The following is a 72,089-nucleotide window of genomic DNA, read 5'->3' on the forward strand; positions in this document are numbered from 1 at the left end:
CGTCTCTATAAAGGTTGATCCCGAACATTGATAATTTATTAGAAAGTCGATTAGAAGCTGCATCTGCTATTATATGTATATCCACAATTACACTTAGTTGCTTTTTAAATATATTCCATTAAAATGAATGATTTTGCTAACGATGACAGCACAACAGTCAAATACACAAACGAGACTGCGACCCCTGAGTTTGTTTCGACATTTCTTCTTAGGGTAGTCAGCTAGGAAATGTCGGCTCCATCGTTCTCCAAAAAGACATGTAAAAGTGATAAAAAAATATCCTATTTGCAGAATAAATAAATTCATTTCATTTCAACGGACAGCATATTTATAAAAAAATATTTTCAGATATTCACTTAAAACCAACATTTCTATAACAACTTAGCAAAATCATAAACATACTACATTTAAACCTTACAACATCAATAAAATAAAGCGGCCCATTCCCGGCAGACAATACATAACGCGAGCGAACGTAAGCCAGACATAATGAGGAGTAACGATGCGCGCGTGTATGGGCCAACTAATGACCAGAGCGGGACGGAGAGATGCCGCTGTCGTGCGGTAGAGCGAGACGGCGATATATGCTTGAAATGTTGATATCTAAACTGAAATTGTTGATAAATGTTGTGAATGCTTGAATATGTTAGCTGTTTGAGATATGTATTTGTTTGTATTTCAGGTACATGTCGAGTGTAATTTTTTTTGTAGAGACGATAGTATTTTTCTTCATAAATCTTTAATTTCTATTCATTTTTCTTTTAAACAAGAATCGAATTGCTTAGGTAGATACGGATGGCAAAGGTAGGTTATCCTTAGTTGATATTCTGTGTTTCGTTTTTCAAGTTGGCTAATATCTACTTATTTAAAAACATCCCACAAATTCCCTTGCGTGAAGTAATAAACGTTATATTTTATTAATACGACTTCAAACGACAATATCAGCATATCAATAATGATACATAACATAATTTAATAGGTACCTATTACTAATTAATAATCACACAACAAAAGAAAAAAGAACTTCATCAAATCTAAGCGACGAAAACCACTTCAAGTTCAATCAAATAACCTCCTTAAAATAATCCCCAAATTGAAACAAAAGGAAAACTAATTCTGTCGAGTTCTCGAAGCACCAAAACGTCCAGATAAAGATCTACAAAACTTTTTAAAGCTCAATCACTAATCAGATTATCTGAAACGACAAAAATGACAATGGTGAAAACAGAACGCCTCGAGCGAATCCTGCAAAACTCTCATTAACAGAGCTCTAATTAAAAAGTAATTAAATTCGCGCGAGAAAAAGACAGAACATTTAACTGATACTAATAAGATCGTCAAACAATTACGAGTGGAGAGAGGAGGGAGAGGGAAGGTGCCTCTCGCTCTCTCGCGCACACTCTCTATTTAACTTTTAATTTATACTCATTCCTTTATATCTTTTATTGGTTCGCCCATCGCGGCTCCTAATGCGCCCGAGGTGCTCCTCGCACTAATTAAATTCATGCAAGGCTGAGCCGGAAGGCGCGGTGGGGGCGCCGGGCCCCGCCCCCGCCCCGCTCCGCCAATCAGCGGGCCCGGCGCGCGCGACGGCCCGCCCCAAAGTACACTCAGTACCAGATCCCTGATAGAGCTGTCATGTCGCGTCCGAACGCTCGTTACGCTGTCTTGACATATTTTATTATTATTTATGTCAATTACGTTATTACTTTTTTGTTTAATGGAATAAGGAATTGGTTGTGAAATTGATTGCCTTTCGGTCGCTTATGATTCATCACTGTCAAAAATATAATCTGAAACGTGTTAATTTTGTATGATTGATAGTTTGTCCGTCATTAGAGCGATCGGGAGGCGTCGTAATCTAGTTTTACGCAACGCTATTGTGCACATCTCTCTGTCGGCTTACCACTTGATTGCTGGCCCATCACACAATCACCTGTCAAACTTAAAGAATGGGTGAAATCTAAAATACTACCACCTATTATTATCTCAGACACGTTTCTGTGAATATTTTTTCTCGTTCATTACAGCTAATAACCATATTTCATCTTTACCGGTAAAATTATACATCTCGGATATCTATCTATCAATCATATCGTTATAAATTAGTTTTAAGCTATTTCAAACTAAGTTAGGCATTAGGTACAGAGTTCCCACCGTCCGATGTTTATGTACAATGCAAATGTATAGGTAAGTACGTAAAAGGTCAATCGCAACCTTTACGGTAACATTCCATAACATAACTCCTTGCGATACTCTCTACATGTCACTGTATAGCGGCGCGCCATGCGGCTAAAAAAGATTATGACAACCCCACGGGCCCGCAAACGTACGGCGACCCTATAAATTCTATGTCGGAGCCCCCTCCGCGCGATAACAAACGTTATCGTCATATAAATACGGTTTATTTCAACTTACCACCGCGCGTCGCCTACGTTACCGTTAATTCAATGTATGCCTTCCCTTAATTTATGGGCCGTTATTCAATACAGATCTGTAACTTCACGGCATAAGGTTTGAAAGCGTTTAGCAGCGGGGGCGATGTACTGTCGGAGGAATAAATCTATGATATGAAGGAGGCGGAGAATTAATTTGTGTTCGAGTGGGGAGTAGGGGGGGTAGGCGGCCCCGCCCCCGGGCGCGCCATCGCAGTGGCGGGCGCGGCGCGGAGCCCAAAGCACTCTAGTAGCGACTGTACGCGGGGCGCGAGAGTGTGCATAGTGTTGTGGTCGGACTTGTGACTTGTACAGTGGCTGGACGCTGGGAGCTGACGTCGAGCATGGGTGTGCTGTGAGCCGGCAAGATATCGCGGCGCGGCATGGTGCTGGAGGGCGGGCTGCCGGCGCCGCTGCAGCTGTACGCGGCGGCGGCGGCGCAGCTGGCGCCCCGGCCGGCCTGGCCGCCGTTCCTGCCGTTCTTCGGGGTGCCGCCGCCCTTTCTCACGCGCCCGCGGCTGCCGCACCCGCTGCCCAACAGGGCGCCGCACGGGCCCCCCAGCGAGGACTCCAATGAGGACGGAGCGAGCAGTAAAGGTACCGTACCAACAATCATGTTTCACTGATCTATTAGAGATGTTCATATATAAACGTATCTACGTATAAACGATTATTGAAAATGAGAGGAAAAATTAAAATTCGTCCTGTAGTTAAAGTACGGACGATTCCAATCGGAAAATATCTCCCACAGTAGAAGATAAAAACTTAAAAAAAATTAGCGTTTAAAAAATGATTCTGTTAAAGTTGTTTCTAGAGTAAATTAATAAGAATAGATTATTTTTGTGAAAAAGCGTAGAGCGTGCAAATGTGTAGAGACGGCTAATAATAAGTTTTCAATGTTGTAATAATGTAACTTATTTCTAAGTTTATCTGAAAATGTGAGTGGATTCTTTATCTTTCGTTAATTAAAATGAGCGGCGGGACCGTTAATTAAATAACGTTTGCTGTACAAAGAATATTGTTATTATTTTAATAATATCATACTATTCTTATACAGCAGTAGGTACGAGACGATAACCTTACCTATCGCAAAAAAACGCAGTGCTTATTCAAATTATAATCTGTTATTTTTTGCCAGTTTTCCCTATCTGCCGAAAATTATTATTTCGGATATCAAATTATTATTTTTGATATCACATACATATATATCTCAGTATCACATATATCTCAGTAAATTTATTATAGACTAAAATTATTATTGGTAACTTTAAAATTTTTAATTTGCAAATAAATTGTTTTTAACTCACATTGTATTCACATAAATAGGTAAACATTTTTGTTTAGATTTTTGTATGTCCGAACAATTTTTATTAAAGCAAGATACAGTAAAACAATGTATCACAATTTTTACTAAAGGAAGATACAGTAAAAAAACGGTGTCTATGTATCAATAAATACTCATATTTACATGCGTAGCGTAAACTCTAAGTTAAATTATTTTGACACTTATGCCTATGTAATGCATTTCGGCGACAAAATTTTTGGTATTTAGTATGAATGTTTTATTGCAGATTTCATTTATTTATTTGGCATTTGGAATCAATATTGATTAATATTGAACCTCGCTTCTTTTCTATTACATCTATTTAAAAATTCTTGTAGTGTAGTCTATTATTACAATCTGTTTTGCACTTGCTTAATATTTTTAAAAGAGATTAGTTAAATGATGAAACTTTTCCCAACAGTTGAAATTAAAAACAATTAATTTATCTTTTGAGTCATAGAGTATCTATCATTTCAGTTGATATTTACTTTAGTATTCTTCAGTTCGTATTAATATTAGGTTAAAGATTTAATAATTATTTACAAAAAGTGTTTTATAAATAGTAGTAATTTCATTTTTTTTATATACCCATAACTATACTTGTCCATAAACAAAACTCACTTACTTAATATTATAGCTAATTAGTGTAAAGAGAGAGATTACTTGGTTTGATAGATATCATAATTATTTTAAAACTTTCATACACTTGTATTACATACTAGCTGCTGACCGCGACTTCATCCGCGTGGTTAGAAGATATAAGTTAGGTATTTTTGATCGGAAGCGCTCGAAGATAAATAATTTTCCCTGTTTTTACACATTTTCCCTCGTATCTTCGCTCCTATTAGTCGCAGCGTGATGTTGTATAGCCTATAGCCTTCCTTAATAAATGGTATATTGAACACAAGAAGAATTTTTCAACTTAAATCAGTTCTGGAGATTAGCACGTTCAAACAAACAAACAAAGCTTATTAAGTATAGAGTAGGTATAGATTAGTTTAGATATAGATTTTCAATGCCTTTTTTGAGATTTTTATAATAACTATCGTGAGACTGATTCATTATTAAATGATGTAACGGTTTACTCACGCGTATTTATCGGGGTAGCCCGACTAGTTTCGGACCCAACCGGAGTCCTTAATCATGAGCAGACGCGTCGGGATCGCGAGTCGAACTCGAGAGAAGAACTCTTTATTGAGATACTGTAAAATTAACAAAACTTAATTTCTCTTCTCTTGTAACTAAACTCTACATTTAGAAGACAGTAAAAGTAGAGTTCGCCAATCATAATAATTAACTTACTCTTTGTGTGTACATAAATGATTCACTCAATTTTATGATTGCCCAATTTAAAAAAAAAAACAATACTTGGTCTTCAGTTTTTGACAACAACAAAATTACAGGCAATCTACTGTGTTTTAATCCACGAGGAGAAATAAACTGACACATCTGAGAATCTGTCAATGGTGTCAAAACCCGGGTCGAAGCCTATGGATTGTTTTCCCAACAACCATACGAAAAAAAGGAAAGGGCAATCCACACAATTAACATTGGTCGTGAAGATCAAAAGACCGTTTTAAAAGTATTTTATATCAAAATCAAGTAAGATTTGATGCCGATCTGAAAAAATCTAGAATAGGCTTTTTTAAGCGTGATGATTTTTTATTAATTAAATTACTTTCCTTTGCTTGAGTATTTGATTTTTTTTTATTAATCAAATATTAACACCTAATATTACATTTCATAAAGGTTTACTCGCGCGCATTTATCGAGCTCTTCCCGACTAGTTTAATTGCTTTCTTATTAACTTAATAATTTTCAACTAGGTTTAAAGACGAAAGTTTTATAATAAAATAATACTTAAGTTCACATTTCCTCACACACAATTCTTGAGTGTTAAACTACGGTAAAGATTCTTTTCCCGCGAAACAACATTTATGCAATAATGAGGCGCGATTTCTTAATTATCTCAGCACTGGTATTAAGTCATTGCTTTAATTAAATAATGTTATCTTGTACGTTAAGAGTTACCGTAAAATACTTGCTTCTGTAATACTAGAATTATGTCTCGCTAATTATTTCGCGGTGCTCTCCAGACAAGCATAAAATGTTTATATTGTTGGAGTTCCGTAATCAAAGGTTCTTCATTAAAACTGCAAATGTTTCTTTTTAAATACTAAAATTTATTCCAGTTTATAGTGACAGAAGTAGGTAGCATTAAGTACACGAACTAGCATTTTAGGCGACGGTTACTTTTATATACACCGAAATCAATAAATATTAAAAAAAAATACTAAGAAATCTATAAAATATACTTACATGAAGTAACATTTTACAACCAACTTATAAGGTTGGTTGAGAGGTTCTAAATTCATGAGTATTTTATTTGTTACCTCAAAACTTCAGATTGGATGAACCGATTTTTTGTTTAATGATTCATTTAACGTGAAATAGCTGTCATTTGGTACCAAAAATTTCATAAGTTTTTCTCAATAGTTTTTATTAAATTTAAATTGTAGTTTTTGTTCGTATTATTACTAATTAACTTACCTATGTAATATAGTTTTCTTACACTGTAGTAGACGGAACCCTTTGCCCTCGTCTACTCACACTTGGCCGACTTTTATATCTTTAACCGTCGCTCCTCACTTATGTCGCAAACTGTCTGTGAATTGTTAATACAGTTATAATTACTTAACTTATTTTTTACCTCTTGTTAAACACTACTTATTATGCGTGACTTCGTTTACAAGGAAAATTGTTTTTCTCATTGTGTTTTGTGTTGAGTACCGGAAAGACATGACAAATGCAACTCTTGTTATTAAATGCGTTTTGTTTGCTGTCTTTGTATGATTCAATCAGGACTGGTTGAGCAATTTAGTAGCTGGGATTTGTCAGATAGCTAGCCTTCACATTTAAAACTGTTTTTTGTAGGTAATGTGCTGGGTTTAGTTTATGTATTGAGGGAATTTATGACGGCTGGGTAGTGTTGTTTACCTACTTAATCAATATGTGTAGTACTATTAATAATTGAATATTTAGAGTGTTAAATTGAAAAAATATTTTCTGGTATGGGTTTGACACTAAAAAATGCGACAAAAATCATTGTGTAGTAAAATCTTGTCCCGCAAAAATATTTTCACCAGTTTTTTGTTACGAATTGCCTTCATGACTAATAAGATTCTAGATAGACAAAAAAATATTTATCACTGAAGTCTTAACTTGGAAAATAATTTAAACTTAATTTAATCCGATTATGATAATTTAACCCTAATGAGTATATTCGTCATAGCTCGGAATATTCAGACTTATAAAATAGAAAATTATGCAATACGTTAATAAAAATACAAATATTTTTCAAGATAAGTATAATTAATTTAAATTATCATTTATTCATACTAACAAATAGTTTTCGAAACTCGAAACTTCTTATTATTCACAGTAACTTTCCATTTCATTAACATATTTCATCCTTCAATAATTATCGTGTTGTCACAATTACCTCAGTGATATCAACAACACTTGCAGCCGGCTCGTCACGACTCGGTACAATAATATCGATTTATAACTCGGCAATCGATTCAGTCATGAGCTGTCAGTATCGATTATGAACAAACGACGTCGCCCGGGCCCACAAAGCTGCAATCAACGCGAGGCCAATCGGTCACACCGAAACATTTTCTACTCAGATAATGTAATGTCTAGATTAAACGCGTGTTGACTCAAAACCCTACTTCAGATTAAAAATAACGAACAAATAGTGCTATAAATAATGATCGTGTCGCGTCCGATACACTTATCCTCCTAGACGTAACATATTGCTTTTATAATATTAAGGCATTATTCCCGAAATATTCTCGGGGCTCGTTTGAATAAATTTTATATTAATAAAAAATAAACGTCTGGGTAAGGTGCTAAGAGGCTAACGAGCGTAATCCAAATGTAAGTTATTAGTTGGTCGCCGCGGTGCCCCGCTGGGCGAGCCGTCCGACTCGATACCGACTACATCTCGATGTTTATCGATTCTTTTGTCGGCTCTAGCGCTGAGGTGTTACCCACGAAATTAGGATGTTAAATGTTTTGTCGATGACGCATACTCCCAACTCTTTGTGTACGATTTTTTTGGTCACAGTACCTAATAGAAATATCAATGGGTTTTTTTATGTTGTAAATTATAAGTGATCATGTGTGAAATGGTCCGGACACCGGTTATATTCAAGTGTGAATTGATTTGTAATGAGCCGTTTGCTGTTATTTTTGCTTGTTATGTTAATTTTTACATTATATTACTGGACTACACGGAACTAAAATCTTTAAATATCTAGCTTGACCAAAGACAAAAATATCCGATCTTATTCTACTGGTAGAGACAAAAAGTTTTTTTTTTCAAAAATCAATTAGTTCAAGAAGTGTTTATTGCGAGGGCTTATGTTTCTTTTTACGCAATTCATAATGTTCTTGTGTTCGGAAACGCGGTTGTGAAGCGTGAAGTCTCGGATTCGATTCGCGTCGGTCAATGGCATTAAGATTTTGCTGTCATAAAATTTTCTTGTCCTTTTTGCAGAATGTGATTGTATTCACACGTTCAACACTTACATTTTTGTAAGTTTGAGGAAAATAATTGATGCCAGTGCAGTAGAATTTAGCTTGAAAAAAATCCTACATAGTTTTCGATTGAGGTTTATTTTATTGAAAATATAACTTGGGCAGTAACAATCAATTTAAAAACAAGAGTATAACAACTATATATATTCTATACCTTTGTGCAAGATGAGGTGAATACAAAAAAAGATTGAAATATAGAAGGCATGTGAAAACTTGCCTTGCTTATAATTTTCACAATTTCTTTTAATACTAGTCAAATATTGTTAAAAGCGTTTTTATTCTTGACCAAAATACTAATTTTATATTTTTATTACCTTAGAAGTAATATCCAAGTCAGAAATAACAGAAACTTGAAAAGCAAGAAGTCACACACATCTAAAATAGATACCTATTATACTCACATCTTTTTTATAAAGGAGAAGTTTTTATATCAATTTAAAAAGCGAAACAAATAAAAAATAAAGCTATTTATTTACATTTTAAAATTAATTGACTAGAAAGGAGTTCCGAATATAAAATAACTGTGCCAGTGAAGCTACGTTTGTAAATGAGACCCGTTCCTTTTTTAAATAGATTGTCACCTGTCTGTTGACAGCTGTCATTTTAATCGCCAGTCAAGTGTCGCTACTGAATGAGGATACGTGTCATAAAACTTGTTAAAGTGGACGTTTATATAGAACGCTTAAATATTACTGAGAAATTGTTAAAGCTGCTTCATGAAAGGCCTACGTATTAATGTATTCTATTTCAGCGTCACCGTAAAAAGTCTGTATAACCAAAGTTTTTGTAGTTATAGTTAAATATTTAGACCTATATTGTAAGGCAAAATTATAGTCACATTTTAAACAAACCTTAAGAAAGGTTATTTTAACAGTTATTCTAATAGTATCACTACCCTTTAATAAAAACCTCTAAAACGTTACTATCTCTCTATAGCCATGGTTAAATGGTGTAATTAAGTGATTTATTGTCAAATTTATTATCATATTTTTTTAGCTATGAATCAATTCATCACGTTTATGTAACTTAAATAATCAGTTGTCTAATAGTTACCGAACCCTTTTTGGCGTTACGAATTACGGAAACCGTACATTTTGCTTATTTCAATAAAACTATTGACTAACTTTTGAATGTCGATTAAAGTAGGCAGGTAGTACAAACATAACGTAATATCTTTAGTTAAGCTTAACGAATCGATTGGATTTGCGAGCAACATTCTTGATCTTACTGAAAAAAAGTAAGACGTAGTAAAATGGGAACAAGTTGCGACAACACAATAATTGAAAACATGAATTAAGACTGATTGTCTTTGACGACATATACTTCAAAATTTAGAGAGAATAGGTAGAACAGCAATGAGGTCATATATTTTGTCACAAACTTTTTTTAACACTGACAAAAAGCATTGCTCAAAATGAGCCTAATAAAATTATCAATGTAGGTATCTATTAATTTTACTGTACTCACTCATACCTATAATTTTAAATAACAATTATCTATAAAAACCACTATTACCACTTCATTGACAATCACATACCAAACAATAGTCCTTTCAAACAAACCTCAATGAATTGCTCAATAAATAAAACAAAACAAACAGTTTTAATGGAAAAAACAAACTAGCAAGAATAACAGCTAAATGGCCTAATAAACAGAAATCACTACTAGTCAAAAGTACATCAATAAAGGGCTGCTTTACCGAGGGGAGGCCCGGCTGCGACGGAACAACGCATAAATTACACTGTACTCGCCCCTTGAGTCTACCAAATAAGGACTCTCTATAATATACTGGAATTTAACTCGCTTTGCAGAAACACTTTTAATAGAGATGAAAATGTTCCCCATTCTCCTCCCACTAGAAATCCTTATTGCCTTGAAAGTAACTCTGTCTGTTACGCTTTCACGTCTAAACTGCTGAACTGATTTTAATGAAATTTGGTACAGAAATAGAGTTGACTTTGAGAAAGAACATATTATAGATTTGATCCCGAAATTTTGAAGATTTCTCTTGGAAACGCGATATAACCGACCTCGGCGCGGGCGAAAAGCTAGTACAAAATATTTTTAATTTATGTAGACCGATTTCCTTCACAATATTCTTTGAAACTTTTAAATCACTCGCCTGACAGTTCAATGAGTTTTACGCTTTGTTCGAACAACTTTATTTAGCAAAATAAATAAATGACTCACCTTTTAATATGACAGTTATTAATACGTACTCAAACACGAACAATTATCTGTGTTATTGTTGCGAGTTTAATTTTAAATTTAATCTATAATACTTAGCAACGACCGGAACATTTAATAAGAACGTAACTACGTTGTTGAGGGGGGAAGGTGCCATTGTTGCGGTTTCTTTAAGCGTATTAAAAACAAACTCATTACACGAAAAAAGTGACAAAAGAGCGAAATTGTGAGCAGTAAGGCCTATTAGTCAAGTCGTCGGGCAACGGCAAGGTGTGCGAAATGTAACTGAGTCGGCTGGGAGCCAATTTCAAGGGTCATTTCCTGACACACCCGGCGCAGGGGAGTGACGACTCCGCGTTCAAATAAAACCAAAGATGACTCTGTCCTGTCTACAACAGTATGTTGGCAGTACCTTGAGCCGACCAATATCTCTTAAAATAATGCTTTTGCAGAGCCTTCCTCTTTTCCATAACTTCCATATTGCATTCAAACTGTTGTAAGCCTTCTGTGCCATCTGTCAAGTTAGACCTTCTTACTGACTCTTAATTACATCATTTTGACAAGATCTTCCCTAAGTTGAACTGTCGTTATGTTTAAAGAAAGTGATAAAATGCCTATTTTGCACACACGTTGTAAATTAAAGCAGTTATTGCCTCTCTTAACAGTTTTCGCAATGTTTCTGAAGCTCGTGTAGGTATACTAGGGCTCGGGTAACGGATCTAAACAATATGTTTTCCAACCAACCCAACACCAACAATGTTTTTTAACCAAGTACGTGGTGATTTAATACCTCTTAACTGTGATTAGTAAAAACTAAACGAAGTTATCAGGATGCCTGAAATATTGTGATTACATCCAAAAATAGTTTCATCATCACATGTTGCGCGCGAGTGGCGCGTGCCGAATCATGCGTCGCGTGCCCCAAAACACGCATTTGTCACATTCGATCCGCTTTTTTTTACTATTTACTTTTTTCATAGTAAACCGTTTTAGCCCATTCACCCCTTCTGAAAATTGGTCACGGGAGACTTGTGTGATTTTCTGCCAATATGTCCTTTAAGTTAGTGGTTTATTGGTTGTTGGACCCCTGGGTGTTAGTATGCGGTACGGCTCAAGAACCGATCAAGGATACTGATATGAACGTAAAGTACCTGTTAATATATTGATTAATTGAGTTTCCGTAATAAGTGCTTGTTTGACGTCTTGTGTTTTTCTTAATGATTGTAATTAGCAAGTATTGAAGACTAAACCCTATTTTTTTTCGAAAGCACGAGTTTCATTTGGTGTGAATTTCATTAAAAAAACATTATTTCCTTACTGCCTCTGCTTTCTCAAGTAATATAGCGTTACGAAATAAATAAACGAATCACGAACAACAAATATGACCCCGTTCCAATTACACTATTGTTTTCCACAACACTGTATTGTAACTAATTGATTCAGCCATTTTGAAAGAGCTGCACTTTTTGCGTGGGATACGACGAAAAAATGTCACCCACGTTTTTTTTTTGTAACAAAAAACAAACAAGTAATTTCTCGGTCCAATATACTATATGAATAAATTAATACAATTTTATTTGTATGACAATGTTAGTTAAAAAATGAAACGGTTTCGAACGCCCGTGCAAATTAGAATCGGTATTTTTTTCTGATCATAAAGTTCAATTTTTAAATGGTAATTGTTAGGGTAGTTCTTTGTTTTTTTTTCTAATTTCATGATTTGTCTAAGGCAATGTTTTTCTTGGGATTGGGTTTGTGAATTTTAAAAATAAAGTAGATAGAAAATTTCTCTAAATAAAATAAATAACTTTACCCACCAACAGAATATTGAATACACTTTAACTTAAAATCATCCTCATTAGGATTGTTTTTGAAAAAATGTCTTCCAACCGGATAATAACTGATAGACAACAAAAATATTCACACATTGAAAACAAATTGGACATTTCCTCATAGGCCTTCAAGTTGACAAACCACAATTTTCTTGACAAACCACAACTTTACAATACAAGAAAGCCATGACTCATGTGTATACCTACGGAAGCATAATTCATGTCAACAAAGCAACACAACATGACATACAAAAGAAAGTGCAAATAAACCCTTAAACTGTTTATCCAAAAATTAATCCGTTTTATCACAAAACAACCAGATAATCCCATTGACTGTAACATATTGCTAACCCTGAGAACGCGGGGGTGTGAGGGACCCATACCATAACTAACCCTATTAAAAAGTGGTGCCAACCCTCACTGTATTAATGTAGCATAAAATTAACCCGCGCGTCACGCCCGATGCTTGCAATGTTTAAATACGATGTTGCTGGTTAGGGTCTAAAGGACCGTTAGGATTTTTGGTCAGCTTCAGAATTGTTTTGGTAAGTAGGTAATCTACATGTTGGAGACAAGAAAATATATATATACTTAATTATTGTTTTGAATTTTCTTTTTATTTTTTCGATTAAGATTAAGATTTTTAACTATAAGTACTAGGTACACTAGGTATGTAAAAAAATCGGTAATAACCAATTTTAATTTAAATGAAAAACAATGGAAACATTAACGTACTCCAGCTGTTAGCATATAGTGTTTAACTCTAATTGAATCTCTACAATTCTAGTGACTGATTATAAAATGTCGCGCAATAACTGTTATAATTTCCTACTAAGAAACGAAAACAATTTCCCTAATAAACATGTCACCGTGTCAAACGTACAAAACACTAATAAAACTATTCATTACACAATTACAATGAAATGTTTCCTCCGTAAACTCGTAGCGTCTAATTAATTAATGCATTATCTTAACAGACCTCAAGTCCTCTTGCCCTCAAGGGCATACCGTGATAATAACACGAATAAATCTCGGGACAAGTGTCACTAGATAATGTCCCTTTGATGTCCGCGTACGGCCCTTCATTTGTAGGGCTGTTTGTGAACGGTTGCTCGGCGTTCTGAATTCGTTTGAATTAAAAAAGTAAATTAAAAAGTTGTTATGTCAGTTTAGTCGACTCTTTCGTCTTTTGACTATGGAAGGACAGAATAGATGTTATTGATTGATTTTCATTTATTTATTTAAAAATAGTGGACTACATGCGCAAGACATTCTCTACTAGTTAAACAAGAGGTGATACTGAGAATCAAGAAGTAGAAGAATAATATACTAAAGATTGTCTGTGAGAAAAGTATCAATACTAGCTTGTTGTATTAAATCGTCTTTTGTTTTTAGCATCTTGTCTTTTACTACACACACTTAATGTAGGTAAATCATATTTTTATAAGCAGTTAACAGAAACGTGATCTTGGTTATATTAAAAATATGAATTGTCCTATTATAAAGACTTTTCAATTTATTATTCATGATAGCCATTTTACTACTTAAATGGTGACAGATTATTATGACAGATAATTTATAGCGCCATCTAACGTCAGAAATAATCATCATAACCTGTTTACGTCTAGTCCCTTTAGAGTTGACGGTTACAACCTTCACGGTATCATAATAACAATTAATTTAATATTATTTTAGTGTTGACTATATATAAAAACATTATCGGAGGGAACTTCCTATTGATTGGTTAATAGACTTACTTAGCTTATCTAGCCACCTTTGAAAATGGTACATTTTCAAATCGAGCTAGATCCGTCTAGATTCGGAAAATCCTCAGGGCTATTTGATAAGTTGCAAAACCAATTCGAAAGAAATGTTTTTTTTTTCAAATTCATATATTTGTATCTGTGGTAAACAGTAAGGTTGTAACGAATGTCCGTAATTTGCTGCATTGATTAATTAATAATAATAAATATATAGTTTATGCAAAAACAAATTTCTGCGACATTAACAATTTTAGATTTGTTATCAACTATGAGTATCTGACATTGTATACATTTTTTTCTAACGATATAATATCACAATGAACAACCTGTCTGGACTGTCCTTGACTGTAACTATTTCCTTATATATAACCGAACCTTTTATTTGTTGTATCCAAAGCTTGCTGGTAATAATATAAAGCATTTTGAGAAGACAAAAGAGGCCAAATATGTATCATTGCTATCATTTATCTATCAGTATCATTAACTTATCTACAATTAACCGATTTGTGTCCGATTCAACTTTTATAAATCTATACTCTATACTAATATATAAAGCTGAAGAGTTTGTTTGTTTTTTTGAACGCGCTAATCTCAGAAACTACTGGTTCAAATTGAAAAATTCTTTTTGTATTGAATAGACCATTTATCGAGGAAGGCTATAGGCTATATAACATCACGCTGCGACTAATAGGGGCGAAGATACAATGGAAAATGTGGAAAAAACGGGGAAAATTCTAACCACGTGGACGAAGTCGCGGGCAACAGCTAGTTATCAATAAAAAAATAGGTTACAAGATTATGTCAATAAAAATCTAATAAACTTAAAAACAAAAGCCCAGTAGGAGTCAAATAATCGTTTGCAAGTTTCCGTACCATTAATATCAATATACGACGTTATAATATAACGTCAACTTACAATACGTGCAATTTTTATCAAAAGACTGTACAGTGACAGACTTAAATCACCATCATTGCCCTGCCCTTATCCCGATTATTATTTGGGGTCGGCGCAACATTCTCCGTCTGCGTCGGCGTCTTCTCCTTCCATACCTTTCAGAAGTACACTGACTTGAATATTTGTGAAAAAATCTTTTAAAACAAGGATATTTAAATTCCCGACTATCGTATATTTTTTATTTTTTTTTAATATAAATACAAGAAATAACTATTAAATAGAAAATAGCCACACAGATGAACAAACAGTGACAACTTAGAAATAGAGTAAGTACCTACATATTCTTTGCTACGGGTACCCCAAAAAGGAACAATTTTAAATTAATATATGGTACCGGCTCCCAACTTTGTGAGTCGCGGTGCAGCCGCGGGCTCCTGATCTATTGCTCCCGAGGGTCGCCAGCATTGCTTTATAATATCTACCACCATCATAAAATACACATGTTCACTTTAAAAGAGATTGTTTGCTATAACTGACCGCAATTTTTATTATCTAGAAAATAAGTAGTTGATTTTGATTTTAAATCTTTGACAAGATTTTTTGTGTCGGCATTTCTGGTTATATTTTGTTTTGACAATTTGACTCTGTACTCCATTTAACTGAGTTTATTTAAGCAAGTCCTTCAAAAACACGATACGTTTATATCGAAGTTGATTAAATACATTGTTCTGAGCTTAAAGCGAATAGAATTCGAATTTATAAGTGTCCCTCTAGTTTCCTTTATTCATTCAATTTAAGTTAGTCTAAGAACTAAACATAGTTTTCCCGAAGAGAATGTCTCTCTTATGGAGCTTTTACAACATAAAATAAATAAAGAAAAAGATGATTTATGCTAAAGCATTTATGTAAGTCTTATAGCCAGTTGTCATTTTGCGTAAATTATAAAAGAAAATCAAAATATGAACATACCTCATTTAACATAGAAAGCTACAACAAAATATATAGTAGGTAAGTGAAAACCAATCATAAGATACCAGCTAAAACAAAACACGACCAAACTTTTATCCAAGAAGTTGGTAGCACTGTTATCATACGTGATTATTTTGTTTGGCCAATGCAGCCAACATCAGATGATTAAATAAGTCGGGATACAAACAGACTTGGCTGAATTATTGCTCCCGTGGGATACACAGATAATATAGGGCCGGAGTTAGAAACTTCGTAGGCAAAAAACAGTGATGTTATGATACAGGATAATATTTTGCTTTATTTACGTAAAGGAAAATGTATAGTTAATCTATTTTCTTTTTCTTTGAGATAAGTGGAGCGGTTTTCCTGCTTTGGTACGACATTTTAATATCTGTATTTTTTTTCTGGTTCTTCTATTAAAAGTTTTAAAACATTGTACTTAAAAAACTACAGACAGTCGCTTATTGTTCATATTATTGAACGAGTTGATGTAAATTAATAGAAATTATACCAAAAAACGCCCCAAAACATTTTATCGGCAGTTTATACTTGCATATCCTTTAGCCACCCAATTAAGGGTGATTAATTTCACAGAAGGGGTTTACTCAAAACAAAAAAAGAGCATATCATGCAAGCGAGCTCGTTTTTGCCACCTGTCATGGCGTAAAACGACTGCGAGACTTTTAATAACCTGCGACACATAATCATTCATCCATCGTTACTTAAATAATCAATTCCGATTTTAATAAAGTAAAAAAAATATATCGATATTTTCAAACACGGTTTGGTACATCACTAGAACATCGATATGTTTCGAGTAGACGTGCCAGTCACTAGGGAGTAATCCCCTAATAATTATTGCGGTGTATTGTAAGCTGTGCGTACGATAAATTGGCTGCCATTGGCTGGTGATGACGTAACGATATCCCCAAAACACATTGGTCTTATAAGATAATAAACTATACTGAATATCTATACGTAGGTTTACTTAGTAAGAAGTACTTATAAATATGTCCATTTAGATGAAAATGAATACACGTTAATTACTTAAAAGTCACAATTGAGTTTTTGAGGGTAATTTTCATTTCAAGCTGTCAAAATCACGTAGTACATGAAATCTTTTAAATAAAACATAGGTATTTTAAATCAATAATAAAGTAAATGAGGTCTTTTAAGTTCTTCAAGTTATAGCTTGCATTGTGGCCAGTGCTAATACAAAGGATTTGATCCAGTGGTGTATGCCCAATGTTATTACAGGGGATCGGGAGTTCAATCCCCACAAAGGAAAAAAAAATGACAAGTACGATCTTTTGCTGTATGTTAAAATATAATGTTGTTGTTTAAAATATATAAATTTATAATATTTACATAAGTATTCAGAAATTTATAGGTATGTTTATTAGTTGTCTTATGCAAATTATACGCTTACTTGCTTAGTTTGATACTAGATGGCGTTGTAATAAATGCCATAAATGTTGCGTGAACATTAATCACATTTAGGAACCATCTTCAAATTAAATTGCCTAACAGTATATAAAGGCAGGACTAGGTACATATCACCTACGGCTATTTAAAAATTAAGTCTTAGTATTCTACGATCACAAACATCAATACAAACAGATTTGAAAGTTACCTTGTCTGATTAAAGCCTTTGATTCGAATTGAATGCCGAAATCTGATTCATAATTCGGTAATCAAATTATAAACAAATTAAAATCAGTCATTATTTATACGACTTGACATGTTAATTTGTTGTCTAGGTCTGTGTACGTTGCGGTGGAACTGCAATATTTGACAATTGAAAAAATTACTAAAAAAAATATGAAGTATTTTACTCTGTAAATGGTAACTAGCAAAAGGCGAGTCAAATACTGTATAAATAAACTGTATATTGTTACCATGTTATCAAGAATGAACCGCTAGAGCTGTGCCACGACAATGTCCCATCAATTTGTACTTAGACCGCAGACTATGAGTATTTGCCAATTGGTTTTCATTAATAAGTAACAGTACATAATGTTAAACGTGTGCTAAGTTGCATTGTACCCAAAAAGTAAATACATCAATATCGTAAATGCTATGATGTAGAGATGAATAGAGACAATTGTCTCTACTCTTGGACCCACATTTTTATTGTAACGAAAACGGGCAAACTCAAAGTCAAACGTCGAATTATTTTTTTCCCCTTATTGATTGTTATTTTAAATGTGGCTAGATTTCTGAAAAACTTTAGCAAAAAGAAATAATTTCTTACGTCCTCCTTTTCTGGTTTCCTTTCCACCTTTCCATTTACAAACACACAACATAAAAGTCGTAAAAGAACTTATCACTTTATCACTGATCACGATCTCCACAGAAAATCCTCAAAAGCAGGAAAGAAACAAACTGCTTATTTCACATCATAACAAACAAGGTCTCGGTGAAACCTGGGTAAAGTACTAAAAATACCAGCCAATCCATCCAAGTCCGCAGCTATCAATATTGTTTTGGTAAAATATTAAAATTTTATTACACCTTATTTTCATGGGTATAAAATAGCGGTTAAAACGGCCTGTGTAGTAGTATCAATTTATCATGTTTCAATCTCGGAGCGCTGGCCGCGGGCGCTGTGATGCGACCGGTAGATGTGCCACGAAATATTACACGGACATGAAAAATAGTTTCTATTCAGTATTTTTATGTAAAAATATGTTTATGTGATGCTCATGTAATCGGGCGTCTTTTTGTATTATTCCTCGTTTATCTATGAATGGAAGAGTAAGTGGTAAAGATATTGAGGTGGGGTTATGTTCAGTTGTAAGGGAAAATGAAACAAAAGTCAATTTACATCACAACTAAAGGTATTTTTATGTAAATGCCTACTGCGTGTCTAAAGTCGTACTTTCTGATGCAATAAATGGTAATACAAAAAATATGGCGAAACAAGTAGTCAGTATTGCGAATACAATCATAAAAACCTATTCTGTTGATAATTACAACATGACATTTAGCACACGTTTACATTAATAGAAAACAAATTGCATTTAACAACAATAAAATGTTACAATTTTTGTTATTTACACCACAATCATGTTCGTTTCATTTGCTAGAGTAACTCATCTGATAATATTTTTTAGGGTTCACCTAGAAAATCTCTTAAGTTCAAGAAATAGGCAATAACTTATTATAATTCATACCTTAAAAGGATGCCTCTACTTGTGCTATTATCTCATTTAAATGCTAATTTTCATGACACCTATTAACAATTTCTTGGTAGTAATGAAACTTTCTCTAAGCCGTGCTATAGATCACTAGAGAGAGATTACTAGAGTGATCGGGAAACTATATATATCTGAAACCAGAAGATATATTCTTTAAGTTAAATTTATGAGTAAGTACATCTAAAGTAAGGTAAATTAAAACAGGTTTCAGATGAAATTAAACGGACATCCGACGTTGTGAGTCTTAACCCTATGGAGTGAGAATGATTAATTAAAAAAAAAAGTCAATGGAAAGTCTTTGTAAGTGGCTTAGATACCCAAAAAGAAATCTTTCAGTTATCCTAGTGTTAAAACAACGTCAATCTTGTCGAAGCTAACCAAAGTCCTTTGACATCGCCACAACCTCATGACTTCCAGTTTCCTGCATTTTTTCCGTTACAAGTGGTAAATTAAGCCATTCCGAAGCAGAACACCTCCGCCTTACAGTTTTAAGCTTTTTGCTTATATCAAAAAGAAATAAACAACATTCGACCCCATCGAGTTAAGCCATTTTCATCCCATAATACGCGTTAATGTTTCCAAATGATATGTATATTGCTAATAATTTGAAAAGTCGTTTTTAATAATCCACTATTAAGTCGGTAGCCGGCTATTATATATGGAAGGATAGCACGGAGACGAGACAATTAGCTAAGGGCAAGGCTAGTGCATTAATTGTGTTGTGGGAAAATGTTTAATCGATATTTTCGAGAAATGTCATGGGAATTTAAATTCTCCTCCGTTTTTATCGAATATTTCTTACGAATTTCATTTGCTTGCTTTCTTTTTTCAAATTCCTAGCAATAAAATCATATTTGTTTTCTTCACTGTATATTTTTGGAGCAACTGTAGGGTTATAAAATGCCTGGCTGAACAGAATCTGAAATCGTTATGCAATCCAAAATTATTTTTCTTCTATATCTATATCTTGATGACTTGTTTTACGATCATGTTATTGCATGTTTGGATTTTCGAAGCCTATTACATAATTGGCCAGTTACAAATTACAGATAAGTGTACCGATAACTCTTGACATTGTCATAATTTCACGGTTTTAATTGCTAATATCCTACCTATACCTACAGAATATTTGCCTCAACTGCTTCAGTCATATTTAGACGTTTCAAGTGACTTGTACTCCTTTTAATTCATAATGAAGTTAAATAATAAGTTGTATATATTGATACTAGCCATTCTGTTGCTACCTTGGGTTTTTAATATATTTTCGCCATTGCAATCAACACCAGTAATTCTAAAATAACACCTTGTGTAGGTTACTTAAACTTCGCCTTAACGACATTCGTATTCCTTATAAACTAACATCTTTCATATAATCATCAAAATTTCTCATCGAAAAAAAAACCTAGTCATTTATAAGAAAGTCTAAGGAGCAAGCTTCACCGCGACATACATAAATTCAATTAGTCGTTCAGAGCCGGTCGCTTCGCGGAACCGTGCGCTCACCAGCGCCGCTAATGAAGCCACTTTTCGTAACCAATGTCTTCATCCAATAACACAGGGATGCACTCAAGAAATACATATTTTGTTCATTGAATTATAATTTTAGAAAAAAAAAATATCGACAAGTGTCATGTTGGTAAGATGTTGAGGAGAATATAACAATGCTTACATTGATTCATTACTCTTACTTATTTTTGGGTAGGTCTTGGCCGAGCGAAGCTACCATTGTTCCTAATTTTATTGTATTTGGATTTGTGGCCTTGTACATCAGACCAATTAAATAGATAAATGTGGACATTATACTCACACCATAGTGTGTACAACCCATTTAAACATGTAAGTATTGTTATCCCTTTTGTTATCACATAACAATTTAAAAACAAAAGAACACCTTGTTACCAAAAAGTAGCTCAAGTCCGTCCCTGCTTTCTGTCCACACCGCGTGTAACCGCCTATTTCGTTCAAAATTATAACTTTATTATTGCCGGTGATTTTGGAAATTAATTTCTCGGTATCGAAGGCAAATTACAGTGAGTAGAGCACCCCACTGGCAATGAAGACATCAGAATCTTCCGATCCTGCATATTTAACAAAATAACCTCGAATAGTACCTTTATTTCTTGATAATTTTAATTCACCAAGTATGTTTCGACTAAATTATTATAGAGCTCCTTAAAAGTAGTGATTACGTGAGTTATTTAGTGCACTCGCAAATTGGACACGATTCCGAAACTGAAAAGGTGTTAACTTCGCAGAGTCAATTTGCCGTTGCCATTAACAAGTACTTACTTATTACAAAAACCCACTATCACCTTCACGGGGCCTTTAATATTTGTTTTGAACCGAGACCTCAGACTCGACATTAATCTGTATCATTACGAATTAAAACCAGAGTGCGCACAAATTATTATGACAAAGCAATAACTTCAGCCATATTAGGTCTGTCCGTCGGCGCGGCGGCGGCGAGCGCTGCCCACCTCATATTTGATCACAATTAACCAATTACGAAGTCCCAATGCCCGCAACACCATATTACACTTTCACGAAAAACGGGAAAATGGCGTCGAGCGCGACTATTTTAATTTGATTCCAGAAAGTGATTCGTTGGCTAGTGTTAAGTGGTAGTAAATTATCGGCTTGTGTGATAACTGTCTGTGTGTATGTCCGTGTGATTATGTAGTTGTAACGGTACGTTATTACCGGCGAAATTTACTGGGTTTTACACTCGAGTCCGCCTCCCGATCGCCGATTGATTCTCGGAATTATGAAATAAACCAATGCAAGCACTATTTTGATTGCTGAACAGTTTATTACTCGCCTCTCTCCGTATTAAACGAGACTTCAGCTCGTTTTAAAGTTTTAATTTGTTATATTTTATATCTTTTATTATTTTCTTACGTCAACAATTTTCTATGGGCTGAGAAAAGGCTTTATAAACTAGTATAAATTACAATGGGCGTATTGCGTTAAAGCACCCTTCTATTTTTTATCGCAATCCTATAAGTGGTAATTTACAATCTTTAAATAATTGAAGACCTGAATAAAACGAATTTATATCTTCTCTACAACATTTTTTAATTTGCTAGATTTTGATTGTTAAATATAAATATTACACAAAAGAAGACTTACTTGTCTTTATAACAATAAAACCAATAAAGTACAGTCCCCAAGTATTACAATCAAATATCAATACAAAGGCATAAAAGCAATCAGCCAGAATATAGATAAAGATAAAATCTTGCAGAATATGAACCATAAATTATCTGTAATACAAGGTCTTCCACAGAATATCAATTCCCCTTTACTGGTTCCGTAATAGAAAAATAAAAGGCATCACAAATAAAATCGCTTTTATTGAATAGTACATTTAATGTTGGCTGCCGATGCCGAACAGCGATAGCCTCTCTATGAATAAAATAAAAATATTGTCTTCGGAGAAATACCTCTTTAATGTCTGTTGAGTCTAATATTTTGGCAGTTTTATGACTCGTTAATTTAAAAAAGCTATTTAGTACCATCTCCATCAATATAGGTAGGACGTGATATTTTTTTATTCGATTAAGCTATCAGGCTGAATCAAAATTCCTTTGCCTGATATTTGTATAAAACTGAATTAACCTAAAATAAAAATGGCTCCCAATTAATATTTCGTTAGAACAAACGAAGCGGAATAATTACATACGAATCTATAAACCGCATTATACAGCCCTCAAATAGATACTTAGTAAGTCCTCCCCTCCCCTGTGACATTAAAACATTGAGCAGACTAAATTAAAGCGCGCCAAAACTGTTGTCTGCGGGCCCAAGGCGGTCGTTTGTTTTAATACAATAACCGAAATCGTCTCTTTCACTCCTCTCATTAGGGACATGCTGTGGTCTCGCTCGCACACGCGTAATTTAGCCTTTTCTCTTAAGGCGACACTGTAACGTATCGGCAGTCTGACAGCTTAAAACAACTAAATTAGTCTAACGGCAAGTGATTTCTCGATTTATTGATAACATTTTGTTCTTGTCTAAACGTTTCGCAATTCATTTTAAGGCTGTAATTATAACACTTTCTTAGTGTGTATTACAATCGAAGTAATTAATTGTGTTGTTTTTTTATGGTTTTAATAATTGCTAACATATTTTAATAAAGAATATTTTAACAAGTTAATTAAGGTACAAATCTCATTTCCCAAATTATCGAAGTAACAAAACAACGATACATTCAACGCACAACAGAAGCGCGTTCCTCTTAATCACTTCTAATTTATTTAGCCCCTCGGAGGACCGAGCGAGTAATTTATAGCTGTCCCTTTCCAACCCGCGGCTTCGGACGTGCAGCCGTCCTGCTCTCGGGGGACCATTTTTAATTAAAATCACCGGGAGAAAATTAGAAATTATATTCTATTTTCAAAAACTTGGTCTGACGCTTTGTAGGAGATTATCTGTTTTTTATGAGCCTCGGGTCGTGGCTGTTGTTTTACGGCGCAGGAATTGGCTGAATGGACTTTGTTCCGACCACGGAGTCTTTTACGATTATGTCTTGTTCATTTCAATCCTACTACGCTGATGATTGGAAATGTTTTAAGTTTGCTCGTTACGCCTTAACGTTGATGGCAAGGCCCTAATGTCATGCGAGTATATTAACTTTATAACAACTACGCGCGACGTGTGAACATTAGGATGCCAACTAAATTATATATGGCAGATATTTTTTATATTTAATTATGGCAATCATGTTTGAGCTTTTTTATCTTGTTTTAGGTGTTAAATTAATCATTCGTAACATGAAATTTAATAACACGATTGGATATTAGTAAAAATATTTTATTGAATTCCATCCCGAATAACATCAAGTATTTTAAACTAACTTACTTGCAATTTTTTTGCGTTTGAATTAAACTTGGTTGTCTTTGCTCAAACGGAACGAAGTCATTTAAAATTCTTAATATAACGAAATTATTAGTTTGCAATTTAATACAAATAACACAAATGAAACATTGAATACTCATTTAAAACGAAGCAAAAGAGGTCACTGACATAGAGTTCAAAATCTTCCATCGTATCTTGTCACGCCTAACTTCATTCTAACATTGCGTATTTGTCCCAGGTGGTGTATGCGACGACGACGGTGACAGTGGCAAGCGGAGACGTTCGAGGACCAACTTCAACTCGTGGCAGCTTGAGGAGCTGGAGCGAGCCTTCCTGGCCTCGCACTACCCTGACGTATTCATGAGGGAGGCTCTCGCCATGAGGCTTGACCTCAAGGAGAGCAGGGTTGCTGTAAGTACACTTCACTTAGTCTTAGCGTTCTCTTAAGGTAACGAGGAGATGAATTTGGCCAGCAGTGAGACACAGTGGGTTTGATGAAAAAGGAAATCGTTTCAATTAAAAATGGCATAACAAGGATATATTACATAGAATATATTTTTTCAAGCCTCGAAACCCATTAGACACTTAAACAATCTTAGAAGGCTTTAAGAAGGCATTTGAACAGTAGGTAGTTGGTTGAGTGGATCCGGATGAGAAGATTATTTCTAATTTTTCAGCGTATTGTGTCTAATATGAGTTTTCTCATTCAATGAAAATTAAAACACTGCAGTAAAACTTTAAAGTTCACGAGTTCGTTAATTTATTTCTGAACCTTTTAAATAATAATTAGACGCGGAAGTCTTCACTTAGTTTTACGTGATTCTAATCTCCTCAAAGAAATAAAATACATGCACATAAACTAGTCTCTATATTTAAAACGTCAAGTGGAAATCACGGATAATAAATTAGACTCCCGGCTGTAGTTTGGGGCCCAAGTTCCTCTCATCTTGCTGCACGTTGACGTGTCACAAATCTTCCTTATGAAGGCAGGATATACTTCATAAACAAGTTATTACACAAAGTTTCGAAGATCCTGTCATCACTCCTCAGTCCTCAGCGTTCACGGCCGTATAAAGGCTTGAAGTCGTTAGCCACCCACTGGCAGCCTGGACGAGACTTAAATAACAACGCAGGAAGGAATCAAAAGTATACAAAATTGAACGACACTTTTGACGATGTGCATTAGCCACGGTGTTTAAACAGCGTACAGTCCTTTGTAGTAGCGGCTAAATATATTTAGCACGCGACTAAAGGCGACGGTTTCACAGCTAACGTCTTAATCCATTGCGGGTGGCTGTTTACGATGGAGTATTTGTAACCATAGCGAAATAGCTTAATTTTATTACGCACCGAATCTGCTTTGGCATGCTGCTGGCTTCTGATTTGTTAGATCTGAATCGAGGCGAAAATTATATCGTAGTCACGGTATCAGCTTGATGCGTTTTCCTGCTAATAAGATATGTCTCCGATTGAGGTGTTTCAGGAATCCTTTGATGAAGGCGACCTGACAAGTGTATTAGAATTTGAAGTTATGTCATTACTTCTAGGACTATTCGGAGGAAATGCTTGAATAGGCTTGTCAAATATTCATATCTAAAAATACATTTTTCCAGCATCCACAAAAATGATCATGTCATCAAAATAAACCAAAACATTACCGAAAACCGATATCATTTTGGAGGAAAATACCGGGACAAACCCGACGTACGGTGCTTCGTACATAAGGGTAGAAAGCTGAAGGTTTCCGTTCAATATAAATGAGGGACGATTTCCCTTATTTTCCCCAAACCTTCAGAGGCTAAGCGGCCGCCGGGGACTGTGCGGCTCGCCGCTTTTTATATAACCTTTAGGATACGAAATAATGTTCGACTTGAGATAATACAGTTTTGAATGGACGCCGTTTTGTGGCCAACCGTTGCTCGTACATGTATTGATGGCATTTTGTTTGGGGTTTTCTCCGAACGAGAAAATAATGTCGGCTCCCTTTTTTATTACTACCCGGTAATACTTCCTTACCAGACCGAACGTCCGATAAACTCAGCTGAAGCGCAATCATTTAACGTTTTATTTAAACTTGATACAAAGACATTGACATTATGACCTCAGCTTAACACCAAATAGCCTGATAATTTTCAAATAATAATAAAACTTTGACATTGTCCAGATAGCTCGTAAAACTCAGTTCGCCAACACAATAGTTTCCGTAACAAGATATAAGTAAATCCATTTCTATAATCAGTACTAACGTCGATTGTATCCAACATTTATCGCGGCGGATCTCGCTCTGAAAGACAGACTATCCCGCACTACTCCTAATAGTTGGTATAAATCAAAAGATTGCAATCTTGGCGGCACCCCTGGGATGCGAGCGAGACGGCACGATTGAAAAGCATAGATTTAAATGGGCGGGTCAGATAAGGATGGCTGCAGATCGCGTCGCTCCGACCTCGTCCGCGTCGCCGCTCCTAGGGACGTCACAATTCGATTACAGCTCAATAAAGTTAAAGTGACTTGTTTGCGTCTGTAAAGTGGATTTTTTTTCCTCATTTTTGATTTCTCTATTTCCTTTACTTCGTTCAACGTTTCACGTCGCGATTTCGATCGCAGTCTCGCCATACAGTATCCTTTTATAGGCAATACATTTATGAAAGTAAAATAGTATTGTAGTAAATAAAATAATGGGTTGTTATTGATTAGATGTGACAGTTACAACTTTATAGCAAGTTGTAGTATATTTTAAGTTCGAAATTCTTTGTGCGTTAGCAGAACATTATTCTCTTATTAAATAAAGCTTTTTGAGACGCAGTGAAAGTAATCATGGCTCAGAAAGCGTAAGGGTTTCAGGAAAGACGTTAAAAGCTCATTTTTTACCGAAAATGGCATATTCTAATCTAATTTCATCCCCGTCTGACGTAAACTTACGAAAACGGCTCACTCGCTCCGCCGTAAGCGCGGAAGTATCGACTTCATTTTAAAATTCATAGCATAAAATTTACATTTATATGCCAATTTCATTTCCTAACAGGGCGTCGGCGGTCTCACGCACACATCAGTATTCCACACACATCCGACGCTGGCTGGGTACACCCCAAAAGTAAAAAAATAGAAAATCTCCTTACATTCCCTGCTCGGTTGGGAAGAAAAAAGAATGGCGCGAGGTTTAAATATGGAACACTAAATGGAACGCTTAGGCGACAAAATGCGGATAGAATATAAAATTTAAGGAGTGTCGAGTATCCTTGTTGCTCTCTTGGGCGCTGCGTATCTCCATCCCTTTCGGGGCTCGTCGCTATCAACCACGAGCCGACTTTACCGCCGTAGGCTTAGCGGTAAAAGATAGACATGAGACCTCTACAGGGTTGCTCCCGAGGCGGTGAATTATCGGGCATGAATAATTTTCTCACTGGCAAACAAGATGTGCTTGTATACAACTGCTTTAATGTAATTACTGATCCTGATGAAATGCGTCGCTTCACATGTGTACGACTGTATAATTTTTACATTAAACATGTTCAAAACGAAGTTGTCATCCACGTTTGTTCATTAATGCGTGCGGGGCAGCCTTTTGGATTAAATTATAATGATGATTGTGTATTACGACCTAATGAAATGTAGGGCCCATTAATTTTTTTAAGTATTATCTTCGTATTTAATGTATATATTAAGCAACTAATTGTTACTGGCTAATTACTAATTTAAGTTGTTTAACCCTGTTCAAACGCATTACATTAAAAAACTCGTATATTAAAATTTACGTTCTATTAGTAATAAGTGTAATAACGGAATTAAAAAACTGCCTAAAAGGGCCTTCTTAATATTAAAATATTTTGATTTCAAAATTCGTTCTGGACAACCCTATTCGAAAACGCTTAGCTGGCAATTCAACACCAGCTTGCGAAATTTATATCCGTCTTTGTCACACGTACACTTTGATATCAATTTGTACGCTGAAAAGAAAGAGATGGCGCGACCTACTGAAATACAGCCGTGAGTGCCTGAAACGTAATTTGTGGCTGTAGAATTGTTTACCGGGTTGTTTTTTAAATCTGCTTGTACTGGGCAATGTTTGGAAACAAAACTTCTGAATACAATAGAAACCAAAAAGAATCTTTGTTAGTGGTTATAAAATAACTACGACGATGGATTTAAAATAATTTATTTACTTCTGGCAACGAGAAAAAAAAGAGCACATTGATTCTTCTTTCAATTAAATCTATTCCAACACACCATGAATTCGCATGGTGATAATTACGTGAAAATTATCAATTCAACTGCTAGAATTAATTTCATCTTGCATAGAACTATTTACATTTTTATTGAGCATTGTTTTACTGGAAAATATTTCAACAAAGATTATGGAAATGAATAACGGTGTTGGTCTCAGCTATAAATTTTATTTGCTTGTTATAAATGTCAGACAAATAAAATTATACGACTAGATTCATATAAAAATGTCTCATAAGCTATTATTTCGTTCGATAGCCAAAATCTTTGTTTGAATAAGTTGCGTAGGTTTAGTGAATGAGACAAATAAAAATATCTAAATAATTTACCTAATCAACTTTTGATTGAGATGCATACCATACATTATTTAGAAGAAAAACCTGTGTGATAATTACTTGACAACTTAAGTGACTTCAGTTTCAATAATTAATTAACGTTAATTTGTCGTTATTTTGAAAGAAGCCGTTCAGTTTATATAAGATATTATTTTCAATTCCGTGTTAAAATACAAAGTCTACAAATACATAAAAAATAATAGTTATCTTAGAAACAACTTATAACAGACTGTCATGTTATTAAACTTTTTCGACGCCATTTTCCAGTTTTCAATGATCAAAAAGTGTTCAGTCTAAATCTTTCATCAGATTATTTAGTTAACCAATAAAACTTGTAATTATTCTTGTACTAATACTTACCTATAACCAGTGTACCTACCTAAATATACCTACATAAAAAAAACACGTGATAAATAAATAAAAATTGCTCATTTAAAAACAAAAGATGGCAATAGCAATCTGAACCTCGCGATCAAAGTGTAGTGAGGTAAGGGAATGTCTCCCCTCTGAAGAGTCAATGTATCGGCACAGCCTTATTTACACCGGGGACGACCGGGGAAAGTGCTGACATCACTTTAAATGGCTTTTATATTCGGCTTTATTTTTTGGTAAATTGTCTGCTTTAGAAGTAGGGAGGAATCGTGCTGTGGTTTCGAATTAATGGAGAGTAAGATTTTTAACTCAGTTTTAATCTAAAAAGGATTGTTTTTATTCATATTTTTTATTATCACACTGATAATGTTTGTTGCTGGTTTTTAGGTTTCCTATTTATTGTTTCGACCTTAGAATATATCTTTTGCAAAGCATAATTATTGGTAAATTCTGCAACTTTCTTTGAAGCCTTATTGTAGTAAGTACTGCGAACATTTAACTAGTTTAAAGTATAACACACTAAAGAGCTCACAACAACGAAATAACTTCTTCAGACTTACAACTTCTACTGAAATCGTAAGGACCGACTATTTACAAAATCAAACGAACCTTAAATAACAATTAAAACACCAAAATCACCCCCTAAAAACACAACCCAACCCAATACATAAACCAACCACATAAGCTACAAATTAAATAGCAAACCAATCGGCGTATACGAAAACAAAAACATAACGAAACAAGTCAGTGGGTCCTCCCTACCCGGTATTAATGGCACACCCTCCGGGGTGGGGATACCCGGGTCATTAGGGGCTACCCGGGTAGTACCCAGCCGGTCATTACCGACCAGCCGGTAATCAATGAATTTCGATTAGACGTTACGAACAAAACGATAATTAAAACATTGTGGTCTTGATGTAATCTCTGTTAGCTTTTACTATGATTATTTTATTTTGTTTTGTTTTTGTTAATGGTTAATAGTGTTTCCTATGTTGGTTTTTATAAATGAGTTTAAGAGCAATTTAATTGTGATTTCACTAAAATTGTTGAGGCATTACGAAAGTATTTTAAGAAATGATACTATTATTAGTTATACACTGTTTTCCTTCATTGGGTGAAGAAATACATTTTCAAGTACGCTAAAATGAAATCATCTACCCGCAAGTAAGCAAGCACGATCATTATCATTCGTTCAAGTCACATGACTCAGACTCTGGACAAGCAACTTGGTATTGGATAATAAATAATAAATAAATGCGGACAACATCACATACATTGTTCTGAACCGAAAGTAAGTTGCTAAAGCACTTGTGTTATGGAATTCAGATACAACGAAGGTACCACAAACACCCAGACCCGAGACAATGTAGAAACGTGAATTTTTACATTGACCCGGCCGGGGATCGAACCCGGGACACCTTGAAACCGGTGCGTGCGCCACTCGACCACGGAGTTTGAAATCATTTAAGTAATTAATAAAATATTTTTGAAATAAAATCTGAATTGTAATATTCTTATTCAATCGCAATCGTGTGATTTTAATCTCAATTTCGACCGCAACAAATTGTAATTATTTCGTTATAATGCAGTATTTTTACATTAAGTAAAATTCACACTAATTAGTTTAAAAAATAATTTTATCAGTAATTTATTACTTACACGTGTAATAATTGATTAATTATGATTATTATACACGGCATGAGTGGGACAAATAATTATGTAATATAGTATTTAACATACATATTTTTACAGACCATTTTTACCTACTTACAAAATAGGTTCTTTTATTTTTTAAATTCAATTGAAAAACGTGTGCCTTCGGGAGTTACGAATAAACATAAGACGCTCTCGCATTTGTGTTTTAAATAAGTGTCACTGTAACATAAAAACAAAGAATAATAGGTACTATAACAATGCTCCTTTTAATATTATACCTAGTTTTTAATATTGAAGGTTATTTACCAAGTTCCAATGGCTTAGCTATACTCTACATTATATTTCAGCATATTTTCACTATGATTCTTTGACTTAGTTCTTCCGTGTCCTAACCCGAATACTACTAATCTAAACCACTTTGTTTTTAATCTGACGCTACCCAAGGACTTTTATTGCTGACTCTACATTTGAATAAATGTCCAACATAAATTATTGTACCTTTAAAGCATTCTTCGTACCAAAACCTTTAAAAATTAAACCGCTTTAAGCGCGGGTAGCCCTTCAGACCCATATTATAGGCTTAATAATGAGAGCCATCGTGCCTTCATGTTATTAAATAAATCCAAATGAATCCGGCAAAGGGTATTATGCGTTTTGCAATAAAATAAAATGGCTTCCTCGTAAACTTGACCCCCTGAGATTCAAACACTCACGTTAGAATATACTGTTTGTTTTTATTTAAAAGAAGAATTGAAATTGTTTTAAAAGATATTTCAGAAACTTTCAATTAATGTTAACGTAATCAAATTTTACGTATAATGTACACATTTACTTTTCTAAATTCTCTCCATTCATTTTCGCATTGTCAACAAGGCATAATTAAAGTTGTGATACGCTCAAAAAATAACAATCCTAAACTTGAGACATCAATCAGTCAACAACTAAAATAATATTGTTCCTAAACCTACGGAATCCTCAACATCGCCATTCCGACTCGCACTTTACCAGTTTCAAATTTGCAAGACAGCCATAAACTAATAGTGTTATAATACGTATAGTACTATCTGGTGGTCTGTGTCCGGTGCAAAACCCCGTCACGGTAACCTATCATAAAGGTAATTTTATAGAGACAATTAAATACTAAACCTCACCCGTTATGGCACTTTAAGTACCGGTTGTCGAGACCTCTAAATCTCAGAGGTAGGTAAACCACACACGCCTAGCAACAGTCATGCAGACAGACAGACATTCGCGTCAAGTTAGTCATAAATATTTCATTGCCATTAAGTATTATAATGATGGCTATATTAATATTACTTGGAAGAGATAAAGGATGGCTTGTAACATTTTGTCATAGATTAAAACGACATCAGAAAAGCTCATCTTTCGAATGTATTGTCAAACTCCAACTTGGCTTCTGGTCTTACCGGATCCAAATGACCAGTTATTCCACAACTTTCACACAACGCCATCTAGTCTCAAAGTTAGTAAAGCTTAAGAAGAACTAGACAACTAAAAACATCCTTAAATAGTTACACAAACATTTTTGCCGGATGGGAATCGAACAATTGAAATCCCACGACTTCTGGCATAGCAGTTAGGGAACAAACGCAAGTAAATTATTTGATTGTGGAAATACAACCAAAACAGTCAATTCTAATTACCTATACTTTGATAGAATTCAATTTACATAACTATTCTCTCTTAGTATGTCAAGAGAGCAACATGGACAAATTATAAAACTGGTGATTTAGCTCCGTATAAACAAATACTAATAAATATAATCGATCAGAGTATTCCTCTAAAAGTAACTTTATTTCAATACAAGAGAACTCTACGTTGATAAAATTTTCTTTGGATAAAAAGTTGGTACCGGAAACTATACTACACTTTCCATTACCTAAACTTTTACTGGTAACGAAAGATTAGGGGGATGGAGTGTTGTGATGCGACTGAAGGCCTATATTTAGCGTTTGACCTCAACAGGCTAAGCTCTTGATCATGATTATGACTCAGCATCGGCAATTGAATTGGGCCACCACAATTATACCATCTTTCTCTAATCTTTGGTATAGTTCATCTGTTTACTAGAAGACATTGTTTCGTAAATCAAGGAAGATATTGATATTCGCTCGTCGTATGCGCGCGCACGCCCGCTCGGTATTACCATGCAAATGCGCTGGCGCATTGAAATTTAACGTCTCAATTCTTGGCGGCCCGTAGTTTTACAAGCCTTTGTGCGGCAAATGACACTACGACCTCTTATAAGCTGTCAATCTAAAGAGTTATTATTTGAAATTAATATAACTGAAGCCATATCTTAGTTGAAAGTTGGAGATTCGTATTTTGTTTTGCATGATGACTTGCGTTTCTGAATTGAAATTTGTCATGGTGATAATCTGAGTTTAGTCATTGTTGTATTAATACTGCCTTACATTACACAACCCAATACAAAAGGAAAAACTGTAATTATTTTTATTTAAATACATTTTTGAAAATTTTTCTTGAAACTGAATTGCCTAAACAAGATGTACAAGCATCCACCAAAAAATGAATTGATTCTTAAAAGATTTCGAAGAAATCTTCATAAACTGAATTTTGACCCGAAAACGTTCTGTTAACGCATTCTTGTTATAAAAACTGCACGGATGTCCATAATCGAGATTACATTAAGGTTGTGCAAAACCCGCTGACAGATTAACGGCATACATTTTTTTGATACATGATTTTCAGAAAAGTTTTTTTTTACCAAACAGCTGTGACTCCACGTGCCTTGCACTTTCAGGCCAGTTACCGATTGACATTTTGCTTTTACTAGATGCTTAGAACTTTTTGTACTACCTAAGTGGTAGCACAAAAAGGTTGTATTAAACAGATTTTGGAATAATTAATAACTATGATTGTGACAAAATCATTAGCAGTAAAACCAGAAAGTTAATAGTTTTAGGTTGGTAAATAGGTAAATTAAAGACATCTATCAAAAGACCAAATTTTTGCAAGCCTTTACATGTATCCTCCACTTATAACAACATTCAACACATCCTTAATCTAATTCCTCTTCACCCAGGTATGGTTTCAAAACCGGCGCGCGAAGTGGCGCAAGAAGGAGCACACTAAGAAGGGACCAGGCCGGCCGGCGCACAACGCGCACCCGCAGTCGTGCTCCGGCGAGCCCATCCCGCCTCACGAGCTGAGGGCGAGAGAGAGGTGAGATATGTGCAAAACGTAGCTGTCAAGCTAGAAATATTATTAATCTTAAGTATATCCGGCGATTAATGGGCTCTAACCACCTTTAACTAGCCGAGTCCTGACGTCGAAGTGCCAGTCGTACACTTTCGATTTTCAGATAATATATTTCACTCAGTTTTTTTTTTCTTTTTTTGCGTGACGTTATCAGAAAATGTTACTTGTATAGAGCTACCTGGAGATAATATTCTCGGATGGATTCTTACATATTAACACCATTTGTCAAAAACAGGTTAATGTTTTTATGTACATCCCTTGATTCACCAATCTGAGCAACATTATATTTATGAAGATTCGAATTGACTGGAAATTTATGAAATAACGGGTGTAAATTGTATTAAACAAATAGGTTTTAAATGATGACTTTTGTTTGTGCTTGACCGATAAAGCTCTGAAAGACGAAATCTCATATAACTCTGTAATAGGCATTCGGCACAGCTGGCGTCAAAGATTTCTTAAATCGTTTTCTTTATCAAAAACGATCGCTGTCGTAAAACTTTGACATATAAATAAATAGATTATAATAATATTATTTTTAATGAAGTGCGAATTTGATTAATTAACTGATGTAATTTGTACATTGGTTTTGTTTAAATTTTATTTATCGGTGATCATGTTAATGTAAATTGAAGAGCAAATAAAAATGATAAATAGTTTCATACAGAGGTTACGAGTGACGCACAGCATCGTGTGCACTCACTCGCGGACCTTGAGGTCATCACTGCTCAAGTATTTAATTACAAGAAACTGTCTTTCATTCGCTAAGCTCTGATAATAGGATGGTACGTTACATTTCACAACATTTAAAAAGAGTACAATATTTTTACAATATACTCTTATCTGTGGGATTTTCATTCCTTTTTCAAAAAGTTTCGCGTGAAAGTTTTGTAGCGACTCTTTATCTACTTTCTACCTATCTTGTCACAAACGTATCAATATTATCTAGTGACTAAATTTGAGAATTGATAGATTCTATACTTATTTGGCCCTATCGATTTTATCAACAGGGCGAGAAGAAGAAAGAAGTTGGCAAAAGCGTTGGAGAGGCAAGCGAGGAAACTGCGGGCGAAAGGCATCGCGGTCGACCTCGAGGCCCTGAAGGCGGAGTACCTCGCGCAGCACAAGAACAGCGGCCTGTACTCCGACTCTGATGGAGACCCGGAGGGCGAGGACAGCATGATAGACGTGGTAGGGGGGGACTCCTGCCACGACTCCGGCCCGGAGGACTTCTCCCTGTCCGGCCGGCTGCGGGCACCGTCCGGCGCCGACGGCATGAACAACTCAGACAGTTCCACGTCCGATGCTCATTCCAACAGAAACTTCAGCCCCATCCCGGAACCCCAGCCCTCCTTCTTCAAACACTTCGGCGGCGCGAGTGCGAACTTCGAGAAATTCGACTTCGACTCAGGCCGGGCCGTCTCCTTAGACTTAAGCGGCGGAGGCCACGCCACGGAACAGGACCTGTCCAAAAACGGGGGAACAAGAAAACATAATCCTTTCAGTATAGAGTCCTTGCTTAACACGTGAAAGTGACTGTAACTTGTGACTATAGAGGCTCTCGGTTATCCGTGACTACTGGTGAAGTTTGCGCTGTGACTGAGTGCAGCAGTGACCAGCTTTACGGACATTGTTATTAGTGGCTGGAGGGGGCACGCGTCGACTGCGACCCCTCCACTGTTGTCCTCAACCACACGCCCCACAGGCATTTCAGAGATGTTCCTTTGCTATGTTTAACTATTGTTATTATCATTAGTTCTAATTAGCTTGAGTAAAGACTTGACGAGTACCATATAACTACATATCCTGTGTGAATACTAGATGTAGGCAATGTATTATATAGGTAGTAGTGTATATAGTAATTTTTATATTTATTTTTCTTTTACAAATCGGGGCAATAATTTATATTGACTGTTAATGATGTGGTATTTTATATTTTTTTGCATATTTCAAATTTTATTTGTTGACTTACCAAATGACGGACGAATTGGACAGTTTGTGATTAATGGAAATAATAAGATTTGAAACGAAGCCAGTATGAGTATTCTTAAAATATTATGCATTTGTTTCATTTTCAAAAGAGTTTTATACGTTTGTTTTAGGTGTTTGAAATAAACATACAAAGCTCTAAGGAAAAAGGTGGTATGTATAAACATTTGCAGAGACAAAGGCATGTTCCATAGCAAGCTTCTTATCCAGGCATTAACATGTGAACTAAACACTAACTTTGTACATCCATTAGGCAAAGCGGCGAACAATTAACTTAATTACACCGCCATTACTGTATAATTTCTTGACAGTAGCACTTTGTTACAATTACCGCGATAAACCGACCCCGCTATGATACAACACAGTTTAAAAATAATAATACACCAGAGTAATTAGTGTATCCTAGCTGTCATCAATATTGTAACATTACGCAGTTTGACCGTCAAGCTATGTAGAACTTAACTATACGTTCTTCCATCTCGATAACATTTCTGAACTATTAGTTTATGAAACACATTTAATGCTCCGTCGACAGTATGTAAACCAAAAGATTAATCCAAGATAGTTTTTAATAATCCGATAAACTTAATCGTAACAGCAGAAACAATAGAAGCATGAGAAGTAATTTAAAAAAATCCATTTACCAAATAAAGATGGCGGCTCAAATACAATTACTATTGGCGAAAGAAATACAATCTCTGGTCGTAAAATAACAACAATTAATGAATGTATAATGCGTAACGACCGATAAGAGAGCCAATTAGCAAAACAATATGGCCGCCTCGGTTTATTGCCATTTTTACTTACTCCGCAGTGAGTTTAATAGGTACATAACAATGTGCAAGCCGATTGGTCACGCAGTTATTGTCTCGAGCCGTTGGCACGTGAAATTATCCTACTTTGAAACTCTATAGAACATTTTTATGAATGCTTCGTCGGCATAAAATCGGAAAGTGGCGAATAATTGGGGAAAACGACAGTTTTACGCCTACGACAAGCCTTTGAAACATCTCAAATTGAAACTTAGTTAAAGCCTATTTAAGTGCATCTAATTAAGGGAAATCTCTTAGTAATTAAATAACGACTGTTAATAATTATTTGTAAGCCACAAACAGGATAGTGTTTTTGCAATAACACAATGACACACACAAATTAGTGACATTCGCAATGTATTGATGACTGAATAACCCCTAGATAAAGCTGACACCTATAAAAATGCTTTTAAAACATTGTTATGGAAACATCGCGACAAATAATATTTATTGCTTGTTTAATTGTCATTCGGTGATCTTACAGCAATTGACTTTTGACGCCGGCTTATTTTGTTGGCGGCGGTAACCTAGTGACACCAATTTACGATCACCATATCAAGTCAAATTTGATTAGATGCCACTTACCCTTTGAGCATAAAAAAAATCTTTGATCTCCTATTTTTATTTTGTCTTTTAACTGACTGCGATGCTGACGTCCACTTGTTTATATAAAATATTCTTTGATTAATGGGTTTTATTATATCCTTTTATCATCTTTGATATTTTTGTAAATGTTGCCGACGAACTTTTGACTTTTGTATTTTTATGTCTGCATAAATGGTCATTCTACTACAGGGTGACCAACTTTGGTTCTCATTGTTCTCAATTACAAAAATAAGTTTATGAACGTCCTTAGTTCTCTTCGCCACATCGTTTATATAATAATTTTGATTTATAATGGAAGTAATGTAGTAATAAGCATAAATCGTTACTAACTGTACATTTTTGTAGTCGGAAACAATATCTTAGGTACAAAATATATTGATTAAGTTTTAATTTATATTTATAGAAGAGATGAGGAGAACAGATATTTGTAAATGACTATCACACTGTATGTAAGATGTAAAAAGGAATGTTACGTGAGTAATTTATTGAATCAAAATATAACACGATTAAACACACAGCAAAGAGATTTATTTCACAACACATGCCCTACGGACTACATTCATCTATAAGTACCATTTTTTTTCAAGATCCTAGGTCTCATTAATGCTTTTAACAAAGCACACTTTCTTAATTACGAAACAAAACCACTATTAGAAATTAGCAATTCATATTCGAAAGTTAACTTTAATGATCATTTAAAGCCTATTCCAGCTACAAACGGGCCTCTAACAAGTGTGTAATAATTGAGTAAGTATGTTCTTATGGCGACTATCAAAATAAGGGAAACAACATAATTCGAATAACAAATGAATTCCGCCAGCTCGGAGCCAAAGTGATTGCAACAACACATTAACAAGGCACAAGACTTGAACTACAAAGATACCGCCGGTAGGAATTTGTTGTAAACCGAGTTATAATATGTAAGACTTTAACACAAACTCGTTAATACTAAACACATAATTAAGTGCTTAATGTTTAATACCTTCCTGGTTCGTTGGAATCACAATGGGGATCAACTTCCGCTGAGATTAGAGGAGCGTGCCATTTCAATAAATGGTGGAGTAATGTGACGAGTACTTCGAGGAATATTAAAATTATTAACGATATTTTAGCTAGGAATAAGCTATTCAGATAAGACATTGGTAAGCTTTCGTATCTGGCAGAAGCTGCTAGATTAATTTTTTTGTGAAATCTGAAACCTAAGGCCATGGCTAACGTCTGCTTTTGGCTAATAGAAAGACGAAAGGAACCTCATGACGTGGGATCAAGAAGTTATCAAATTGTCTTCCGAAAAAGCTGTAATTTAAAAGTAGTATTTAAAGTAAAGCAACAGAATCAAAAAACCCAAATGTGACCAAGAAACAATTTACAGTATTTTGTATGAACAATCGCGGATACGAGTAAAAAAAATCCCGTGATACAAATACATGGGACCTCCACGCGGCCATGGCGAATCCCGGCGCGTTAATAATTTTAAACGTGCTCAAATTATTCGCCAAATGTTCGCCGACTTTGATATACGACACCGTGTAATTGCGACAGAATGGAGGTAATGTTTTAATTATTTTATTTTAAAGTATTTCGTTACTGTTTTTGGAACTAACAGCTGGCTGACTGTGTCAATGGCCTGCATCAGTTCAAACTGGTATTAATTTTAATGCATGTGTAAAGACACAAGAATATTGATGTTTTAAAAGCTCTCCCAAAAATGGCACTCCTAATCTAGGCGCCTGTATCACAATCACTGATTAACCGCTATCTGGAAGATTCATTGAAAAAATTGACATTCGTTCTATGAAAAAATCTGTCAAGTAAATTAACGGGAATTTATTTGGCGGTGTAGTGATGAAACAGGCCCTTAATAGAACCTAGCTGTAATACAACTTTAATATTACAGTAATTGGTTGAATTTGAACACGTGAAAATATAAACACTAAATAAATAATTATGATTAATTGCAACAATTAATATACGTTCAGAATTAGCCGGGTCGATTGTGAATTACATTTAAACAACCCACGCGACACTTCTGAAGGTTATACCAATATTTCTTGTGACTAAGAAACGTAGAAGCTGTATAGCAAAAAACGTAATATATTTCATATTTGCGGATCCATTTAATTTAAATAAACACATGCACAAGTTATTACCTACTTTCAATTTTTATTGGCAATAAAATGTTGCCGATAAGATTAGTTTATTTTGTTTCTGAAAAAATATCACTCCTATTTAATTCTAAATTATGTCAAGTTTCCTGACAAAATGGAGGAAAAAAATGTTTCTTTGTTCTGTAATACTGAAGTCAAAAGGCGATAATTCATGTCACATCAGCTTAACTCAAAACTGAAACATTATGAGCCTGGCTTGTCTGCTTTTTTAAATAGCTCAGTTTTTGCTTTTAAAGATAAATGCTTCTTACCGTTTTGTTGTAAATCAGATTGTCCTATAAATTATGTTTTAATATGTACCAGTGATATGGTACAATAATCGTGTATTGTTTGACTCTTAGTATAGTTTCTTTTAAAAATGAGGCTGAGTTTACGATGTTGTTACTACGGGAAAATTAAAGGGTAGCTATTTTTGCGAAATAAAATCCTTAGTTTATTTGTTTCAACGTAGATAGAGATCTTGACCAAAGTATGGATCTATGTCTGATACGATTAAAACAAAGAATTTACATTACACAAATTGAAAATAATTTGTTTTTATTGTTTTTATACGATTATCTATTTTATTGGCAACTATTGACAGTTAGTACTGAGAAGACACAAACATAGTCTTCTATAGACTAGTTGTTACCCGCGACTTCGTCCGCGTGGTTAAGAACTAAAATATTTTCTCGGAATAAATCTCAGTTTATCTGTTAATCCATTGTGTCAGCTAACTCCATACCAAATTTCATTAAAATTGGTTCAGCCGTTTTGACGTGAAGAAGTAACAAACATACACACTCACAAACTTTCGCCTTTATAATATTAGTGGGAAGTGGGATAGTGGGATGGGATGGTGGGATACTGATGTAAAAATTAAAGCTAAAGTCGGTAAGCAAAGAAGAAGTGTGAAGTTGTAGAGGGTAATACATTAAGATCTGCTGAACCGATTTTCATTACGCAAAAAATCTTTACCACATTACCACAAGTAAGTAATGAATAAGCAGAACAATTATCAAACAACTCAAACTGCTATCGAACATGAGTTTATCACAGCGGTAGAGTTAGGTTCGCGCACGCGCAGTAGCACCCTCACATAGGACTCTTAAGTGACCCGTGAAATAGGGACAAGTGACTATCGTATACATTTCAAGACGTATCTACCTACGTCACTAGTCTGGAGTTGTGTTTCAATTGAGAATATGATTACTGAGTATCTGTAATAAGTGATTGAGTAAATACTTCTTGCTTGAGTGTAAGTATTAACAGCGTCACTGGTATTTTATACAAGTATTTGATTGTAAGAATACACAGCAATGATGTATTGCCATAATTAATATTGTTGTTAATTCAAATTAAGAATGGGTTTAAGTTTGCTTTTTCTTAATATTTAATAACTAGCTGTTGCCCGCGACTTCGCGAGTTATGATTTATACCTGCCCTGTTTTTTTCACATTTTCCATTGTATCTTCGCTCCTATTAGTCGCAGCGTGATGGTTTATAGCCTAAAGCCTTCCTCGATGAATGGTCTATTCAACACAAAAAAAATCAATTTGGACCCTTTGTTCCTGAGATTAGCGCGTTTAAACAAACAAACAAACTCTTCAGCTTTATATATTAGTATACATTAACTATTTATATTCATATTTAATTTATAGTATGTAATAATAGTCTGAAGATACTTGTATCTCAATAGTAAGGTAAGTTAAAGAGTAGAAAGTTTGATCTAATAAAATTTGACTAGAATTATTAAAAAAGTAAAACTTGTTTCTTCAATATAACTGACACATTATTAAAATACCTTTCGTCCAGCGGATTCATACTCATTTCTGCGGTGGGATCGCAACTCGAAATTTAGACTAAGCTTGAAGCCAGCTCCTGATTAAGAACTTGAATCCGGAATTAGTCGAGCTATCCCGATAAATATGACTGAGTAAACAGTTATTAATTCAATAAATTACACATTTTTCTCCTTAAGTATCGTAAGCTTGTTTAAACAGAATCGTTTCAAGTAATCCACCATCATCATTGGCCTAGCCTTTTCCCAACTATGTTGGGGTCGGCTACCAGTGCAACCGGTTTCAGCTAAGTACCAGTGTTTTACAAGGAGCGACTGCCTATCTGACCTCCTCAACCCAGTTACCTGGGCAACACGATACTCCTTGGTTAGACTGGTTGTCAGACTTTACAAGCTTCTGACTACCTTGTAACGACTGTCAAAGATGTAGGAATAACAGCCGGGACCCACAATTTAACGTGCCTTCCGAAACACGGAGGAACTCGTTGTGATAAAGATGGTCACCCATCTACGGACCAACCGCGTCAAGCATAGATTAACCTGTGATCGATTCACTTATGCGGTTATAGCTTAGCCACAAGCTCCTCCGTAGTTTTTTAGATTTCAAGTAATCCACCATTGGCATCAAAACAACTTGATCCAAAAAACAAAACATCGTCTGAAGTCCAACATCAAAAAGCTGACACCCCGCTAATACTCCAACAGTTACATCGCACAGATTAAAACTGATTACGAGCAGTTACTTTGGTACTTTCACGAAGCAATCTATCTCTCATGAGTAACGTATACGGCCAGTCGTTGTGGCCGACACTGGCTTCGTCGTTATCCATTTCTGTTATTATAACCCATTTATATAACATATTACCCCGGTGTGGATGGAGTGCGTAATAACAGGGTGTTTAGGTAAATTGCAGGGATTTAATATTAAGAGGCATATTTGGTGGTCATTGAGGCCCATTTTCGCGGTCTTAGTGTTAAAAATTGCAGTGCAGTTTATGGAGTAAGTGTTTTTTTTTTTCAATTATGTTGGATTGCATTTGTAGTAATGTATGGCATGCGAGGTCTTAGTATGATATTGCAGGTAAACGCTAGCTACATCGTGTTCGGCTAATTAGAGTACGTAGAAAAATATGCACAGGACTATGATATCACACGATCAAGAGGTTTACTCCTTTGCAAGATCTATTTAATTATCAGTCAGCGTAGAGCCATACCTCCATACAGAATTAAAACAATATTTTGGTGCAAACTTTTGGTGCCAATTTACATCAGCAATAATGTAATTGAAGGTTTTATTGCAGCTGTTCATACTATACAACTCTCTTCCTAATTGCTAGTCTTTTGTCTTTCTTCTTCTCATTGTTTTCCATATCAATTGGAAAGATGGTATGTTTGACACACTGTACTATCCCGCATAGCAGAGTGCTGATCACTGCGCCATCCTCACTGTTTCTCACATGTCGCGGATTCGATCCCTGCCTAGACCAATTGTTATGAGATCCACGAATGCTTGAGAAATAAGAAATTTTATTTGCTCTGTGTCTTTGTACATGTGACTTGAATGTTTATGAAATTCCGCAGCAGAATGATTCCATTCCTTATTGCTCGGGTATTTTTTTAAAGCAGTATCTATTTAATTTCTAGACTCATTTAATTTTCTTCTACATTGCAATCTAGATGATTGCATCAGACCAATCACTGAGTCACAATAATTTACTTGTAACATAAATAATTTTGTCCAACATTTACATCATAATTTACTAGGCTTCATAATTTAAATTAATATTACAAATTGGATGAGTGATTTAGGAGATAAAATTAATAATTTACAATCATATCTAAGTGTTCAGTAATTAATTATTGATTGCTTATAGCCCCGATTTTGAAACATGTGGCTAGAAATAGAGAAAATAGAAGCCATGATGTCTAGTTTGGATATTCAGTTAGATCTATTAGAAGACGTCAGTTTTCTTAGTCGGCAGTTTTAATATCATTTGAGAGTTTTTTGACTACTTTCATTTTTAACTAAATCAAACTTAATATGAGTACAAAATAAACCTTACACAAATAATTTACAAAGCTTCAAAAATTACATCTTCATCCCTGCCAAAGTCGGGAAAAGTGCCCAGAAAGACTTATTAAATTACTTACTTCTAATTATCATAAACTGAAATTCACGAAGCTTACCAAGAAGTAGAACATTCATAGTCGACCCGGTCCCACCTTTTCCCAGCCATACTTAGGTAACCGGCAATACTTTAAAGATTGTACGCACCACAAAAATAAAACAAAATAATAACGAAAGATGGTCCCCTAACCCTAACTTTCGACCGATCATATCAAACGAATATCTCCAGTCCCATCCACATTAACCCACCATAATAACACAACCTACACCTACAATGTTCAAAAAGGCATCTTGTTATTACGACGCTTACTTATTTACATTAATAGCGACTACAAATTATATACCACCACGAATATTACATCTCCTATTATTCTTAACACTCAAATGTCTAGCCCAGTTAGTCCGCGGAGCGTAAAATAAACATTAAATTTATCTTATTTGTAAATATGATATAATGTAAGTTGAACAGTAGTTTAATTTATTGTTTTGACATGATTTACTGTAATCTATACTTAATGTTATAAAGCTGAAGAGTTTGTTTGTTTGAACGCACTAATCTCAGTAACAAATGGTTCGAATTAAAAAAAATACTTTTGTAGAATAGAGCATTTATCAAGAAAGGGTATATATAGGCTATATAACATCACTCTGCGACTAATAGGAGCGAACATACAATGGAAAATGTGGAAAAAAAACAGGGAATCTTATTCATCTTTGAGGGCTTCCGTTGCGTGCGCTGCGAAAACGGTTTAAGATCTTCTAACCACGTGGACGAAGTCGCGGGCAATAGCTAGTGGAAGATATGATTACTGAACTAGTTAATACAGGTAAGGCAGAGACATGGAGATATGACAGCAAAAACAAAAGACGATGGCAAGAGACGAATGAGAATGCGTAGGGAAGGAATGGTGGCCCAAGCTGTGATGTGTGCTCTAGTGGAGAAACCGCAGGACTGCCAAGTCAAAGTTCGATTCCAAGGCATACACTGACTTTTCGAATTCGTCAGGTCTTTATTATTATTAATTAACTGACATTTTTTTATCTTTAAAAAAGAGATCTTTCAAAATTACGGCTTGTTTATTATTATATATTTTTTATAGCTGTCTATGTGGTGTTGTGTAAATAAGGTATTCAAAGCTACGAAAAGAAACAAGAGAAAGCTTGGAATTTAAGTTCAGTTATTGTTCACACGTTCTCATTCACCTAATCTAAACGTCTTAATGTTGATACTTTAAGTTATGTGTGCAAAAAAATAATGTAGAGAAAAGATACGTAGGACACGATGATGAACTTAAAGAAATTTAAATATAATGAGCTTTACTAAAAATATACAGAGTAAATCTTTTCTATGGTTGCTTTAAGGAAAGTAGTATTTGCCCTATTTCCAATCGTTGGGGGCAGCACAATGTTTTTTCTCATCTACTTGTCTTTTAAGCATATCCTTTTCTTATTTATTTCATCTTTCACACAGTAAATGTTCAGACTTTCATGTTTCGTACCCAGGGTTAAAAATAAAACACTATTCTTGAAACACCGGTGTCTGTCAGTGTATTTTTTTCCTACTAAATCAACAAGAAGTAGAAATAAAGATGGACGTTAAGCAATGTTGATACCGTCAAATTAATTTTCGCCTAAACGATTTTTTTTTCTCAAGCCTATTCGTTTGGAACCGCTCTTGACGGCTTTTGACAGATTATGGCACCAGCCTGAGTAGAGACAGATTACTTCACCGGACTATAACATAATCGCTTTCAAACGTATGACAAAAAAAAACATTCAAACAGCACTTACAAACCGACTAAACCTGCTGACCTTTCCTCCACACCAAAGCTCAGTGAGAACACTATAACCATGCACTAATTATAGTGTATGCAAATGAAGGCATTCATACCCAAATGATTCAATTCGAAACCGAAGTTTTCATTTAAGCTGCTTATCGGGGCCCATTAATCTTCAACCAGTCGGGGTAAGCAATTAATATACGTCTATATTGTCAGGGAAATTATATTAATTGTTGTTTTTTTTTTGAAGTTTTGTATAATTAGCGTTGTTTTACTGCGGTATGATATGTTTCTGTTCGATTGGAGGAGTTCGCCGGTATTGTTCGGAAGGATTTGAGTAGAAAAAATTGAGCAGAAGAAATACTTATAACCGGAACGACAGACAAACAAACAACAAAGTGAGTGTATAAAAACGTGTGAAAATCATGTTAGGAATCAATGGTTCGATGCCGTATAAAGGGCTTTAAACCATGTTACTGATTATCAAAACAATTGACTATCATAATAATTGAAATAACTCTTAAAACTAATTAAAACATTGAAGATATATTCTGTCAAACTCTTTAATTGCATTATAATATCGCTAATAGCTCACACACAACAAATCGCACTGCGTCTAAAACTCCACTGAAAACTGTTCGTATTACAATAATTACGAAATGTCTCAATCGGGACTCGAGAGGCAATTCCAGTGCGCTAATGACCGCCCGAAACGCAGATACAAATCGCGAGGCCGGCGACACGCGTTTCTAACGTAATCACTTAATTATTGGGCGACACCTCCGGATAGGGTTGAACGTAACGATAAAGATGATTTTTGATGTTTTGGGTTTCCCAGGATCGTTAACTCTATGACTGACCGTCTGTGATCAGGTTGTATCTTGTGAACCGTAATAGATAGTCAGTTGAAATTTTTACAGCAACTACTAAAAATAAATGAAAGTCTGTTGTAAAGGCCCTGAATTTGGTAGACAACTAATTTTGGTAGAAACTTTGTTTTCAATTTGTCCTGTACGGATCCCTTAGTGTATGACTCGCACTTAACGAAAATAAAGTCTTATATAATGTAAATATTACTTTAAATAACAATAAATAGCGACACTGTAAAATCAATCTTGAACGTTGCTAGAAAAAATAAATGTAATTTGTTTACTTTTAAACAATCTTAAATGGTTTCCATGAAAACTTTTTTTAATACCACGGAACTTTAGTGTCTATTAATTCTGGCTACTTAAGAAAATCCGGATAAAAGTAAAAAATCTTGAAAGACCAATAAGTAGGAAGTGACAGCCCTACTCCCGCGTCAACGCTAACCACACTACTTTTTATTATATCAATTTGTGGCCATTGAAGGCGCTGTTTTGGGCTAATTCCTTTATAATTGCGGGATCGGCTCACCAGTGTGGACGCACCCTTATCAGATCACCGCTGAACATTAAGAGAAACTAAAAGTTATTTTTAATGACGCTTTTAGGCGTGATTCAACAATTTGTGTACGCATATTACAATATTTATGACTAACTTACTTCATTTTTAGTTGGTTTCTTGAATCTTATGGTAATTTTACTTTTTAATTTATATTTAGACAAGCGACTCGCCCGGCTTCGTATGTAATGCCGATGTATTCAATACAGAATTTCTTTTTAGACAACGTTCAGAGGACCGCTTTTGCGCGCAACAATAATTATTGTCTGCGGAGTTATGTTAAAACTGTGAAATCTCCTAAGTTATTTAATGATATTAATTTAATTGAAGGGTAACTTTGTTTAAAATTGATTATTTTTTTAACTTATTATTTTGGATATCACCTTTAAAAAAAAACAAATTCGCCAATAAGCAGAAAATGTACATAAAAACCTTCTACTTAAATCACACTATCACTAGAACAAGTCACAAAAATAACATTCAATTTATTTCTATTTATCTATGACAGGTAAAATTATACATAAAACCCATCGGAATGTCCATAAAATCGCGTTATAATTTTAAATATTAAGCAAATGGTACCATAACACACAGCCACAATACATAACACATAAAAAAATATTTATATCCCATAAGTTTACGACCATAACTCTCAGATCGCACATTAAGATTTAACACAACACTACTTATGTAAAATAGCTCTATAAAATTAACTCTCAAAGAAAACCTTATATTCTTAATAGAAAATACTATTACGTGACTCAAAGAAAAAGTGTTTTACATGAAAAAACAGCATACTTAACTTAATTAAGTTTCAACGGGAAATTAAATACGCCGATAAAAATGTTTTCAGAAATGTAATCGTATCGGGCGGAAATTGTATTAATTTGTTACTTATACTACTTTAGTTTAGCCATGGAAAATAATGTGGACCGTGGTGTGAGGACACCATTTTGTTTTGTTGAATAGAAACAAAAGCTCGTTATTTAATTGTTGTTGTTTTTATTTTTGTTTTACAGCCAGCATATCGCATTTAGTGAAGTTATAACCATTATTCGTATCTCTTTTCATTCACGGGAAACTTAATGGGAAGAGACGGACCGGGGACCGTACGTACTACCGTACGAGGATACAGGGAGAACACGTTGAGGTTGACAACTTTAATATAAAATGCTATGTGGCACCTACCAGGGTCCATTCTCCCCTGATTTAACGTAGGACAGATATGGACAGCCCAAGGTTCGTATCTAAAATGCTATGTGGCACCTACCAGGGTCCATTCTCCCCTGATTTAACGTAGAACAGATATGGACAGCCCAAGGCACGTATCTAAAATGCTATGTTGCACCTACCAGGGTCCATTCTCCCTTGTTTTAACGAAGAACAGACAGAGACGCGTTTCAACTGAGTGATGTTAAAGCTCTTCAGGTAAATAGCGTTTTTTTTAATGCGCTGGTTTGACTGTAACTCCGAGGGACTCCTTCCCTTCCTTCCCCAAAGAAGCTACCTGCTTAAAGAGTAAGATGAAGGCAAATGTTGTGCTGGGCACAAGAAAAAATAGTTTCAGTAGTGATAAATTGTATCTTCGGATTAACAATTAGAAGGATAGAAATATATAATAACTTTAGATTAGACTACACGGATAGTGGACCCAAGAAATGTAAATCTTCAACTGACGAAAGATTTCTCCATTATAAAAATAAGTTTTACTATTTAGTACACACTACTACGTACTACTCCATAAAGTATGAACGAGCATTTGTAAAAACAAGACGACACCAACGCGCCTTACGGCATAGAGTTGCGTCTCCCACAACTGGTGGTAGACATGAGTCCACTCAATCCAGAGAGGATTGAGCAGAAGAAAGGGAGTATCAGACTTCTACAGGCTAAAACGCACCCATTTTCCTTTCTTTGCCCTTTCTGTCCCGCCACTTGCCTGGTAGAGCCTCATTATTTTCGATTAAACATTTTCCTGGCTTTCCATAACCTCAATAGGATCTAAAGTCCTATTAAAAATATTATTCACCTCCGTTTCCCATATCATAAATACCTATAATGAGGTTATATTTCATAATTCACATTTCCTATGAAATATAAAAGGAAAATGTTGGAAAATGATTAGTGTTGTAGTTTCCTTGTAGTTGTATCGCGCCCACCATCACCGGCGTGACTTAACAAGAACCAATTTTTCACAATTTTCCATTCTTTTCTATAATACGAAATTGTAGGGTGACCATTTTTAAGGGAAACTTAAGATTATTTTTTTGAAGAACCGTGCTACTTGGAATGACAAATAACTTGAAAAATAAATTAGCTTACTTTATTTTTATTTTAAAGTTACTGCGCCACTTACATTTCAAAAAAACTTGTACCGATTTAAACATTCAAATCGTATCGTGAGTCAATATTTGCCACAGTATTATCCGCTACTAGCGCAAATACCAGAAACATCAAAACTATAGCATAAACAAAAAAAAATCATTTAAGCAAAACTCCTTAGCGAGTTGGCTATGGGCCATTAACAGACTGGTATGTTAAAACTGTGTTGTAAACGCAATGGACATTCATGGAGCTTAATACCACTATTAAGCCCCATAATAAATATTTTTTTTGAGATTTAAAGAAAATTGTCTTCGATTTTCTTGTATCATGGTTTCACTACAAAGAAAACAGCACGCCACCACAGTGGTGCCATATAATGAAGTGATTACCTCACCTGCGCGTTACCGCCACGATACAAAACCATTTTCACTTGCCCCACAAATGAATTCAACAAAATATAATCAAATATTCATGTTTTGACTTGTAAACATGAACTATATTAAATTAACATTGCTGCATTGAGGACAACCTCGTAAAATATGACTTTAGAGATGACGTATAAAAACTCCGTGTATGAGCTTAAAAATAATTGTATTTTATACAATAAAACAATGACATTTACATCTATACCGACCATTAACTGTTAAAAATGAAATTACTGTAAAGAACACGTTTAAATTAAACATTATTTTTTGTGATACATAAAACAGTTTTGCGAGGATCGGGTTACGCCTTTCTATTATTAATACATTCCTTTTTACTTCTATTAAAAAAAGGACATCCGCGGTTATTTCTTGCTTGAAAAAAAGTCATTTCAGCTTAAATCGACTACTCGCTTTAATTTCAAGCTATTTATTTAAGAGTACACAACATTTTAGTAATAATAACATTAACTTATTCTACATAATCACGAAGAAATTCATCTCAAATATCGCAGTATCGTGATAGATCGCGTATTACAAACGATTACAACGCCTAACGCACTTAATATAAACTCCTAAAGCAGAATTACCGTTGTAAAAGCGAGATGCCGATATACACCGCGTAGAGCGCTCTCTCGCTCGCACATCGGTGACAGTTATGTTTTTGAAGGTCACAGTAGAGGTAGAAGTCACGCTTTACATATGATAAACTGAAAATATTACATCGTTTCCCTATTACTACGTGTATAATGGATGTTGCTTATATTATTAAACAAATTGTTACAAGATGAAGTGTGTAAAGGAATGAGCTGTAAATGTTCTGAATCATTGCAAAAGATCCACTTGAATAAAACGAGAAGACCGATAAACTTAAAATATGGTTAGAGCCCTAACTGAAATCTAGGTTTTTTCTTTGCATATTTTGTGCTTGCGTAGAACCAAATTTTCGTTGAATCTACAACTCTGAGCCTCTCACCCGCTCCAAAAAGATTTGAATACTTAAAGTCCTTTACGAAACAAAAAAACAGCTTTATCAGAAGCCTAACCGTTCAATATTAAATCTAAACGAACGAAAAACAAAAGATATTTATTATAACCAATACGAACACAAGGTAACAGCCCGAAAACAATCCAGTACCTGTATCCAAATAATTGTATCTAACGACTGCCAACCGTATAATCAAAAGCGTATCAACCAAAATCAATTTTTCATCACTGAGGTCGATTTTAAAATTATCATACAAAGCGATGCTCCACAACCAGTATAACTTGACCCCCAATGGACTGTTAACTAACTTTAAAAAAAGTTCAGAGTATTTTGGTATTGTTGGATCCTAAAGTATAATTAGCTAACAAGTGTTATAGACCAATAAAATTGATTTAGATACACGAAAGCAATTGTGGTCGGCTGTACACGAGTGTACACCTACATGACAAATTGTGGCCTTCGTGCTTTATTACGTGTGTTTAAGTTATGAGTTGTTCTATTAGGTGTGCAATGAATATCGAATTACTGACGATGATGGTTTGTTTTTGTTTTTAAATGTTTTTTTTTTAATCGTGTTCGAATCGCGTTTAAGTGTTTGAAGTTGCAACCCACGGGAATATTAAATCGGGATTAAAACTATCCTATGAGTTTATATCGTGTGTTTCGTCAAAAGCCGTCCTCCGGATTTTGAAAAGAGTATCCAGCAAACATCCATACACCCATACAGAAAAGTTTTCGCGTTTATAATATTAGTAGAATGAGGCTGCTTGCTAATAATATTCGCTTGCATAATTCCATTTAATATTAAACAATATTTTTCCAAACGCCAATTACAATAGAGTTGACACAAAGAATACCAATCTAGATTAACGTAACTGCAACAATTAAAATAAAACAAAAGCCAACGAAAAGTAGTTGAGAAACTTGCCTTACAAAGTTCATAATAAGTTCGATTCCATTCATAATACAGTTCTCGATTCCTAAAGCTAGTATTTCGTAGTTCGGCGTGTTACCCGAGCGACACGTCCGTGCGCCACGCACGGGCATGAACCCGGCACGTTGCGTGCAGCCGGTGTCGGCCAATTTGCACGTCCCCCGTCCGCCAGCCTCAATTTACTTGTCAAACCGACCAGCGCCATTACGGCAACACTCCGAACCAGAGAATGCAGCGCTTTATGGAAAGCAGCGACGGAAAAATGGTTTTAATGGTTTTTGCTTGAGTGGAAGAGAGAAAGATGTATAGTTATGAGAAAGTAGGAGTGATATTTAAAGTATGCCTGTAGTGTCTGTAGTGCCATCTTTAATTGAAAGGGACCTAAAGTTTAACCTTAGTCAGTGACGAATATGGAAATATTAAAAGCTATGAAGCTTTAGCTACAAGTAAGCGCTTTGCTAAGCGTTCTCCGCTTGATTGCATGAAACACGAAGCATTATTAAGACATTCCCAGCCCTAACGCGCCGGCCTCGCCGCCTGCCTACCTCATTAGAAATTAATTTACGCTCAAAATAAGCTAAACGCTCAATATCATCGAAAGTATAAAGCTACGTGATAGCACGCAATCACGTCGACAAAAAGTTCTGCTAACAGATTACAATCCAATTACAACACTCCGAGTCAACATTCGAAATCAAACTAAATACGTGAGGCGACGCGACCGGGGCGCGACGCGGACGCGACGCGAGACCGACACAATTTGCCCACCATCACATTCAATCACCTCCAACTAACGACCGGCCGCAAAAAACACACGACAGACTCTCAGGAAGTCGGACAACAATAAAAAAACAAATAAGTAACCCGAGCAAATTAAGTTATAACCTAAAACACGTATGAAGCCATCATCCCAACGGTGTAATCATATTAACGACTACAAAAGGAGCGGCAAAAAACACAAAAATTAGAGGATCGGGAAATGTGGGCCAAACAAAAACGTAACGCATCGCCTAATTATAGCTGTTGGACGAAAAAACAATTTTATGTTCGGCGGGCCGGCGCACACCGGCGCCTTTCTGCGGCTTGATTATAGCACTCGCGCAGTGACTGGTGGGCCCGGCCGCGATACACAACCTAACGATCGTGACCCGCCGCGTAATTCCTGCGTTTAACTGCTAACACCGACGCGTGTTCTACGCGTCAATTCATAAACAATGTTTCATAGCTCGTAGCAGTCGCAACTCGCAACTAATACACATACAAACAACTCTGTTTACTCTACTTTAAACGCAGCAGAAATCAGAATCGGAATGTTCTCACCGCGCCGGTATTATCCTCGACCAAAGTCAACCCGTGTCGACTGGATCCGGGGCAAATCCTTTATTATTTCGACGTGTATATTTTTATTTTGTTTCTTCCACGATTATTATTTATGAATTATTATTATTTGAGAATTTATTATTAGCTCGGAGAGCAAGCGCGGCCTTTTCAATTTGCCACAAGGTGCCGGTTCCTCAGGTATGCGAGCCGCTCGCATTATTTTTTTTACTTTTTTCTTAATACCTTTTTGACATTTCTCCTGTTGCGTATCGCTAATTAAATTTTTGTTTAGTTCCCTTAAGATACAAATTGATTCTGTCCGTAATTTAATTAAGTCTTTAATTTCCTGGGCGCGAGATTAACAGTTGTATTTATGTGTAATGACTTGCAAATGGTAATTGGAACTCGAACAGATGTTTATATTAATACGTTTGTATGGTCGCTTAGTTCTACTTAAGTTATTCATAAGACTAATGAAGTAATCGACATTTACTCCTTTAGAGTGGAAGGTATTAACGCTTGTGGTGGAATACTTAATGCAGACGATGTAAAGAGCTGTTCCCCGTCGTAACTCCATCCATGCCCTGACATTGATGTTGCCGAGTCAAAGGCTTTTATAGACTCCAGGAAAATAGGATGCGGGGAGTCCAGAAATAACTACGTTTTAAATTTATAATTCGATTATTTTTGTCTTTTACATCTATGTTAATACAGTGCCAGTAAGGTGGAATTTATCGAACGCATAATTACAATCCTTGTAATCTATATGTTGATATGGTACTATACGTTTGCGCCTTAATTCTTAGACGTTTTATAATAAAGTTCTTCTCAATTGACAGTTACAACAAAACAAAGGACGGTTACTTGATGATCCGTGACAAGGACTGGAACAAAAACTTTTGAAAGTGTCTTCCAACACGAGCGCAGCAATTTAAAAATCAAAACAGAGTTTAACCCTCCGCTAGCGAGGCACGATAACATTAATATTACGAGGCTTATCATTTAATAAGAGTAGGGCCTACCGATTGTTCGTCCGGCGAGCGGACGGACGTACACGGCTATTTAATTTGTCTGATAGCCGCCGCTACAGGCAAGGTGTGCGTTTGAGAAATGACCCCTCAGATACAGCACACATTGTTATTGCTTGTTATAAATTACGCAAGTTTATTGTGCCGATAAATACCCCCGCGGCAGTGGAGGGGTTAACGCCGTGATTTGTGTTGCCAGTGCTAAATACTGTGCGGTTATTGGCGAGTTTTGATTGGTAATAGTGCCGTGTTTAGGGGTTTGGTAATTTGATCATTATTAATGTTCTACCTATTACGATGAGGCACTATTTCAATACTTTGGCAATGTTACAGAAATTATTTACCTGTTTTCTGAATGTATGTACGAGTAATACATAGCTTACAAAAAGAAAATCTGTTTTTATTTAAAAATAACACACCCTATAAACATTGTACACACGGGCGGATAAAAACTGTGCTAAAATTCAAAGTTTTTCAAATTAGATGAAATAAACAAAACTCATTTCAATATCTAGCTTCCAAAATTAATAGACTGTAGCAAATCATTCCGAAACATTTACTTATTCCACAAAGATTATTAAATATAATTTAATGAAGTATCAATAATAATAAATCATCAATATTTCCATGGTACGGGGCGCGTTGTATGCGCGTCGGTATCGCGATCGCGCGCCGCCCGCGCCGTGCTTACGACGCCCCGCCATTTGTAAGCGTAGCTGCGCCCGCGCAGATTGTAAAACTAAGCTATATTTATTAACTGTTTCTGCTGAGATGCGGATGTGAATTTGAAGGTGGGAATAAGGTATAGGAAAAAAAACCCAAAAAGCTCATTCTTTAAGATCTTTTGTAGCTTCTTTTTATTGATTCGTTTTTTTACAGGAAATTACATAAGTGATTTTGCGTAAAATCTTATCTCGTTTAGTTAATCATTTACAATATATTTCAGGATTATCTGTTAATTGAAATCAGTTACGGACAAATTAGTATCCTTTTTTTTTTCATCTTCATTAATTTGCATATTTTAGATTGCAGTTAAATGAACAAAGAAAATTTCATGAACTTCCTCTATACGAGAGGACGCCTAACAGTGGGACATTTACTTTTAGATACTATTATCTTCCACGGCACTTACAAAATCGACCCTAAAGACTGCCAACTTATATATAAAAAGTACCTGAACAAGTTTCAACACTTTCTTCGCATAAAAAATAATGATAAGACCCCATGATGATGATGTATAAATTTCATTAAAAACCATTTTGTAATACGATGCGAGGGACGGGCGGGACGCGTGACTCGAAACCCAAGCAACTCGCAAATTCGAACACTTAAGTACTTTATATGGTAACACTATAAATAATTTTATTAATAATACACATTATGACGTATTACGGGAATACCGGACTTATATTATGACTGTAGTTTGGTTACGATGATTACGATGTTAAGGTTTTTGGGATTAAGAAATATATTTTGAAGTGAGTCAAATGATGATGACATCAAATCTATCCAGTTATAAATGTTTTAAATTTATTTAAACTCTATAATCGGTTTCAGACAGGTTTCAGATAATATCAAGTGTTGTGAGGTTGAAAAAAGTCTTTTTTTTTGTTGTTGCTATTGAAGCCTGATTATGATATTGTTAATATCAAAATATGAATTCATCTTCAAATTATCCCTACATCAACACCTAACTAATTTTTTTGTTTTTAGTATAAGACCAAAAACTACTATTTGTAGACTAAGTTCCCTGATATAATTAAAACCACCATATATTATTAAATAGTAAATGCCCAATTGACATCAATAGGCTAAAATTAAAAATACGAGCTTAAACATTATCGCTGCTAAGAAAAGAGGTCAAATAACAAACCTTAATCCTTCTGAAGACCAGGCTTTTCTTTTTTTAAATTCAAAATTAAATGGCGCGCCGTAATCGGGCGGCCGCTATCTCTGCGGTTATTATTTTTCATTGTAACTGTTATTGTTGGCAGTCAGCTTATTACGTCCGCGTTACTGCGCTTAACAAACTATTAAAGGTACTACCATAACGCCTTATTATCATACTTATTGTTACGATAAATCCCGCCAGTGCTGGACTTCTTGGAACTTTTTAAATACAATGGAAACTCCTTTCGGTCGGAAAAAGTGAAAGGAGGTTGTATATACATATATAAACTTTTAGTACAATGGTTTAAATCCTACTACTATTATAAAGGTGAAAGTATGGATGTATGGATGTTTGTTACTCTTTCACGTAAAAACTACTGAATGGATTTGAATGAAACTATACCACAATATAGCTTATACATCAGAATAACACATAGGCTACAATTTTTGAGGTTTCTGATGTGAGGTCGTAAAAAACACATTTTTTGCGCTTACATTAAAAACGCTGACTGAATCCTACAAGATAGATAGAAGGCAGATAGATAGATAGAAGGCAGGTATAAATTATAACTTATATCTTCTAACCACGCGGACGAAGTCGCGGGCAACAGCTAGTTAAGAATATATTTTGAAAGGATAGGTTTTGTAGTGGATCTGTGACATCGTACGGATTTGTACTCACAATATAAATGTATAAAGGTAAACGTATCTAACTCGTAAAATAATCGTAAAACAAGCTTTAATTGAAACTGTAGAGACGAACATTAGAGTACTTAAAGTGTTAGCTAGCATAAATATGATAGGTTAGAAACATAGTTACTTTAAAAAGCTGAGAGTAATGAACGCGGAAGGCGGATATAGCGGCCTGGTGCAACTTCTGAACGTGTATTTGCCGATAAGTCAACTATTTTTCAAACTTTTTTTATGATGTAAGTAGATGAAAGTTTTACAGCTTAATAATTGTAATATTTAAAGTTGGTGAGTAAGTATCTGATTATGGGCCCACATTGTGCAGATCCTGTTGTCTTCATGAAGCCAAAAAAAATGTGTGGAGCATACGGCCAGCAACCAAAAAATAAAAGAATCACAGCTAAGGTGTTCAGGGAGATTTGAGTAGAGAACGGAAGGACTATTTCTCAGTTCCAATAGTGTTAATGCAGGATTAATACTTCTCAGCAAAGGTGTAAGAGAAAGGAGCTTTCATTGAAACTATAATGACGATTATTAAAGAACTTCTGTACTTAAAGCTAGATAAATGTGATAATTATATTCAGTATTCTTCCTTATTTAGTACTAGCTTTTCGCCCGCGGCTTTGCCCGCGTCGAGGTCGGTTATATCGCGTTTCCAAGAGAACTCTTCAAAAGTCCGGGATAAAAACTGTTCTTTCTCAAGGTCAACTCCATCTCTGTACTAAATTTCATTAAAATTAGTTCAGTGGTTTAGACGTGAAAGCGTAACAGACAGACAGAGTTACTTTCGCATTTATAATATTAGTAGGGATTCTAATAAATCGAATCTAGTATTTTGGACTTCTATTAAAGCAAAATTGAAGCCAAAAGTAGAAAGATCTGTTTCCCCTTTCCCTTTTGTAAGTACCTATGTTTTTTATTTTGTTTGCGGAAATCTAAGAAGTTTACATCAAGTCTTTATATCAGAGTACCGTATCTAAAACACTCATTACTAATTCAATATGAACATGAATTACTAACCTCTGCTCTTGTCAAGCAAATCAGAGCAATTACTCAAGAAGTTTATCTCTGTATATCTTTTCCTCTGTCACTTCACTATTGGCTAAGTGGATTGAGCAACTTGAAAGCAAACAACGATTTGAACCAGTTTGTGAAGGATGTTTGTATATCTTTCGTTTAAACTGTAATAACGTTTTTGTTCTTGCTTCATTCGGTATGTGGAGGATGAAATAATTAAAACCGGGCTTGTGCAAATCAAATGGATTCCGTACTAATAAAAAAAATGTGATTCTCTCAATGAGTGAACGTAGTAAGCGTTGCTTTACCTCGATTTTTTACTTGTTATTACAGCAGCAACGGAAATACATATAAGTTCAAAATTTCTAGCTTTCAGATTTGGCTACCGATCCCTAAAACAGAACCGTCAGAACCCTTTGATTCAAGGAGCATTTGTACTCTATCCTGCCTAATATTCACATATAGAGTGCCGAAGTATTCTTCTTGTAATAGAGGAGGTCATATCTCTGAATATCCTGTGCCCTGATATTTGGCCTTTTCACTCCAAAACAAAGCTAAGTCTGTGCTACAGTGAGCCTGGATAAGCACAAGAGTAATGGCATTCATTAATTAATACAGGCATACGTGGCCATTTGTTTCGAATCTCTCACTCGGTTCGACCGCCAGATACACTCCGTTCCACTTGCAACTTTGAATGACTGCTCAAAATTAAACGTAGTTAATAATTTTTAAAAAATGCTCTTTATTAAAACTAGGCTACTTTGGGATTACAACAAGATTTTCAGGATTCTTAAAATAAGGGAAGACAGAAGTGGAATTTTACAAAAATATTTTGTTTAAATTTATCCTATGACGAACAACAATCTCACGCCACTATAACACAAAACTGTTTAAACAAAGATGTAACTCAATATGAAAGAAGTGACATAATTGAGTGCCGAATATTCAGTGACAAGTGGAACAGATCAGTGTGGAACCATGGTCGATGGTATCGCGCGGGGTCACACAATAACACTTTGCAGCGGCAAATGAAACGCTTTTATGTAATTGGCCAATGTTGCCGGCGCACTGTGCGATCATGCACTGCATACTTTAAAATTATCTTACTACTGCATTGGGTGAAGTTTTGCTCACTTCGAAGTAAGTTTTGAAAGCGGTTTCTTTGTCTTTTCTATGTACAGCGCCTGTTCGTTTTTAGTGGTAGCTGATAGTTACAATTATTTTTTTTGGATGCTGGGAATTTAAGTAAATAATGATTTTAAGACACTATTTAATTAGGTATTTTTATTTCAAAGTTAATGTACAAATGATAAAAAAATAGTGGGATAGACACAACATGAAATACAATTTATACAAGGGTGATTATTTGGTAAAAAATCTCTACTATCAGAACTTTTTAATGTTTACAGATTAACTGAAATTTCAATAAAATGTAAATCAAAAATTCTTTTCCCATTAAACACCTCTTTACAAAACATATTATTTAAAAGTAAAACATTATACTACAGAACTTAATTTAGTAATAAACAATTTTGTCCAAGCAAGTGCAACACCACAGCACAGTGCGTCCAATGAGGCGGGGATCAGTTTTTACGATTGCCATCGAGCGTGCTCAAGTCTTGTGTTCCCGGCACTTGTAATACGTTATTTTTATTATAATTACTATCACCTTTATTAATTAAATGTTGACCCTGCACCTCACGCTTAAATATGAATAATCTCTTCTTTGAAATTTAATTATCTAAGAAATGCCTTAATATCGTTAGTCAATGCAATTGTTACACGTACCTAAGACTGCAAGGTTCCGTGTGACGCTATGAAAATGAGTTTTCTATTCAATTAATCGAAAAGACCAGCTTTGCAAAACAAATTAAATTTAAAAGAGAAAACAAAAGGCAAATAAAAAAAAATCGTCTTTTCTGTCTAAAGAACGAAGCTTATTGAAACCTGTTAACATTACCGTGCAGTACTGTTTTGCCGTTCAGTTAAAAATGACCAATAAACTACTTTTCTTTGACGTTCCAGAAGACTCACTGAATTGAATGCACCCCGAGACGTCTTACCGAGTAAATCCATCTTCGTATTTCTGTTTTTTATTTACCAAACGCCTAGTACCAACGCATAAACTGGATATTGTATAGTGATCATACCTTGTCTGGGACACGTCGTCTCATAAATGAGAAACGTCGCAAAACCTCTAAAACATTGCAAGGTACGAAGTTAATGTTGAACCGCTGTGTGTTAACCTCCACACACGCGAAGGCCCATAACTGGTAATAGAAGTCACGCGCATGATACATTGTCAGCGTAAAGTGTACGTGCGCACGCGCAATAACCCAGCCAGACAGACAGACGGACACACAACCGTAATTAAATAACATTGTATGACGACTGAAACTTAATTAACAGACTGCAGTAAATTAATAATAAATTTATTGCTAATTATTTAGTTTCTCCGGTAAACTGACACTTTATGTATTTTAATTAAGGTTTCCATACATTTCGTTTTGTTTTGTCACAGACATAAAGCTTTGAATCTTTCTTTTCGAGTAACTGCAGTGGTTAAACATTATTTATGATAGTGAGTACTACATAAATCTTATTGTTGTTCAGAATTGATCGTTTCGAATATAAAATTTAGATAGTATTGTCGTCGTTTCCTTAATTAATTATTGAATCTTAATTAAAGATTAAATTAAGAAAAAGACTTATTCGAATCCATTCTAAGCTTTAAAGCAGTCATCAACCTGGTACAAAACAGCCATAAAACGAAATGGGCTATTAAAACTCATTGTACAAACCTCTTTGTCTCCAATTGCAAAATATAGACAATTTATCAACGTAGCCTCATCCTAAGTTATCGCCCGCAGTCAGAGGTCGGCATCAACACCACGCTTTCTCCATCACAATAAATTATGAGTTAATCAGAAAAGCTTCGATGAAACGCTATAAAAATCGCCCATACGATATAACGAGGTATTTGTATTACCTATCTTCACGAAATCCTGTTTGACACTCCATATTGGAAGGCAATTTACGAAAGGAATAATAATTATTAATAGAACGTACGATCGCTGGATAGGTAATAAGTTGGTATAAATATGTTTGTTTGCTGCTTTCCCACATAATGTAGGTGTTTTATAGAAATTGATATGTTCGAAATGACGTTAATTCATTAATTATATATTGGTGTATAAATTGTGATTAGTGTGGATGTGTTAGGAGTTTAGTTAATGATATTGGTCACAGTCACAGATCACCGAAAACCGAATGACTCTATTAACGGTTAGAAAAAGATGAACAATTCAATTACAATACTGATCGGATCCAACTGTTCTCTAATGTATGTTGGGATTCTTATTTTTTTGTAATGACAAAAAGTTGATGGAAAGTTTCGATAAAACCAAATTTTGATAAAATGTTATTGGATAAAACAGGAGAAAAAGAAAGTAATAAATTAATACTTCAAGGTAAACTAACTACCTACAAATTAAACTAGAAACGAGTACATAAAAAGTTCCAGTTTAAACTAGAATTATAGTCAAGCAGATTTTCGAATCGATATTTGCCGCAAAAGTTTCAGTGATTCCTTTGTGTTAATCGAACATCCATTTTTATCTTTTTAATCCATATCGTAATAGGTGTGGGTAAGAAAGAAAAAAATACTATCGGAATTGTTAAAGCAAAGTACTTATGAGGTACTCGTGTTATAGACTCAAGCGACCCAACTTTTAATATGAGGAAAAACAACCTAGGTATATGTTGTACCATTTGTGTATTAGGTACATGAGAATAGATATCGTTAAAACGGGGTGAATAGGGGTTTTTTGGCGTGGATGGAAACAGAGTTTTTATTAAAATACAGACGTTTAGCAAGACAAAATAAAGATTATACAAAAATTCTCAAGCATTTCATGAAGTAATTGTATTTAACCACTTTTATGTAAAAAAGAATTCCTGCAAACCCCTAAAACACACTATTTTCTATTCACCCCTTGAAACTCTATTCACCCCATTTTACGGTATATAATATTTAAAGAGGTATCTAGAAGTGAAGCTTAGCTGGATTTCAATAGCATTTAAAAGTTACGTCAATTATTTTTTAACTTATTTTTTTTAAATGACCTTTGCCCTGTGAAGTCACACTTGACAATGAAAAGTGACTGAAGTACGGTATAGTGTAATTTCAGACGTTTGCTTACTTACGACTATTTAGTTATATTTTTTGTCTCCATATTCAGGGATTGACCCTAAGATCCATATATGTTGAGATTATGAACGCCATTTCAACGTGTCTGTACTATGTGACCTATTGTTTATAATGCATTCCCGATCCAACCTTGGTCCTAATTAAAACCCAATGCACAAGGCTTCATGAAGTATTCGTGTAGAAAAATTACCAGATACTTGATGCAATAATTATTACTTAACAAAAAAAACTAAGTTTAATTTTAATAAAGCAATAAATTTACAAACGTGCATCACGATTATCAAGCGGTCGACCTCACGTATATTGGATTTATTAATATTTTGATAAGTGAAACCTAACAAGATTCTTTGAGCCACTTAATTAATATTCTCAACTGGTTTCAATCGCTTAGAATAACTAGATTGGCGAAACAAGTCGCTTTCCAGACACGTTTAGAGGGCCTACTATATTTAAAAGTAATATAACTGCAGCTGTTAAAAAGAGATGCCGCTCTACGCGGAGTGTTCTCTGTCCCTCTTCCACATTTGTAGTTACATAACTTAAGGGGGTGGAGGCAGACCCACGGCATTAAATCTTGTAATTATTCTAAATTGCTTTATTAGGTACTAAAATAGTAATAAGAGCTTGGCTATAAGGGAAGCTGTTTTTAATGGAACTGTTTGTAGCCAGACCTCCTTACTTACAAAGCAAAAAGTACAGTGTCCTTACTCATAGTTTATTTATATATTTGTTTAATTATCACACTAATCTACCATTACTGGTTACTTAACCTAATTCGGTAGCTAGGACTAAACAAAGGTCTAAGTATTTATGTGAACTAGGGTTTCAAAGATAGAATTATTATGCACATATGTAGTTGCAGATCTGATAATTCTGATATGTATAGGCAATAAGTTAGCCTGATACACATGCCCAGTTCTAAGTTTGAAACAGATATAACTGTGCCTAAACGTTGTATTTAAAGTGCCTTATTTTTTTTATCAGTTTCTCTCATTAAATAGTGTATTTAAAAACAAAAATGGGAATACTAAACAGTAAACCTGAGTTCCATCTTTTGTTTTCTTTCCAAAATAAGAGTAAGCGCTTTTAATATTTAGCCTTCTCACTCCTACGGTATAAAAAATTGGATGTTACTCATATATTTGGGTCACCTAAATTGTTAAACTGTGGGAATAACTAATAAAGTAACATCACTGCAAGTTACACTATCCACGACTGCTTGTCCCGTTTGGTCGTATTAGGGCTTGGCTGGGACTTGAATGTTTGTGGAACCCCCGCGACACAAGCTAGTAGCTGCAGGAGACTGATCCGTTACAAGTCGGACAGTTAATAATCCCTTACGATATGCTGTGATTACAAGATGTAGTCTAATCGCACTTCTTACCGCTTACTTTATAAATAGCACTTACATTGAAAGATGATATATTTTGTAAAAAAACACACTGCCTTAGAGAAAAATTAATTAAGCGGTGCGGCTCGCGACAATTGAGGGTCTGTACAAATAAGCCAAAGAAAAAGAAATCGGTTGAGCAACAAATAAACTTGAGGGTTCTTTCAACTTGTACTAGTTGTCTCAAAACTGGGCAATCCTTATTATAAATCCTTATCTTGAATAGTTGAAAGCCTAACAAATCGTCCGTTAATAACAGTTGTCAAAAAACATAATATTTTATCACAATACGTTATAATGATGTCAGATTATAGGATAGCTAAACACTTACTACCACCTTGTAAAGTAGTTACGTAAGACTTTTGTGGTTGTGAAAGCGAGACGCCACTAACGCCGTGTAGAGCGCCATCTCTTTCTAACAAGTACACATTTCCCACTTAAAAAGATCATGGTAGGCATCCGATGCCTTATTGATTCGGACAATAAGAGCGATTAGCTGTGAACCGCCTTCGGGATCAATCCTTTGTTAAATTATTTGAAAGAACCGTGAAATTTTGTATACGGTATGTTGATATGGTGAAATCTCAATTATATTCATCTTATATTAAGATGATTGAGATTTCAATAAGCCGCTATAGAAATGATTTTGCATTTTCTTACAAGGTCGGATATTTTATTGCAAAAACGGAAGGAGACGGTTCTATGAAGGTCGTACTATAATTTTATTCGTTTGATAGCCGACTGGTGATGTTATCAACATTTTTTACCTGGGGTTTTCCTCATGGACTTTCTCCGCCCTGGGAAAGGCGAAGAAGTATGCAGAACTCCTACCGGCTAGAACCTCCGGAGTGCTTCACTCTTCCCTTGTACCTGAGACCACAGGAACGCGATGCAAACTACCGCAATCGATTGGTGACCACCAAGCCAAACCCAATTAATATCTTCTAAGTCTAAAACAAAATATATGACATTAATAATGACGTTAATAATTAGAACTGTAATCAGAAGTCTCGTTTATATGCCATATGTACCTAATTCTATCGGGGTTGCCAGTTGCCATAACCGTAGCGTAAACAATCATCATAAAATTTAACTGAAAATAACTGGCAGATGTCAGGGGAACCGTTTAAATATAAACCTTTGTTCTAAGTTTCATGTTCATTTGTTTCATTTATGTATTCTAAATGAATAATTTTACTTATTAAGGTTTTTCAACACTTGATTCGCTTACTTGAAAAGAACTACAAACTTGTCTAAAAAATCAGTTAAAAATAAAACATGACTTAACTACTATACTGAAATAAATCAGTCGTTTATTTAATTAATATGTGTTTATATAAAATGACACACCAAAATTCAGATTCTCTGTTGTAAGACTTTTTAAGGCAAATATGCCTTAACAAATGGTGTGTAATTAGTTTCACCAGCTAAGCCCAAAAAGCTTCAGATATTATTTTTTTATCTATGAAGAAACACACCAAGTCAATAGTTAGCTAAACTTAAACAATCACCTGAGCTCAATTACGATCAAGCAAAGTGGTAAAAAGATAAATTAAAAAAGCAAAAACTACGTAAGCCACAGATAAAATTTATCATGACGAATCTTAAAGCCTCTTAATAAAGGCAACGTTAACAAAGATATCAAAATCGAAATCCAAAATCAATAACAACAATAGCATTATCACTGCACAAACGATTATATTTAAACTTGTCGACCATTCTTAACAAATCGTTAAACTTAGTTCATTATCTTAATTATTTTTACGTTCAATTCATTAAAGGTGTATAACAATTTAGATTATCTTATACCGTGGTCTGTTTAACACCTTCACGACGCGTCGGCAGGCTCAAAGCGAGATCGTAAACCGAACATGGAGTTAACAAAAAAATAAATAAAACAAAAAAAAAACAAAAACAGCCGGAGAGTATAATAAAGAGAGTCAATTCGCCTTACGTCTGAAGGTGTGAGCTGTCATGGCCGAAATGATGACTCCATTATTAAGAGGCTAAATAATAATTCTCCCGAGTCCCGTTGTACAGACTTGTGATGTGTTAATAAGTTATACGCGGCTGTTCTTACATGTGTGCGTGTTAAGATATGTTTGTATATAATTTGTAGATCGTAAGCTTGTATGTGTGTGTGTTTAGTGTCTGTGTGTGAGTATTTAATTAGGGTTGGTAGTTGTTAGTGGGCGTACAGTTATGATTTGCTATTTGTAGTTTTTCTTTTGTTAGTTATTGATATGTTTTGAGTCTGAAGTGTAATTTCTGTCGGATGTAGATTTTGTAAATATAATCAGATGATTCGGCGTTATTTTCATATCATTCACATGTTTTAAATTGAGCGATCTTTTGAGAGATTGAGATTAATTATGTAAATTAACTTTTTTAGGATTTTTTGTACAGACATTATAATAAAGAATGAAAAATCTTCGACCCTTTCCTACACATTACCAAAAAAGTATTGGATGTTGTTCTAGATTATACAAAGATACTGAAATTATATTTTTAATAGCTGTTGCCCGCGACTTCGTCCCCGTGGGTAGAAGATATAACTTATGATTCATGTATACCTGCCCGGTTTTATTTCACATTTTCCATTGTATCTTAGCTCCTATTAGTCGCAGCGTGATAGCTTATAGCCTAAAGCCTTCCCCGATGATTGGTCTATTCAACACAAAAAATAATTTTTCAATTAGGACCAGTAGTTCCTGAGATTAGCGCGTTCAAACAAACAAACTCTTCAGCTTTATATATTAGTATAGATACGTATTTACCAACCATTGAACATTATTTAGTAAAAAAAATAGTGAGTCGACCAATTCAGGTACCTACATAGAAAAGTACTAATAATTTCTACTTATGCCTGAGTATTATTAAATGTGAACTTTTTAATTTCCACTGACGCTACACGCCTCCCGCTCAAATGAACAGCTATTATATTCTTTCTATATCTGATTTGACACGAACATGTAACGTATGACTATTTAAACTTCTAAAAGTATTTAAACTGTAGTTTAATGACTTAGGCCTGTTTTAGGGCCCCGTGCCTGAAGAAAAAAGCGTGGGTAAACTATACCTGCACAGGTGAGTCGATCACAGGTTAAGCTACGCATGACGTGGTCGGTGCGTAGAAGGGTAACAATCTTTGTCATAACGAGTACCTCCGTGTTTCGGAAGGCACGTTAAATTATGGGTCCCGGCTGTTATTCATACATCTTTGACGGTCGTTATAGATAGTCAGAAGCTTCAAAGTCTGACAACCAGTCTAATCAAGGGGTATCGTGTTGAGCAGGTAACTGGGATGAGGAGGTCAGATAGGCAGTCGCTGATTGTAAAACACTGGTCGTTAGCTGAATCCGGTTGCACTGCAAGCCGATGATGATGCCTTAAGGAAAAAGCCCACCTAACACGTGCCCATTTCTGTTTATCTCTGACGGACATTTGTAAGAACCCTTAGTTTCGCGAGTTCGACTGACACTTGACCGGTTCTTGTTTGTGATTATTTAAAAACATTCAGTTCTTGTAATATTCATATCTCGGAACATTCCATGAATAAGTTAAATCAAATCAGCAACTAATAATCAATGCTCAATACTCAACTTTATTTACTTTTCCTATTGAAATGAAACTACTTTTACGGATTTTATCGCGGTTTAATTTTAGATTTTAGTTCCCGACGTTTCGAAACCTTTACAGGTATCATGGTCACGGGCAGTCTGCCCTAATTAAACCGCGATAAAATCCGTAAAAGTTGTTTCATTTCAATGTCTAACATTCGCGTAAACCTAAGAAACTACTACTTTTCCTAAATTCGAGGGTTGTTAATATAAGAGCATACCAGTCAATATTTTCATTAGATCTATGCAGTCAACCTAAAGCCAGGCTTTAGGACTTTTAAGTTATTTTTTTTTTAATTTAATTTTTATATTCATTTTTTTTGATCAATCTATTTAAATACCTGTCTTTATGCGTATAAGTACAGTTTGTTATGTAGATAATATCACTAATATTGTGTAGTATATTCAACTTTCGTAGCTAATCAATAGCACAAAAATGTAGAGACGTTTTTGCGCGAGACTGTGTAACCAGTAGAGTAGAAAAACGTCAGATATATTCAATTTTTCAGTTGATTCAAAAACCCAAGGTTAATAAATTCAGATCTTTCAAATGAACTATACTTATTCCATTAATGTTTTAATTTAAATAAGCGGTGCCGGTGAAAGTCGAATTCTTTGCATACAATTGCCCACAGAAACTAATTGGTGCAGTCCATTCACCGAGCAACGACATCTTTAATTGCGTTTTTACACGAAAACTATTCATAATGACCATTCTAATAACTACTGGCTTTGTAATTAAATACAAAAAAAAATGTTCGAAACCGCTCTTTTGGGGAGTAATTTTAATAATTCTTGCAATTAAGACCCAATTTTCTATCACTGGGTTATGTTTTTTTTCTGTTTAATTAATGTGTGGTTTTGTGATCATTGTTTTTGGGTGCGTCTGTGCGTTGGCGTGTGAACTGGGCGGGCAGGCCGGCCGGCCAATCAGCGGCCTGCGCTTGCGCACCTCGGCGCCTGGTGTGCGCACGCGATGGTGCGCTAGCGCATACTAATTACAGAAGGAGCATAACTTGCGATACAAACTGGCCAGTATTATTAGAATAAACATTGTATTTAGTACAATTTAAACAAAATTTTCAAGGCAAATGTATGCTATTACAATTTAATAATTTTAAAGTACTGAATTAAGTACAAATCCACGCGTTTTAACCTCTCCCATATGTGACCAAAATAATGTCTCATACTTCTCCAGTATTGTACGGAGTGGAGCTTTTGCTATTAAACTTTAATGTGCCATCAACTATTATTTATTTTATTATGTGCAATTGTACATTTTACGGTCGGACTTTAATTGGATATAAGTGAATTGCAAAAAAGATGTAAGTGTAAATCTACGATGAGACTACAACAATAAAAAAATATGAAGCGTTGATTTAGTCGCAGTTAAGACGTGTTTTAATTTGATTTCTTTTAATAGAGCTGTTATTTTTACTATCTACAAAAAGAGGAAATAAATTAAAAAATATTATATGTATTTAATGATGTACAATTTTAAAGTACGAGTATGTATCCTTTTTTTCGTCGGTTATAAGTATCGCAATTTTCTCGTACCCTAAATTCGTTTATCGCTTTTTTTTTCAAGTAAATTTAGTAAAGCACTTACCATGCATGAAATACTAACTTATTTTATTCTATTTTTTTTTATTACAAACAATTTTCTACACTACTGAGATTAACATACGATATAGACGAGTAAAGCAATTTCTAACAGGATTCAACTTATCGAAGAAGCTCTCATAAATTACAGCACCTGCAAAAGATATGTATTAAGAGCTTAAAAAAGCTCATTAATGCCACAGTAAAAACACAGTTGATCAAAACTATAACTGACTCTATTGTCAAGACCTTAAACATCGGCATTGACATGATATTAGTGATCAAATTGACAGTAAAAGCTTTATATCAGAGTATCTTGTGGATGAAATAGAGGGACAGGAACTGACGATGCATTATAAAGCGTTATGGTAAAACGAACTATTGGTGATGACAGCAAACATACATCTTTAAATATAAAGTTTTAATTTTCACTAAGCCTTTTTTCAAGCATTTTTTAAACGTTGCAGTAATGTGTTTCTTTAGGTACGGTTTCTGGATTATTACTATCACCATCCCATCCTATCGCATCAGGACTACCGGCTACTACTACGGTGGCTCGTAACCATAACTGCAAAAATATAGGACATAGGACTCTCTTTAACCCGGACAAATGCAAGTCTTAGTCTCGACACTCAGGCTTCCGTAAAAAGAATATTACCTATAAGCTAAAGAGTTTGTTCACTCGCCAAGTTATGACCAGTATGAACTGTCACTTAAGCTCGATTTTTATTCTAATTAGCTGCGATACAGCCTGGCGGTAAACGCTAGAATCGTCTGATAAACAGCGGAGCGTTATACAAGGGTCTATTCTTACCCTTAAGGTATGGAGCCCTAGAAATAAATTTTACCCTAAAACCTGGGGTATATATAGATGTAACATCATGTAACCCCAAAAATAGACAATGACTAACATCAAAAAGTGTTTCACTTATCTGTCAGGCGAGGGTGTGAGGTATTCACCTGACGGGGGGGAGGGGGGATGTCGGCTCTCGCTTTGAACACAGAGGTGCTAATAACGAGGCTCCCCGCTGCGCGTGCGCCCCGCTGCGACGGGAATGTGAGGGATCCGCGCCCGTTGATGTACCTACAGAACTACACCTATTTGGTATCAAGTTTGTTGAAGTTAGACGTTGCCTTAAGTATGATATCGATGTAGATATTTGGCCTAATTGGCAGTTTTGTGCCAGTGGATGGATTGGAAATAATCACTTAATATTTAACCGACTTAAAAAAAAGGAAGTTTTCTATTTCTATCATAATATCAGAGCCTGTCTGAATCACTTTGAAATTGAACTATCTCAAGAAGGATTCTTGAGAAGCAAAGAAATCTGATAGTAACTGTCGTGAGAATGATTCATTATTAAATGATGTAACGGTTTACTCACGCGTATTTATCGGGGTAGCCCGACTAGTTTCGGACCCAACCGGAGTCCTTAATCATGAGCAGACGCGGCGGGATCGCGAGTCGAACTCTAGTCGGGCTACCCCGATAAATACGCGTGAGTAAACCGTTACATCATTTAATAGCAAAGAAATCGAATCTAATTCTTTCTGAATCTAATTTGAAATTGGATCTAATTCTTTCCATTACCTAATCTAACAATCCCTTTTAATACTACCCCCAGACTTTAACAAACAAATTAATTACAAAACAACAAATTACTTCACAGTATTCCCGACGGCCAACATCGATCCTCCCACCCGATGGTCAGTAAGATATCTGTGCCGTCTCTATTAACTATAATCACGTGGAGCTGCGCCTGCGCATCCAACACTGCGCGAGCTTGATTAACGATCACATAGCTGTTGTGACTACCTCATGTATCTTGTAATTTGAAAGAGTGAAGTGTTGGATTGCTGATCGAGATTTGGAAAAAAACAATAGTTTCTTATTATACAGTACTTGCAATATTTCTTATGTTTGTCTAAACAGTTGGTCACGCAAAATTACTTCAGGTAGTACAATGGTCAGTGATGCCAATATATATAAAAAATACTGACATATTAATAGTGACATGTTTAAGTAAATTATTCTTCATGGCACCATCACATTTCGCTTGTTTTCGAAATTTAAAAGTACTTTGCCAACTATTTTTGGAATCCTTAATTTAGCTTAACCTACTACACTCTACTAACAATCAATTCCAAGACAATACGACATAATTTTAGTCATAAACACAGGCACATATCTACCTTAATTCTGAACGAAACTGTCTTTTTTGGAGATTTAAATATTTCTTAGAATTGAAAAATCTTATTTCGATAAACCTACCTTTGCCAGAGAAAATAAGCTCCGTAGGTAACAGCCCTATAATTGAGACGTCTATATTAGCTTTATCTATTAACTACTTGATTGCAACGAGCGGCGCAAGCGCAGAAATACGTGTATACTTAACACTTTCTTGAACATCATATTGATTAACGATTCCGTGAAGATTAAGCTTCATGTCCTGAGCTTCACTATCTATATTCTATATCTATACTTATACTAATATATAAAGCTGAAGAGGATGTTTGTTTGTTTGTTTGAATGCGCTAATCTCAGGAACTACTGGTTCAAATTGTATCTTTTTGTATTGAATAGACCATTCATCGAGGAAGGTTTTAGGCTATATACCATCACGCTGCGACTAATAGGAGCGAAGATACAATGGAAAAAGCAGGGCAGGTATAAATCATAACTTATATCTTCTATCCACGCGGACGAAGTCGCAGGCAACAGCTAGTTATAACATAAAGTGAATTGGCTTGTGGAAGCGAGAGGACGCAATGGGGAGATTAGTGCGCTATCTCTTTCAGTCATGGCGACGAGCTTGATTTTTAAGAACATAGTAAAGGAACTAATTGGCCAATAGCTACATGAATTTTGTATATAGTTATCAGTATTTCGATTTATTTAATGCATTTAGGATGTATCAAAGTGTGTTTTGACTTTTATTTTGAATAACATTTGTGACATACAAATAATCGTGTTTAATATAAGTTGCTACGTTAATAAATGTTTTATTCAAAACGTTTTTTGTATTTGTTTTTTCTTTTTGACCAGCTTCTAGAAAATAATGTTGCTGCATCCGACTGTGTATACATACTCTTTATGGATCGGAATGTCGGCGGTCGGCGGTCGGCGAAAGAGAAGATTTAGTAAAATGTAAGTAGAGGAAGATCCATTTAATTTTCAGTAATTTAAGAATAAATGGTTAGGCGAAATACGTACTAAATAACTTACGCTTACATCGGATGTCAACAACTACGGATAGACAGCGCTTATCACAATTTTAATGGACAATCAAAATTACTAAAAACAGATTTCAAATCCCCACTCCACATGTTCTTAATCACCAGCCTACATATAAAAATATAAACTTATTAAGTCACGCGTAGAACGTAACTAACCAAACACATAAAAATGCAAATCTTTCTCACCTTGGATGTTCAATTAAATTCAATTCTATCTGTGAAGTGACGCTAAACAAGAAATACATAAATGTCCAATCAATCATAATCAAATGATTGGCGACCAGTATGTAAACGGTGTGTCAAGGTCCTTGGTGATGAGGAAGTGGTTATAAACCTCTTTGAATCAACCTCGTATTGAATAATTTGTAAAAAGAATCTGTACGAAAATATTTGATCTTGGCTTGCCACCTTATACATTTGAGTAAACGGGAGCAGTGTTAATCAAGGTCTCTTTTTACCCGATTGCAAGTGTTTCTCGCGCTCTATCTTTAGACGGGTTCTGTTTATAAAATCTGGTTGATAACAGTCAATTTGAATGTAGCGGAACTCTAATAAGATCACGTCTACAAAGTTGATTTTCTAAAATATAAGTTCAAAACTAAACATGGTAGCGCTAAATTGAATTAGTATGCATTTTATAATGTTTCAAATTCCTACAGCGCAGAATAGCACAGCTTAAAATTAAGATCTCCGGTTGGGTCTGAAAGTAGCTAGTCGGGCTATCCAAATAAATATGGGTGAGTAAACCGTTATTAAATAGGTATCATTCAGGAATACAACTTTAAATTAAAAATGAATGATAGTCAAATGGTAATAGTAGATTTTTTAAA

The 72,089-nt window shown here is 35.0% G+C and overlaps 1 protein-coding gene across 1 annotated transcript; it reads left to right on the forward strand.

Moving 5' to 3' along the window:
- Nucleotides 1-2,530: 2,530 nt before the first annotated feature.
- On the forward strand, nt 2,531-37,821 carry LOC113492089 (homeobox protein unc-4). The gene is made up of 4 exons (XM_026869387.1): nt 2,531-3,032; nt 24,306-24,478; nt 33,722-33,861; nt 34,908-37,821. The coding sequence occupies exons 1-4, from the start codon at nt 2,819-2,821 to the stop codon at nt 35,425-35,427; spliced, it is 1,047 nt and encodes a 348-aa protein (XP_026725188.1). The 5' UTR covers nt 2,531-2,818; the 3' UTR covers nt 35,428-37,821.
- The last annotated feature ends 34,268 nt before the right edge of the window (nt 37,822-72,089 follow it).

This window comes from Trichoplusia ni, chromosome 3, assembly GCF_003590095.1.
Source record: "Trichoplusia ni isolate ovarian cell line Hi5 chromosome 3, tn1, whole genome shotgun sequence".
Lineage (NCBI taxonomy): Eukaryota > Metazoa > Arthropoda > Insecta > Lepidoptera > Noctuidae > Trichoplusia > Trichoplusia ni.

Coding starts and splice junctions, on each gene's coding strand:
- LOC113492089 (XM_026869387.1), top strand. CDS start 2,819: ATGGTGCTGGAGGGCGGGCTGCCGGCGCCGCTGCAGCTGTACGCGGCG. Junction 24,479..33,721: donor TCAAGGAGAGCAGGGTTGCT/GTAAGTACACTT, acceptor CTCTTCACCCAG/GTATGGTTTCAAAACCGGCG. Junction 33,862..34,907: donor GAGCTGAGGGCGAGAGAGAG/GTGAGATATGTG, acceptor TTTTATCAACAG/GGCGAGAAGAAGAAAGAAGT.